The sequence below is a fragment of the Heloderma suspectum genome, chromosome Z (assembly GCF_057233095.1).
Source record: "Heloderma suspectum isolate Gila_16-S chromosome Z, 16-S_ref, whole genome shotgun sequence".
NCBI classification, from domain to species: domain Eukaryota; kingdom Metazoa; phylum Chordata; class Lepidosauria; order Squamata; family Helodermatidae; genus Heloderma; species Heloderma suspectum.
The window spans coordinates 18,699,903-18,771,057 of record NC_139476.1 but is presented as its reverse complement, the minus strand read 5'-3'; the positions used below and the strand labels follow the sequence as shown (position 1 = coordinate 18,771,057).

The 71,155-nt window shown below is 50.1% G+C and overlaps 1 protein-coding gene and 2 pseudogenes across 1 annotated transcript; 1 reads left to right on the top strand and 2 right to left on the bottom strand.

Annotated features, from left to right (window-relative positions):
- Positions 1-24,756: 24,756 nt before the first annotated feature.
- LOC146333835 (vomeronasal type-2 receptor 26-like) lies at positions 24,757-32,406 on the bottom strand (annotated as a pseudogene).
- A 5,209-nt stretch (positions 32,407-37,615) lies between these two features.
- On the top strand, positions 37,616-53,833 carry LOC146333834 (vomeronasal type-2 receptor 26-like). The gene is made up of 12 exons (XM_084825731.1): positions 37,616-37,744; positions 39,834-40,214; positions 41,227-41,389; positions 41,492-42,060; positions 44,542-44,792; positions 45,301-45,407; positions 46,319-47,219; positions 48,535-48,641; positions 48,797-48,846; positions 52,175-52,301; positions 52,511-52,617; positions 53,723-53,833. Exons 1-12 carry the CDS (start codon positions 37,616-37,618, stop codon positions 53,831-53,833), a joined length of 3,003 nt encoding a protein of 1,000 aa, XP_084681857.1.
- A 6,655-nt stretch (positions 53,834-60,488) lies between these two features.
- Positions 60,489-64,345, bottom strand: LOC146333833 (vomeronasal type-2 receptor 26-like; annotated as a pseudogene).
- Between the last annotated feature and the right edge of the window lie 6,810 nt (positions 64,346-71,155).

Here is a 71,155-nt window from a genome sequence, read left to right as displayed (position 1 = left end):
TTTCCGTGAAGGCCACACAGATGTCCTCCTCCTTGAGCATTGGGGTCAGCGTCTGGATGAAATTTTCGCCACTCTCATCAGTTAACGCAATCAGCCCAGCCCAGTTCCAGCAGAAATGCAGGAGCAGCCGGACCAAGCCCACAGATTGAGCCATTTCATTCGCATCGATCCGGTAGAAGGAAGGAAATTCTGTTTTTTCTCCCTCAGCAGGGTCAACCAAACCATAACCAAGCTGAAGAAAGGGATTTTCTGTTAGTGTATGGCGGCAAATTTTGTGCCCCTTTAAAGACTGACACACTTTTAATGGCATAATCTTCCATGGACTACGACAGCTGGCTTCAGATGCATGACGTGCTCTCCAGGAGAAAGGCACCCATTTTAATCCTAGGTGTCTACATATAACATGAAGCTCTATGGTGTCTTTGAGGTTCCCCACTGGTGTGGATATCACCCCCAAAGTCAGGGCTGCCATGGAGGGAACAGTGACGCAGTGTCCAGCCATTGCCCGTGTCTCTATACGGCCGAAATGGGGCCCTTGGTAATCCCCCATGGCGGGGATTCAGGGTCCCTCCCGAAATATGATAGTTTGGTCAAACAGCTCCATTGTGTGTCAAAATACATAGGACACACAAATTGAAAAGCTGACATAACGCTAGTGGGTCTTAATCAGAAACCCCGTAAGTTCCTCCACTCCACTCTGGCTACCATCAAGGTGATCATGTGGCAGGTTAGCCAAGGTCAGAAGGCCCCCTGAGATTTCTGGCTACCATCAAGGTTCTCATGTGGCAGGTTAGCCAAGGTCAGAAGGCCCCCTGAGATTTCTGGCTACCATCAAGGTTCTCATGTGGCAGGTGAGCCAAGGTCAGAAGGCCCCCTGAGATTTCTGGCTACCATCAAGGTTCTCATGTGGCAGGTGAGCCAAGGTCAGAAGGCCCCCTGAGATTTCTGGCTACCATCAAGGTTCTCATGTGGCAGGTGAGCCAAGGTCAGAAGGCCCCCTGAGATTTCTGGCTAACATCAAGGTTGTCATGTGGCAGGTGAGCCAAGGTCAGAAGGCCCCCTGAGATTTCTGGCTACCATCAAGATTCTCATGTGGCAGGCTAGCCAAGGTCAGAAGGCCCCCGACTCTTGCCATCCGGAATCAAGGCAGCACGCCCGCTGCAAGGGGAAAAAATGGTTTCAGAGATGGGCCTGTCCAACGTAGAGCTCCTGAGTTCTGCAGGTCCCCCACATCTCTCCCCAGAGGAATCCCCTTACCTGTGGGATCTTGTAGAGGCCCATTAAGGAGGCAATCTCCCTTGAGGATTTGGAATCGAGACCCCCAACAACGGAGAGCAGTCGATCACGTCTGCGGCATTTATAATTAGGGAACAGCCGCTCCTGCGTGGAGAGCAGAGACAGGCTGCTCAAGTGGATCCATCTGGCGACGTCGCTGTGGTCGTAGATGCGGAAGCCGAGGGTGTCGTTGGGCAGGAGAATGGTGTCCTTGTTGAGCTCCAGGATGGCGAATGCCAAGGCCAAGACTTGTTGGTAGTTCTTGAACATCATCCTGCAATGATGGGAGTTATGTTGGGAAGGGAGTGATTATGTGATGTAACGATACAAGGTGATGATATATGATCGAAGGTGGGAAGGAGACTTGCCTTAGATGAAGTCATGTTGGGGTGGAAGGGTGGGCAAGTCGAGACCATTATGAAATCCTTAACACGAATCCCAATCATTGCATCGCTCTGCCTACCCCCCTTGCCCCAAACAGCCTCTGGAGCAGGTCACCTGTCCTCCCAGGTAGCAAGGAGGTGGATATATGACGGCCAACTCTCCCCAGGTCCCCCCCACCCCGGCTCGATTCAGAGTAGTGCTCTGCAAAGCCAGCTCTTGGCCCCCAAACCTGGAAATCCTTCGTTCCAGTCACAAGGAGAACGCAATCCAGAGACCTCAGTGGGGGTGTATGAAGTGTCCTCCCGACGTCCAGGTTGAATGCCTGAATCCCAGCCTCCACGTTCCCGTTCTCCGCCTCATCCGCACACACACACCCCTTTCCACATATTCCGCCTTGCAGCAGGAGATGCAGCAGCACAGCTTGGCTCCCCAGTCTCTGGAAACGTCAGTTCCCAGGGTTTCTGTGTCACTTCCATAGAATCATAGGATAGCAGGGATGGAAGGGGCCTGCGAGGCCATCCAGTCCAACCCCCTGCTCGGCGCAGGAATCCAAGTCAGAGCATCCCTGGCAGGAGGCTGTCCAGCCTTGTCTTGAAGGGCTCCAGTGTAGGAGAGCCCACCGCCTCCCTAGGGAACGGGTTCCATTGTCGTATCGCTCTAACAGTCGGGACTTTTTCCTGATGTTCAGCCGGAATCTGGCTTCCTGTCACTGGAGCCCATGACTCCATGTCCTGCATTCTGGGATGATGGAGAAGAGATCCTGGCCTTCCTCTCTGGGACAGCCTTTCAAGTCCTGGAAGAGCGCTGTCCTATCTCCCCCCAGTCTTCTCTTCTTAAGGCTAAACATGCCCAGTTCTTTCAGTCTCTCCTCGCAGGGCTTTGTTTCCAGTCCCCTGATTCTCTTCGTTGCCCTCCTCTGAACCCTCTCCAGTTTGTTTGCATCCTTCTTCAAGTGTGGCGCCCAGAACTGGACACAGGACTCCAGATGAGGCCGAACCAGTGCTGAGTGGAGGGGGACTAATACTTCCCGGGAATTGGAAGCGATGCTTCTCTTAAGGCAGCTTCAAAGAGCATTTGCCGTTTTTGCAGCCACATAACAGTGTTGGCTCATAACCAGTGCTGAGTAGAGGGGGACTAACCCTTCCCGGGAATTGGAAGCGATGCTTCTATTAAGGCAGCACCAAAGAGCATTTGCCTTTTTCGCAGCCACATCACAGTGTTGGCTCATACTCAGCTTGTGAGCTGCAACCATTCCGAGATCCTTCTCGCTCGTAGTGCTGTTGAGCTAAGCATCCCCCGTCTCATAACTGTGCATTTGGTTTCTTTGTGCAGAACTTGGCATTTATCCCTGTTAGATTTCATTCTGCCGTTTTCTGCCCAGTGCCCCAGCCTATCCAGATCACTTTGAACTTTGTTTCTGCCTTCCGAGGTATTAGCTATCCCGCCCAATTCTGTGTCACCTGCAGCTTGGATCAGCACCACCTATCATGCCAGAGAGGGAAGGCGGAATTATGCTCCAGCTCAGACCGGGACCAAACATAGCTCAGTGTGACAGAGGAATGTGTGAGAGAGGAATTTCGCCCTTTCCATGACTGCATGGAAAGGACGGAAGGTCTGCGTCCTTTCCCTGCAGGAAGTCCCAGGTTCGATGCCGGGCTTCTCCAAAACAGGAAGGAAAACCTCCTGCCTGAAACCCTGGAGAGCTGCGGCTGCCCGCCAGTGCTGAAAATACCGGGCTAGATGGACCAAGGGCCTGACTCTGTATATTGCCGCTTCCTCTTCTTCCGGGGAAGAACCCCCAAGCCCCTGGTTCTCCCTGCGGGTAGGAGCCAAGTTAGGGTCAGCCCGGAAGGAGCCCTCTAGCCTGCCAGCAAAGCCAGCAAATGCCTCTCCCAGACCCCTCCTGTGGAAACTTACAGACCAGACGTGCGGATGTCTGGCGGGGCTAAAGCACGAAAGTCTCGTGTCTCTGCATAGTAATTCACGCCAGCCGGTAAACTGCCCCCGACGGTGAGGTCTCCCGGGCTGGAATAGGCTGGCGGTTCGTTGGGCCTGGGCAAGAGACAAGCAGCCCTCGGCATCCTCTGCGTGGCCAAAGGCAGGATCCAAAGCCTCAGCAGAGGAAGCCAACCCATCAGCGGCACAGACATGCTTTCCTGCTCGGCCAGCAACCAACAGGACCCGAAGAAGGACGAGCTGAAAATACGGGCCCCAGCAGGGGAATTAGGTCTTAGCAAGACATGATGAGCCCCAGCTGATCAGCCCCCAGCCCCCCCCACACAGAAGGGGCTCAGGCCGTATTTAGACGAAGCATGTTTTCTCCTGGATTTCTTTGCTGTTGGCTCGGTGGGCGGGAATCCACGGGGGATTCGACAGCAATCGCGGTCATTTCCACAATCCCAGGGCGGCAAAACAACCGCAGCCCCACGGCGCTGAGCTCCCTTTGCACGGCGGTGGGAGGAGAAAAGGGGCTTCTCTGTGGGGCAGGCTCTGAGGCTGGGCTTGCGTTGTCAGGCTCCGGCCTGGGGCCTGTGTGGGCTGGGGACCGAAATCCACGATGGAGCCGGAGCTTGGGCCAAAGTGCATCAGTCCAGACTGATGACGGGGGAGAGGGAGGACCCGGGTGTGGCAGAGCCGTGCTTGGGGACCCTTGGAGCTGCTGTCATGTGTGAGCTGTGTGGTCGTTCGGTCGTTCGGCCGTGTCCGACTCTCCGGGACCCCGTGGACCACGGCACGCCAGGCCTTCCCACCTGCGCTCTCTCCCGGAGCGCGCGCAAGTCCATACTCGTTGCACCGGTGATGCTATCCCGCCATCTCACCCCCTGCCGCCCCCTTCTCCTTTTGCCTCCGGTCTTTCCCAGCATCAGGGTCTTTCCCAGGGAGTTTCCTCTCCGCATTAGGTGGCCCAAATATTTGAGCTTCAGCTTCAGCATCTGTCCCTCCAGTGAGCCCTCAAGGTCGATTTCCTTGAGGAGCGAGCTGTGCGGATAGGCTTAAACCCGTCTTTGTGTGGAAGTTCCCAGGAGTAGCCAAACGGTCCATCCGCTAGTTCCTTTTCACAGGTTATATCTGGCCGTCCAGCTGACATCTTGCTTGGTTGGGCTGACCTTGTCCCTCCCCGTTCAAAGATGGCCAGGCTCTTTAGTGGAGTCGCCGTGCGCCTAATTTGGCTGCCCATCCGGTTACCGGCCCACACAAAGGAGCATGTCGCCAACTCGCAGCTCCGTCCTCCTTTTAGTCCCCTTCGGCTGGAGGGGAAATAGCTGGGAAATAACCATCCAGGGCGTTGGTCAAGCCACGCATCCACACGTGGAGTGCATTGGAGACGGGCGCCCCAGAGCCAGGGCGGAGGAGAGCTGGGGGGAGAGAGCCGGTCTCGCGCCGGAGGAGCAAGTCTGAGGGAGACCCCGAGGGGCATTGTGGGAGGCCATTGAAGCAGGCTGATTCCCATGCAGAAGAGGCCCAGAAGGCCCTGCATTGCTCTTCCGGCCTTCCTTAACGGATCTCCCTCAGAAGAGGCGGTGGGAGGACACGGGAGGGTTAGAGGATGCAGGCGACGACGTCTGGACCCCTGTAAAACTGACGGGGCTGAGGCAGGCCGGCGGCGCAGGAAAGGCCTCCTCTGGGAGCCCCCCCTCTTTTCGGTTGGGGTCTCCAAAGGGGATTGGCCCACCTCGTGTCCATCCGTCCCAAAGAGGGAGATTTTACCTTGGGGAATACATGGGGGGGGTGTCTTCGTGGTGCAGTTAGGGCGGAACGACACGCGCAGACGAAGCCCCTCTGTGATGGGACATGAGCGCATGAGAACATTCCCTCTCCGCACACACAGACGCCTGGCCCCAGCAGCAGCATGAAGCAAGGCTGCGGACAGGCCTTGCCCAGCCGGGCGGCCCCTGCATGCGTTGGGCCACGGCTCCCGTCAGCCCCAGCATGGCCAGCATGGCCTGTCTGCGCAATTGCACATCTGTGCTGTTGGCTCAGATGCACGACAGCCCCCCTGCGGGTGCTGCGGGAAGGGAGTGGGACAGAAGGCAGTGGGCCAACTCCGAGGCCCCCGTCTTCCCAGCTGGGCCATCTCCTTCTCCTGATACTTTTCGGCACGGGCTGGCAGTGGCGACCCAGGGTTTCAGGCGGGGGCTCTTCCCCAGTCCTGCCTGGAGACGCTGGGGACTGAACCGTGTGGCCCTCTGCATGCGCGCTAGGGCCTCTTGTTAGATAAAAATAGTCCTTGCTTTCGGTTTAGAAGGAAAGGATGCCAGGCAGGCAGCAGTGGATCCAACACTATTTTATTGAAACGTTTTGCAAAACGGGTGCAGAGCAGTCTGGACCTCGAGACACGTGTGCAAAAGCCTTTTATACCATATTGCTTCTATTGTTCTTACCAGTAACCAATGAAACAGTTAGTACATCGGCTCACCAAGTCAATAGCCAATAAACAGTCAGTATCACCTTACCAAACTGTTAGTCATGAGCACGTCAGTATGATTTTCTTTTTGCTCTGCCTACATTTTTCACCACTCGGGCTTTTATGTAACTTGAGACACCAACAGTTACGGAGTCTCTTTTTCTCACAATTCCCTCCTTTAAGTCTTTATTCATGTCTTAAAGCGTTTAAAACGGAGCCTCTTTATTGGTACAATAAAGCAAGAGCATCTGTTTTGACAGAGCGGTTTTTATCAATCGCTGGGATAAGCCTTTAACACAGGGGATAATGCAACAACCAAATAACACTATAACTCCTATCATCACTACAAGCGAAATAAGGATTGAGGCTGCTAGGTGTTTCTATTTTCCAAACCATCTCTCTAACCAGGCAGTCACGGGGTTGTTAATCTCTGAATTCTCGGCTAATTCTTCAGACAAGGCGGTGAGGCCCTGCAAAGCCCTTGTTACCGTGCCATCTGGGGCAGTGTTGTTAGGGATGAAGGTGCAACACCGTCCACCTAGCATGACACAAACCCCTCCTTTTTCTGCTAACATCATATCAAGAACACACCGATTTTCCCAAGCCATTTGGCTGGTGGCATCTAGTTGCTCAGCCAATCTCTTTATAGCATCACGGGTATAGTTTATTGAGAGTCTGGCATTTTTTTTCTCCCCATGCGTTAGGGTGTTGGAACAAACAGATCACACAGGTGAGGAGGGAAGGAGTGTCCCATCCCAGTGGAAAGGGCAGCACCTTTGCTACAGATCTCCCTGTGGCACAGACAAAACAGTCAGACGTATTTAAAGACTTGGCTGTATACTTTATCCACTTTAACCACACATTATCAGTTTCCTCTGTTATTGGGATCCCTAACCTGGTTCTCCAGGGATGCCTCTCTTTCTCAGGGATCTGTACCAGAAGTGGTCTGAGGGCTGTAGGTGTGACATTTCGGGGTTTTATCTTAAAGCTGTCAAACCCAAGTCCTTGAGGTATCACCATCTATGTTAATATTTTTTGACTAACATTACCAACACCACCCACAATACTTGCTTCATATTACAAGTTTTTTGTAATTCGATCTCGAGCTTCTCCCAGATGTTGTGACTTGTATATTACAGGTGATTGTGGCTCCTGGATGGCTTCTTCGCCTGTGTCCCTGGCAGCTTCCGGAGGGGTGCCAGGGAGCAAAGGACTGTTGCCCGTGTCCTTCTGTTCTTTCCAGGTGACAGAAGGAAGCAAGGGTCGCCTAAATGGCTTTATCTGGCTGCAATGTGTCCATTTGCTAGAACCCACAAGCTTTACACACAAGTGGCTGGTTGGTCTCACCAAATAAGGCCCCTCCCACCCTTCCTTTAAAGCTTCTTTATTCCACTTTTTCAGCAACACCTCGTCTCCCGTCTGGAAGAGATGGATAGGTGCATCTAACGGCAGTCTCTGAAACGGAACGGAATAAGCTCGTAGCTGTGAAAGAACAGACTGTAGAGAAGTCAACTGATCCCTTAGCATCTGATCACCCACCTCCCACTTGACTTCCTCCCTCCTTCCACAGTGTACCCGAGGCGGGAACCCAAACATCAGTTCAAAGGGGGACAATTTTATGTCCTTTCTTGGCATCCTTCGAAGCTTCGTTAAAGCTATTGGCAGAGCCTCAACCCAAGTGAGCTTCACCCCTCGTTGGAGTTTGGTTAAAGTCTCCTTGAGGCTCCGATTGATTCTTTCAACCTGTCCACTTGCCTGGGGCCTCCAGGGGCAATGTAAATGCCACTCTACTCCCAGAGCTTGTGCCAGCCCCCGTGTAATAACTGAGGTGAAATGTGAGCCCTGATCGGACTCTATAACTTCGGGCAGGGAGAACCGGGGCACCACCTCCTGTAACAATTTAGCAACAACAGTTTTAGCTTGGCAGTTCCTACATGGAAACGCCTCTACTCACCCTGTCATTTGTCATACTATTACAAGCAAATACCTGTAACCCCTACATGGTGGCATCTCAGCAAAATCAATCTGCGCCCTCTGGAAAGGATAGTAGGCCTATGGTCGCCCTCCTTTTGGAGGAGGGGGTGCCCTGGGAGGGTTGGTTTTCTGGCAGACTTTATAGGTTGCGGCCAGTCGGTGGGCACATACAGTTATGCTAGGGGAGACAAACAGCCTCTTGCAATAGTCAATCATGGCTGATGCTCCAGGGTGTCCAAGAGAATGGTGAACTTGTTTTAGAACAACCCTCTGCAGGGTCTGTGGAAGAAGCAGTCTTCCATCTGTCATCTGGATCCATCCGTCATCGCAGGGACTTATTCCGTGTTCTTGTGCCATCCGTAACTCAGCAGGGGAGTATGTGGGGCGCTCTTTTCTTTTGGGTAGAATGAGGAATGTTCCTTGGAATCCCTCTCTGGCTGCTCTTTTTGCGGCCTCATCTGCCTTCTGGTTTCCCTGTCTCCATTTTTCCTCTTTTTCTTTCCCATGGGCTCGGACGTGGACAACAGCTACTTGTGAGGGTAGCTGGAGGACATCCAGAAGATTCACTATTAGGCCGCCATTAGCCATTGGAGATCTGTTTGCTGTAAGGAATCCCTTCTCTTTCTACAGTTGCCCATGAGCATGCACAACGGCGAAGGCATTTTTGCTATCGGTATACTCGCTTCCTTTTGCTTGCCTGCAGGGCTCTTGTTAAGGCTACCAACTTAGCGGATTGGGCGGAGAAATGAGGAGGCAACCTTTCCTCGTGCACATTCTCGTCTAGAGTAACGAGGGCCGCTCATGTGTAGCGCCTTCCATCTAGCATATAGCTAGACCCATCTACAAACAGATCTCTGGCTCCCTCTATTGGTTCATCCTCAAGGTCCGGTCGGCCTTTGGTGTCTAGGTCTAATACTTCAAGGCTGTCATGATCTGGGAGTCCTGATCCGTTTGTGCCCAGTAATGTTGGCAGTAGTGTGGCGATATTAAAGCTAGAGCAAGCCTTAAAAGTGAGGTTTTCGTTTGTTAGTAAACCTATTTCATATCGGGAATGCCGGGCTGGGTTGAGAAATTTGCTTCCTCCGCCTGATCCCCAAATTTGTGGCACTCCATGCGGCACCCAAACTTCAATGGGTCCTCCCATTGTCATTTTCTCGGCTTCGGTACAGATCAGAGCTGTTGCCACTACTGCTCTTAGGCAACTTGGCCATCTTCATGCTACGACATCTAGGACTTTGGAATAATATCCCACTGGTCTCCAAGAGGGCCTTTTTCGCTGGCAAAGCACTCCTCAAGCTATGCCCTTATTTTCATGCACATAAAGTCTAAATGGCCGGCTGGGATTTGGTATGGCCAGTGCGGGTGGTGACACAAGAGCAGCTTTAAGACTGAGGAAAGACTTATTTATTCTTTCTGCAGCGCCTCATGCAGCGGCCGCGCTGTTTCCCCATAGTTTGCTATCCATAGTTGGCAGAATCTGGTCAACTCCAGGTAGGCCCTCAATTCGTGGGGGGACTTAGGGACAGGAGTGTCACGGATGACTTCGACTCTTTCTTGCCCTAGGCTCCGAGTCCCTTTAGTTAAGTGGTAGCCTAGGAATTTTACCGTTGGTTGGGCCAACTGTACTTTTTCTTTTGACATTTTATAACCCCCCCTAGATGGTTGACTCTGTTTTCTATTAGGCTCCAGTCCTCGGTGGCCTCTGGGGTGGATTTTTCTGCAACCTTTAAAAGGGCCATTTGGTAGTTACTACTCTGCTGTTTAGGGAGCCGTATCTCCATCCTTCCGTCAGGAGTAAAAGCAATCTCAATTTGGAGTTTAGTCAATGAGTCCCTCCCTAGCAATGCCACCGGACAGGAGGGGGTACAGACAAAGGCATGTTCTAGGTGTGTTTTCCCAACCTTGGTGAACAGGGGACGAGAGAGGGGCACTTGGGTTGCCCTTCCCTCGACCCCCATTATGGTGGTGAACCCCCCACCTCCCGTTGGGGGCTCACTGAGGGGGAGGACAGACAGGGCGGCCCTTGTGTCCACAAGGGCTTTGTAGGAGCGGCCCCCAACCTTTATTTTGACCATGGGGTCCCATCTTGCCTCAGAGACGGCTAAGAGGGGGCCGGGCCCTGGTCTGTCCTAATCTCTTTCCTGTTCATACAGAACTCTCTGCGCTCCTCCCGTATTTTCCCCTCTCTCTTTCTGCTTCAAAGCCTCACAGTCACGCTTCCAGTGCCCCATTTTCTTACAAAAGGCACATTGATCTTTCCCCAGGGGAGATCCTTTCCTTCCCCCTTTCCAGCTCCCTCTTTGTCAGGTTTAAGAACCGCAGCAAGGAGCTTGGCCTGCCTCTTGTCTTTTTCTTTTCCTTCTTCTTCTTCTCGCCTCTCATAAACCTTTTGAGCTACTTCAACTAAAACTCCTAGGTCAGCTGCCAACCCTCCTTCAACTTTTTGCAACTTCTTTCTGATGTCCTGGCAGCTATTTCCCACGAACTGAGTCGTGAAGATCCTTAAATTATTTGGATCATTCAAGTCAATGTCAGTATATTTGGTGAAGGCTTCCCTTAGCCTTCGGAGGAACACGGCAGGAGGCTCGTTTTTGTCTTGTTTTAAAGTCAGAACTTTTTGCAAATTGGGGGCCCTCTGTGCGGCTTGTCTCATGCCTGCTAAAATGAGCCGAAAATACGGCATGCCTCTGCCTTTGTGCAGCGGTGGCTAGTCTCCGATCAGGCCGTCTTAAAGGCAACACTGCTGCTATCTGATCTTCGGTCACAAGGGGGAGCTCCTCCCTAAGCTTGGCGCGCGCCAGCAAGAATAGTCGGTTTCTGACTAAGGAAACAAGTGTTTAATAACATCTGTGTGTCGTCCCAGGTAGGATTGTGTGTGAGCCTCACATTTTCTATTAAGGACAACAATGGACTGGGGTCCTCCTCAAAGGAGGGGTTAAATTGTTTCCAATTATACAAGTCAGATGTCGTGAATGGGACATAAACAAACAACGTCACTTGAAGATATTGGGCGGTAGAGTCGGGGACCTCTCTAATAGGGAAGGTCAATTTTTTCTTAATTATCACAGGGAGGGCCAAGGACATACATTTAATTACCCATGGGGTGGGCCTGCCGCCGAGGGGTACACAAGTTGCCCACGAATCAATATAAGGGAACTGGTCCCAACTTCCCCTCTGTGCTACTGTTGTTCGCACATCAGATACCAAGGTTGGGTCAAAAGACCCCTCAGGTGGCCATTTGGGTTCTAATATTGGCCATTCCCAAGTGCAAAAAAAGACAAGATGATCCTTTGTCATCTTAGTTCTATAATCTTGCTTAAAACGTGACCAATTGCGCAAACAACACTCCAAGGGCGTATGGGACTTCTTCGCAGACTTAGATTGGGACCCGCCCATGACGGTGGGAATTTCAGTCAGCAATTCTTGCGCTTCGCCCTCCTCTGACCTAGCCCATCTCCGGGGTAAGGAAATGCAGATCGGGGATCCCCATTCGCTTCGCCCGTAGGCGTCTCACACAATCACAAACACACCACCGTCCCGCGTTTATCCCCTAATATAAGCTGTTTCACTTACCCCAAAAGCCTCTTCTGTCCCGCCCGCAGCTGCGTCCAGCTGCTTATTGATCCACTGCCGGTGCCTAAAAGGAGTGATCACATCTCCCTCTTCCTCTGGCGTTGGTCCCCGAGCGCCTCCACCGCCGCCATCGTGAGGAGAAGGCAGTGTAAAACAACCGCCTGTGGCCACTTCTCCTCCGTGGCCCCTCGGCTCAGCGCGAAGGGGATGCGCCCCGAAGCAGGATCCGAGTCACGGCACCAAATTGTTAGATAAAAATAGTCCTTGCTTTCGGTTTAGAAGGAAAGGATGCCAGGCAGGCGGCAGTGGATCCAACACTATTTTATTGAAACGTTTTGCAAAACGGGTGCAGAGCAGTCTGGACCTCGAGACACGTGTGCAAAAGCCTTTTATACCATATTGCTTCTATTGTTCTTACCAGTAACCAATGAAACAGTTAGTACATCGGCTCACCAAGTCAATAGCCAATAAACAGTCAGTATCACCTTACCAAACCGTTAGTCATGAGCACGTCAGTATGATTTTCTTTTTGCTCTGCCTACATTTTTCGCCACTCGGGCTTTTATGTAACTTGAGACGCCAACAGTTACGGAGTCTCTTTTTCTAACACTCTGCCACTGAGCCGCATCTCGTCTCTGCCCACGGTTCGTTGCGCGGCGCTTGGATGCTGTTCAAATGCATAGTCATCTTTATGTAGACTACAGCGAAAATAAGGGCAACGCAAATAGCGTTGCCCTTATTTTCGCCGTAGTCTACGTAATCTTTACGTAGACTGCAGCGACCAAATAAGGAATGGGAATGGCGGCTCCCTATGGGGGCCGCCATTATCCGTACGCGCTTTTTTTTTTTTTTTAAGTCACCTGTGATAGGCTACGTGACGATTTACATAGCCTGTCACGGCTGACTTTGCAAATCTAGCCGTGATAGGCTACGTTAATCGTAACGTAGCCTATCACGGGGGTGTTTTTGTTTTTTTTTCTTTTATTGGAATGGCGGCGGCGGCAGCTGGTCGAAAGACCGGCTGCCGCTCCCACCCCGGACGAAGACCCAACGAACCGCCGGCTGGACCTGCCGCCGGGAGGGACATTTGCCAAAGGTAAGTCCCGTCCCGGGGGGGTGCGGGGTGCGGGGGGGTGGGGAGAATTTCTCCCCGAAACTTGTTCGGGGGGCCGAAGGTGTGGGGTTCATGCACCCCTAGGTAACATGCTCATACACTTTACATCCCCACCTTGCAAACGGGGTAACGGCGGTCATCCATATCCTAGAGTCACACATCCCAGTTGTTCGCATCGCTCAGTCGAACAGTGACCTCAGGCGGTGAGCGCCGACGCAAACGGAGCCACAGTGAGAAATGTGAGGGAGGTATCAGCATGCTGAGGATCGCTGAAGGGCCCACTAAGGCTTGCATGAAACCAGACCCACTAAGGTTCGCATGAAACCAGACCAGACTCCCGAACCAAACAACCCGGTGAGGAGGACCGTGGACGCTCAACAGCCACAGAACGTCACGCCAGGTAGAAGAGAAGAACAGAACACTGCTCCGTCGTGAGCAAAGTCAGAGGCTCTCCTTGCAGCGGCCTCACGATCCGTAGAATGTAGAGTATCCCAGGAGAGAGCATGACAATTTGGGAATTCTAGGATTCTGAGGAAGAGCCCCAAACCCTTAGGGACTGCGGGCATTCAGCGACAGTCTGCTGGAGGGGCCACCCTCATTCCTGACACTGCCTGGGCACCATTTTAGAATAATTGATCAGCTGCAGGGGCTTGATGGGGAATGGATGCAGCTGTTGGGTTAGATGAACGTTTCACTTTGGACCGATTTGGATCCAGTCCACTTGGGACATCTGAATGATGCAGATTTTACACGCTCCCAGGGGCTTGAATAGGAAAACAGAAACAGCCATGACGTGTTCATTTCCTACAATACATACGGGGGCCTGGCAGCCTCCATGGAGGCGATTCCACCCGCCAAATTTCAGACAGTTTGGCCCGGCCGTTTCTGTGCGAGGTGCAGGTGAATTTGACTTTTTCAGCCGAAACTCTGGAAGCAGAGAGCTGCCACGTTGCACTGCCTCCACAGAAGGGCATAAAATCTGGGCCCCTGGCAGCCCCAATGCCAGCCGCAGAACCTGCGAATCTTCGGGGGGGTTGTCCCAGTAGTTCTTGTGCTCAAATCATAGAATCCTAGCATAGTAGGGTTGGGAGGGGCCTGTAAGACCATCCAGTCCAACCCCCTGCTCAGTGCAGGAACCCAAGTCAGAGCATCCCTGACGGGTGGCTGTCCAGCATTGTCTTGAAGGCCTGCAGGGTGGGAGAGCCCACCGACTCCCTAGGGAACAGGTTCCATGGTCGTATTGCTCTGACAGTCAGGAAGTTTTTCCTGATGTTCAGCCGAAATCGGGCTTCCTGTCACTTGAGCCCATGATTCCGTGTCCTGCACTCTGGGAGGATCCAGAAGAGATCCTGGCCTTCCTCTCTGGGACAACCCTTCAAGGACTTGAAGAGCACTCTCCTATTTCTCCTCAGCCTTCTCTTCTCAAGGCTCAACATGCCCAGTCCTTTCAGCCTCTCCTCATAGGGCTTTGTTTCCAGTTGCCTGATCATCCTTGTTGCCCTCCTCTGAACCCTCTCCAGCTTGTCTGCATCCTTCTTCAAGTGTGGTGCCCAGAACTGGACACAGGACTCCAGATGAGGCCTCAGCAGTGCTGAGTAGAGGGGAACTAGGAATTCCCGGGATTTGGAAGTGATGCTTCTATGAATGCAGCCCAAAAGAGCATGGGCCTTTTTTGCAGCCACATCCCATTGCTGGCTCATCTTCAGCTTGTGATCGACAACCATTCGAACATCCTTCGCGCTTGTAGTGTTGTTGAGCCACATATCTCAGAACTCAAACCAAAGGTCATAAGGGGGTATACAGAGAAGCAAGGGGCTTAAGTGGTGATCTGTTGTTGTTCAGTCGTTCAGTCATGTCCGACTCTTCGTGACCCCCTGGACCACAGCACGCCAGGCCTTCCTGCCCTGCGCTCTCTCCCGGAGCATGCTCAAGTCCATATTCATTGCGTCGGTGATGCTAAGTGGTGATTAGGAGGTCACTATCCCTAATCTCTCATGGATCACTGCCTTGTTGTGGCGAAGGGGCTTGCGTAACTCAGTGAAGCCATAAGCTATGCCGTGCAGGGCCACCCAAGACGGACAGGTCATGGCAGAGAGTTCTGACAAAATGTGGTCCACTGGAGAAGGAAATGGCAACCCACTCCAGTATTCTTGCCAAGAAAACCCCATGGAACCTATCACAAGGCTAAAAGATATGACACCGGAAGATGAGCCCCTCAGGTCGGAAGGTGTCCAATATGCTACTGGGGAAGAGCAGAGGGTATTTCCAAGTAGCACCAGAAAGAGTGAAGCGGCTGGGCCACAGCCAAAAGGACACTCAGCTGTGGATGTGTCTGGTGGTGAAAAGAAAGTCCGATGCTGTAAAGAACAATATTGTTTAGGAACCTGGAATGTCAGATCAATGAATCAAGGTAAGCTGGAGGTGGTCAAACATGAGATGGCAAGATTGAACATCGACATCTTGGGAATCAGCAAACTAAAATGGACAGGAATGGGCGAATTTAATTCAGGTGACCATCATATCTACTATTGTGGGCAAGAATCCCTTAGAAGAAATGGAGTAGCACTCATAGTCAACAAAAGGGTGGGAAAAGCAGTCCTGGGGTACAATCTTAAAAATGATAGAATGATCTCAGTACGAATCCAAGGCAAACCATTCAACATCACAGTAATTCAAGTCTATGCCCCAACCACTGAGGCCGAAGAAGCTGAGGTTGATCGGTTCTATGAAGACCTACAACACCTTCTAGAACTAACACCAAAAAAAGATGTCCTCTTCATCATAGGGGATTGGAATGCTAAAGTAGGAAGTCAAGAAATCACCGGGATAACAGGCAGGCATGGCCTTGGTGTACAAAATGAAGCAGGACAAAAGCTAATAGAGTTTTGCCAAGAGAACATGCTGGTCATAGCAAACACTCTTTTCCAACAGCACAAGAGGCGACTCTACACATGGACGTCACCAGATGGTCAATATCGAAATCAGATTGATTATGTCCTTTGCAGCCAAAGATGGAGAAGCTCCATACAGTCAGTCAAAACAAGACCTGGAGCTGACTGTGGCTCAGATCATGAGCTGCTTCTTGCAAAATTTCGGCTTAAATTGAAGAACGTCGGGAAAACCACTAAACCGTTCAGGTATGACCTCAATCATATCCCTGATGAATATACAGTGGAGGTGAGGAATAGATTTCAGGGATTAGACCTGATAGACAGAGTGCCTGAGGAACTATGGACGGAGGTCCGTAACATTGTTCAGGAGGCAGCAACGAAATCCATCCCAAAGAAAAAGAAATGCAAGAAAGCCAAGTGGCTGTCTGATGAGGCTTTACAAGTAGCTCACGAAAGAAGGGAAGCAAAAAGCAAGGGAGAAAGGGGAAGATATACCCAACTGAATGCAGAGTTCCAGAGAATAGCAAGGAGAGACAAGAAGGCCTTCTTAAATGAACAATGCAAATAAATCGAGGAAAACAACAGAATGGGAAAGACTAGAGATCTCTTCAAGAAAATTGGAGATCTCAAGGGAACGTTTTGTACAAAGACGGGCATGATAAAGGACCAAGAAGGCAGGGACCTAACAGAAGCAGATGAGATTAAGAAGAGGTGGCAAGAATACACAGAAGAACTATACAGGAAAGATCTGAATGTCCCTGATAGCCATGATAGTGCGGTCACTGAACTTGAGCCGGACATCCTCGAGAGTGAAGTCAAGTGGGCCTTAGGAAGCATGACTAACAACAAAGCTAGCGGAGATGACAGTATTCCAGCCGAGCTATTTAAAATCCTAAAAGATGATGCTGTTAAAGTGCTGCATTCAATATGCCAACAAATCTGGAACACTCAACAGTGGCCACAAGACTGGAAAAGGTCAGTTTACATTCCAATTCCAAAGAAGGGCAACGCCAAAGAGTGTTCAAACTACCGCACCATTGCGCTCATTTCACATGCCAGCAAGGTGATGCTCAAAATCCTACAGGCTAGGCTTCAGCAGTATGCGAACCGAGAACTACCGGAAGTACAAGCTGGGTTTCGAAGAGGCAGAGGAACTAGAGATCAAATCGCCAACATTCGCTGCATCATGGAGAAAGCAAGAGAATTCCAGAAAAACGTCTATTTCTGCTTCATTGACTACGCTCAAGCCTTTGATTGTGTGGATCACAACAAACTGTGGCAAATTCTTAAAGTGATGGGAGTACCAGACCACCTTACGTGTCTCCTGAGAAACCTGTGCGAGGGTCAAGAAGCAACAGTAAGAACCAGACATGGAACAACCGAGTGGTTCAAAATTGGGAAAGGAGTACGACAAGGCTGCATATTGTCACCCTGCTTATTTAACTTATATGCAGAGTACATCATGAGAAATGCCGGGTTGGATGAATCAGAGGTCGGAATTAAGACTGCCGGGAGAATTATCAACAACCTCCGATATGCAGACGATACCACCCTAATGGCAGAAAGCGAAGAGGATCTAAAGAGCCTCTTGTGGAGGGTGAAAGAGGAGAGTGCAAAAGCTGGTTTGAAACTCAACATTAAAAACGAAGATCATAGCATCTGGCCCCATCACTTCCTGGCATATAGAAGGGAAGAAATGGAAGCAGTGACAGATTTTATTTTCTTGGGCTCCATGATCACCGCAGACGGTGACTGTAGCCATGAAATTAAAAGACGCTTGCTCCTTGGGAGGAAAGCTATGGCCAACCTAGACAGCATAGTCAGAAGCAGAGACATCACCTTGCCGACAAAGGTCCATCTAATCAAAGCTATGGTTTTCCCAGTAGTAATGTATGGCTGTGAGAGCTGGACTATAAGGAAGGCTGAGCGCCGAAGAATTGACGCATCCCAACTGTGGTGCTGGAGAAGACTCTTACGAGTCCCCTGGACTGCAAGGAGGTCAAATCAGTCCATCCTAAAGGAAATCAACCCTGAGTGCTCATTGGAAGGACAGAGACTGAAGCTGAAGCTCCAATATTTTGGCCACCTAATGCGAAGAGAAAACTCACTGGAAAAGACCCTGATGCTGGGAAAGATTGAAGGCAAAAGGAGAAGGGGACGGCAGAGGATGAGATGGCTAGATAGCATCACGGATGCAATGAATATGAACTTGAGCACGCTTCGGGAGAGAGCGCAGGACAGGAAGGCCTGGCGTGCTCTGGTCCATGGGGTCACGAAGAGTCGGACACGACTGAACGACTGAACAACAACAACAACAACAATCCCTAATCTCTGCTGTGGGCTTCTTTGAAGTGCAACAACCCTTCTCCCCGGTACCTCTTTCCTATTCCCCTCCACAGTGGATGACCTCAGGCTCTCTTTGGCTGGATGGAAGACACCCACCTGGAGGCAGAGAGGCAGCTACAGGCAAGGGTGCTGGCACAACGATGGCAGAGAGAGACACCCGTGGGTGCAGCTGGGTGCAAGCATGCAACAGGCCCATGGCATCAAAGCCACCAAGCCTGGCTATTCCGCCCAGGCGTGGGGCATGGGGCGGGGGAGCAGGCAGGGTGGTGGGCAGAGGCTGGCACAGGGGCAGTCTGGCGGGGCAGAGAGGGAGAGAGAGAGAGAGAGACAGCTGCGGGTGCGGCAGGGCACAAACTTGCAATAGTTGTCCAGACTGAAGCGGGCCGGGAAGAAACTAGCCAGGCCGGCAAAGCGGGCACATTTACGGGGGACGGCGAGCTCTGAGTTGGAGTTGTCCAGACCGAGGCAAAGAGCAAGAGTGAAAGAGAAGCGGATACGGAAAGCAAACGCCCTACAAGCAATGGGGGGAGCAGGGAGGGAGTGACCCTACGTGCCCTGCCTGGCTCAGGCAAAGAAGAGCCAGCCAAAATGAAGAGACAGAGCAGGGTGAGGAAGCGTGCCGCTCACTCGCCCGAGGGGTTGAGGGTGGGGTGGCCCAGCAGGGGAAGGCTGACTTGGAGGAAGGCCAGCTGCCCCACCAAGCCAGCCTCTGAGGACGAGTGATGGGGTGTCGCCACATCGCCTGCCATGGAGGACACCCTCTTGCTTGGCACAGCTGAGGCTTTCCCTGGCCACCTGAGCGGGGACCGGCCGAACCTGGCTGTGGGACGACCAGTGGGCCATGGGGCCTGTGGACCAGCCATCCATGGGCTCTACCAGGTAACGCTGCACAGATGCTGTGGTGTCCTCCTTGCGGGCAGTTTGGGTGCCTCTCCACACAACGGCTTCCAGCTCTGCCTTGGCCCAGAACCCTGGTCCTGTGGTCCTGCTGGGCATGCTGCTGCTGGAAGGGATGGGGCCCTGCCTCCCCGCCTCGCCCTCCTCCGGACCCTGCCCCAGCCTCTTTGCCCCTGCCTCCCTCACGGGCCCCACCAGGATTTCCTGCCACCCCATCCGGGAGCTCTTCCCACAAAGTCCGTCTTTCAGGTGGCGATGGCACACGGTGGCCAACGTGCATGTCCAACCCCCTGCTCAATGCAGGAATTCAAGTCAGGGCATCCCTATAGAATCATAGAACAGTAGGGCTGGAAGGGGCCTACAAGGCCATCCAGTCCAACCCCCTGAGCTATGCAGGAATCCAAGTCAGGGCATCCCTATAGAATCATAGAACAGTAGGGCTGGAAGGGGCCTACAGGCCATTGAGTCCAACCCCCTGCTCAATGCAGGAATCTGAGTCAGGGCATCCCTATAGAATCATAGAACAGTAGGGCTGGAAGGGGCCTGCAAGGCTATCCAGTCCAACCCCCTGCTCAGTGCAGGAATCCAAGTCAGGGCATCCCTATAGAATCATAGAACAGTAGGGCTGGAAGGGGCCTGCAAGGCCATCCAGTCCAACCCCCTGCTCAGTGCAGGAATCCAAGTCAGAGCATCCCTATAGAATCATAGAATAGTAGGGCTGGAAGGGGCCTACAAGGCCATCGAGTCCAACCCCCTGCTCAATGCAGGTATCCAAGTCAGAGCATCCCTGACAGATGGCTGTCCAGCCTCGTCTTGAACGCCTCCAGTGTGGGAGAGCCCACCACCTCCCTAGGTCATGGGTCCCATTGTCGTATTGCTCTAAGCTTTTCCTGATGTCCAGCCGGAATCTGGCTTCCTGTCACTTGAGCTTCCCAGAGTTCCGGGCACTCTGGGATGATCGAGAAGAGATCCTGGCCTTCCTCTCTGGGATAACCTTTCAAGTCCTTGAAGAGCGCTATCATATCTCCCCTTAGTCTTCTCTTCTCAAGGCTAAATATGCCCAGTTCTTTCAGTCTCTCTTCATAGGTCTTTGTTTCCAGTCCCCTGATCATCTTTGTTGCCCTCCTCTGAACCCTCTCCAGCTTGTCTGCATCCTTCTTCAAGTGTGGTGCCCAGAACTGGACACAGTACTCCAGATGAGGCCGAACCAGTGCTGCGTAGAGGGGAACTAGTACTTCCCAGGATTTGGAAGCGATGCTTCTATTAATGCATAGAAGAAATGAAATAAATAAATAAAGAGAAATAAATAAATAAATAAATAGAAATGAAATAAATAAATAACGCAGCCCAAAATGGCATTGGCCTTTTTTGCAGCCACATCACAGTGTTGGCTCATCTTCAGCTTGTGATGGACAACAATTCCAAGATCCTTCTCGCTTATCGTGTTGTTGAGCCACGCATCCCCCATCTTGTATCTGTGCATTTGGTTTCTTTTCCCGAGGCGCAGCGCTTGGCATTTGTCTTGCCACAGGCTGCTCCAGTCTGGGGGCAAGAATCACAGCTCTGTGGCCGCGGAGCCTTGCTCGTCGGCCAGCTGCGTTTTGCCTTTCTTTTTTGGCTTCATGGAATCAACCGCATTCGTGGAAGGGCATGTGTCGCCCAGCATTGAACGCAGGGAGTTGGGTTTGCGGCTGACGGAGGGGGGGAGAAGCTTCTGATGATTCGGCCTCGGCAGGTAGCGTCCCCCTTCAGATTTGGCAGTCTTGACAATGGTGAATTTGTGGTTTCTCAGCGGTCTGATCCTGGAAGGAAAGGGTGAGCCTGGGAGAAGGCTGCTGGTCCATGCGAAAACTGACCCTTCAGCTCAAAATGTAGATTCCAAAGTATTCCGTTAGTGTTTCTCTCATTCATATATATATATGTATATATATATATATACACACATAAATACATATATATATATATATATATAATTTTATATATATATATTTATTTTTATATATATACACACACACACACACACACACACATATATAAGAAGAGCAGTGTTTTGGGATTCCTCAATTTGACTTAGATTCCTGCATTGAATCCATGGCGTTGTAGCCCCTTCTAGCCCTACTCTTCTATGATTCTATAGGGATGCCCTGACTTGGATTCTTGCACTGAGCAGGGGGTTGGACTGGATGGCCTTGTAGGCCCCTTCCAGCCCTACTCTTCCATGATTCTATAGGGATGCCCTGACTTGGATTCCTGCACTGAGCAGGGGTTGGACTTGATGGCCTTGCAGGCCCCTTCCAGCCCTACTGTTCTATGATTCTATAGGGATGCCCTGACTTCGATTCCTGCATTGAGCAGGGGGTTGGACTCGATGGCCTTGTAGGCCCCTTCCAGCCCTACTGTTCTATGATTCTTGGGGAGGCCGAATGCCAGCAGATCCACAGTTGGCTACAGAATTGGACTCCAAGAGTGCTTATCAATGGGACCTTCTCAAACTGGGGAGAGGTAATGAGTGGGGTACCGCAGGGCTCAGTCCTGGGCCCAGTGCTCTTCAACATTGTTATGAATGAGTTGGAGGAGGAGGTGCAGGGAATGCTGATCAGATTTGCAGATGACACAAAACTGGGCGGGATAGCTAAATAGGGAGACAGAAACAAAATTCAAAGAGATCTGGATAGACTGGGGCGCTGGGCAGTAAACAACAGAATGACATTTAATAAGGATAAATGCCAAGTTCTGCACCTAGGAAAAAGAAAGCAAATACACAGTTACAAGATGGGGGATACGTGGCTCAACAACACTACAAGTGAGAAAGATCTTCGAACTGTTGTTGATCACAAGCTGAATATGAGCCCACAATGTGATGTGGCTGCAAAAAAGGCAAATGCTCTTTGGGGCTGCATTCATAGAAGCATCGCTTCCAAATCCCGGGAAGTACTAGTTCCCCTCTACTCAGCACTGGTTCAGCTTCATCTGGAGTCCTGTGTCCAGTTCTGGACATCACACTTGAAGAAGGATGCAGACAAACTGGAGAAGGTTCAAAGGAGGGCAACAAAGATGATCAGGGGACTGGGAACAAAGCCCTATGAAGAGAGACTGAAAGAACTGGGCCTGTTTCGCCTTGAGAAGAGAAGACTGAGGGGAGATAGGATGGCGCTTTTCAAGTCCTTGAAAGGCTGCCACAGAGAGGAAGGCCAGGATCTCTTCTGGATCCTGCCAGAGTGCAGGACACGGAATCATGGGCTCCACTTACAGGAAGCCTGATTCTGGCTGAACATCAGGAAAAACTATGGCTGAACATCAGGGAAAATACGACAGTGGAACCAATTCCCTAGGGAGGTGGTGGGCTCTCCCACACTGGAGGCGTTCAAGATGAGGCTGGACAGCCATCTGTCAGGGATGCTCTGACTTGGATTCCTGCACTGAGCAGGGGGTTGGACTCAATGGCCTTGTAGGCCCCTTCAACCCTACTGTTCTATGATTCTGTAGGGATGCTCTGGCTTGGATTCCTGCATTGAGCAGGGGGTTGGAATAGATGGTCTTGTGGGTCCCTTCCAACCCTACTGTTCTATGATTCTGTAGGGATGCTCTGACCTGGATTCCTGCATTGAGCAGGGGGTTGGACTCGATGGCCTTGTGGGTCCCTTCCAACCCTACTGTTCTATGATTCTGTAGGGATGCTCTGACCTGGATTCCTGCATTGAGCAGGGGGTTGGACTCGATGGCCTTGTGGGTCCCTTCCAACCCTACTGTTCTATGATTCTGTAGGGATGCTCTGGCTTGGATTCCTGCACCGAGCAGGGGGTTGGACTGGATGGCCTTGTAGGCCCCACCCAACCCTACTATTCTATGATTCTATGATTCCAAGTCTTACGAGAAAGGAGATGCCACTGTTGCCACATATTAGCTTCTGCTTTTCCACTGCTCTCCGGGGGCCGAAACGTATGGCAAAATCAGAACGGAAAAAGCTGGGGCAGGAAGGAAGGAACGGAAGAAAAGCAAAGGCACAGAGGCTGTTTCTGGCCATTGAAATAAAGAGTGCATATAATGCAAAGGGAATATTAGCATTATTGAGCTGGTTTATTTATCAAACACAAGTCATAATAATTCAGACGTATCGCACGTATAGCTGAAGAGTGAGACTTGAGCTCCAATCTTCTCCCCACCGTCTTGGCCGTAAGTCACACGGAACTCAATTGTGTCTATTTCCGTGTAGACACATAGGATTATATTGGCTTCCCCACCATAACATGGGCTTTAGTTTCTGTGAACGGCCCAGAGCGCCTCTGCCATTGGGCGGTATAGAAATGAAACAAAGAAAAAAACAAGCAACATTCAATGAAAGGACCCTCGTGTTTTTTTTCTGGGGGGGAGGGCCTCAGTTCGGACTCCTCCCTCCTCCGAATTATCCCGTTTCGTCCCGGTAGCATACCTCTTCGTTTTGCACTGCCACCCCGTAAATATGGAGGCAACCCCCATTTCCCATAGTTCAGCATGAGCCATTCCGGCTGCGGGTATCAGTCCCTCTCACCGCGATCCCAGGCGGCGAGTGCCAGCAGAATCCAAGACGAGATCCGGCTGCGGAGGAACAGGAGCGGGGTTTCCGCCTGTCCGGAGGAAGCCGGAGCTCTCAGAATCGGGTTTGCTGGTGTACCAACAGACTCCGGATCCCACCGCAGTGAGGACGGCACGGGCAGGGAGCACTCTAGAAGAGGGGGTGCGCGAGGTGACGTGGCATCTTCTGAAGCCTCGTGGGTTCTTTTCTCCGCCATTTGCAGCCACGTTGCACCCATTCCAGCCCCACAGAGGCGTCCCAGTCTCCTCCGGGGCACCTGAGGGTGTCTGGCAGCAGTTCACGTTTCGAGCCTTTTCTGGTCATCCTTAGGGAGCTTTTCCTGAGGTCCAGCTGAAATCCGCCTTCCTGGAACTGACGTCTGTTGCCTCGTGCCCCACCGCGCGGGAGGGTGGGGAAGCGGTTGCCGCGCTCCCCTACATGGCGACCCTTTGCGGGGAGTTTGGCAAGCTTCCCCCCCACCCCTTCCTCCAAGTTGTTAACAGGAATGCCGAAGAGCGCAGGCTGAGCCCTGCGGCACCCCACTTGATCCCTCCCTCCGACTTGAGGAGGAGCCATTGGCGAGCACGCGCTGAGCATGGGCCTCCAGAGGGACAGACCTCACGTGGTTGTGGGGCAGAGGGGCTCCACCAAATCCCCAGCGGAGCAGCTGTGGACACCCCTGGCGTCAGGAGCGGCAAGGAGTACCTTAGCGACTGCTTAGTTCGGTTGTCTTCAGGCGTTTCTGCCCCAGGATTGAACCCTGCACATTAACGGGGGCTCTCCACCTCCGTTTGAAAGGCAGGATCACGACAGGCTCCCTTTACACGCGCTTCCCTTCCCTGCTCCCCCCATCCGCAGTTCCCAGATGTTTCAATATGCAGCCACGAGATGGTGCTGTGGTCCAGCTCCCTGTGACACGGGGTCACCTCTTTTCACGAGGGAGCGCGGTGCACCATCACGTGACAGCGCATTATCACCCTCCACACACGTGCGCACGCACTGCACCATCCAGCGTGTTGGCTAATGTCGCGCTCCCCTTCGAGCCCCTCCACACACATCCCCCCACCCCAGGAAAGCAGGGAAGGTCTGCCTCCAGCACTCCTTCGCTCGTGTTTTCATGAGCTTGTGCTTTCCTGATACGGGGCGGGGGGGTCCTGCAGTCCCTCCCCAGCCTTTTCTGCTCTGCTTGGGAACACAGACCCCCGCTTTCTCTAGGGCTCAGGACAAGAAATGCCCCGAAGAGCTGCCTGATGGTGACGCCTGACCGGGGTCTTAACAGGACGGCTGCCATCAGCAGCTGGAAGTCCATCGCTCTGACCTCCAGCGGGGACCCCAGTAGAAGGGCTCAGGTCGGAGTGGAGCCATGGAGATGAGCGGGCTGCAGTGCTTGGAGCTGCCTGCTGCAGCAGAAGCACCGAGGTCTAGCAGGGCTCCTGAGACTGGCAGGTGGGAGGCCGGAGACTGGATCGGCACTTTCGGGAGAGCCACCAGGACTGGAGATTTGCCTCTGCCCTGGAAGATCACTTGCAGAGCGCATGATTTCCATGCAGACCAGCCCTGTTTGACCCGGGGCCTCTCCAGCTAGGGCTAGGAAGGACCCTCGCCCAAAGCCACGGCCGGTCAGCCCGCAAAGAATCCCGCCGAGGGGGACCCACCTTTCACCCCGGCGCAGAGCTGCTTCCCTGTTCCTAACAGGACGATCCGCTCCTGCAAGCAGTGTCAGCCCCAACCCACCCGAGGAAGACCGTGACGTGCGTCTCCCCCTTCGCCAGCCATTTCCAGATTTTGCCTGACGGGACGCAAAAGCCGGGCCTTCTGTTGGTTTTTATTAGCTAGGCTTGGCTTAGAAGTCCCCACAAAAATACTTTTTAACGTGCAAGCCTTGAAAGAGAAGCACAGCCTTCTCTTTTTTCCCGACCGTCTCCCGGCCCCCCGGTATCGCAAGGTCAAAACTGGAAAGGGGGGAAATGGTGAAAGCAAACAGGTGAATGGCATTCCCAGCGTTTAAAATAAATAAGGAGAAAGTGTAATGCAGAAGGAATATTAGAATTCTTGAGCGACGGCTCTGATCATGCCCAAGTCATACCAAGGGCAACATATTTGTATAGTTAAGGAATGAGACGCCAGCTGCAATAGTTGGAGTCAGCAACATGGAAATCAATGGGAATGACTTCTGAGTATAGGATTATACTCAGATGTAGGAGTAGACTATACTATACTGAGCATACTATACTGAGTATAGGGCATATAGGATTGCGTTGTTATTTTTCTATCAGTAAAAAGTCCCTAATTTTGAAGGAAGCCGTTCCACTGTCGTCCCTTCTCTTGACCCAGTTTCCCCCCTTTCCATGACAGCACGCTCATGCGTTTCGCATTCCCACTCTGCAAATGTGGTGTCACCGACACTTCTCATAATTTCGCATAATAGATTCCGGCCGCTACTATCACTCCCTCTAACAGGGAGCTCACCTGGCACGTGCCAACAAAATCTGAACCACAACGGGGCTCCCGAGGAACAAGAGAGAAGCATATGCATTCTTGAAGGAAACGTGTCTGGAGAAGTCCTGGAAAGCAATTTATTTTATTTATTATTGCATCGACGTCCTGCCATTTTCCTCTCGGAAGGGACCCGAGTTGCAAATGCAACGTCTTTTTAGCAAAGGCTTGCCAAATCCGGTGAATCGTCGCAGGTGTCATGCAGTCAGTGCTTCTTTGGTTCCTATGCTTTGGAAATGCCAATGGCCACCTCCTTTTGGGAGGAAGTTATTGTACGGATAAACTTTGTATTGGAAAGCTCTTTGATATTTACTGATGTAAATGTTCTTTTAAGCTACTTACCGGCTTCTTGGAACATAACACGTGGCCAGCGTGAATGGATTTGCCGTGCCCCTTTGGTTGCTAAAAGACGGACACTATGATATCAGAAGCACAAAAGCTCACCGCCTATAATACAATGGGCTGAAGATTTAACAACGCCAGCAATATTTGAAAGAGTGGTATTAGGTGCAACTTGCAAATGGACTTGGATGCAGATATTTGGTCTGCTTTTACTGAAGTTCATGTGTCACCATTCCCCCCCTTCCCCCCCCCCCGCTCAAATATTGCCGTGTTAGAAACTGAGGATTTTGAACAAGTTGTTGTATTTTTTTAAAAAAAAAATTTTAACAGAAGTTCATGTGTCACCTCCCCCCCCTCCCCCCCCCTCGAATATTGCCATGTTAGAAACTGAGGATTTTGAACAAGTTGTATTTTTTTTTAAAATTTCATTCTTTTTTCTTGTAGGTTTTGTCAGGTTTTCGGCTTGCTTTGCTTTGTAAAAATGTACAATAGAAGATTAATTTGAAAACGTTGCACATGCCTCAGCAACGGGCGAAAAAATATAACAAAACCTCCCCTCCCCAAAACCAATCCAGTGAGATGAGCTGAGAATTGCATGGGGGAGAGAAGGATGTTCTCCTTATAGGGGAATTGAGACCCACACCACTTGGGGTATCTCAGAAGAAGGCGGAACTGGCTGACAGGAACCCTGAACCATGCTGCAACTTTTTGTTGGAGATGCAATGCAACTAATTCCTCATAGTGTGATGGCATGTTTTTTGTAACAATAGTTCTGTGATTGAAGGGTGTCTATGGGAATATAATGCCGTACAGACAGCCATTTAAGCCCACTTCCAGTTGACTGGGAAAGAGCAAAAGCCACAGAACTAGAGCAAAGGCGCCAGTATGGAAAGGACCCCGTGATTTAAGACGTAACTCAGCACGTTTTTATGATGTTATTGGCCTTCTTATACATGTACTTTATAGGAAACTAGAGTAGCAGGGCATGTTTTGAAGTGATAGACACCTTAATTCTTTCTCCTTATTAGATTATCTTTACAATTGAGACCGGGCCTCAGCACTATAATGTAGCATTTGGGGAGAAAGATGCAGCCCAGAAGACCGGCCCCAGAGGCCAAGATGGAGAAGACCTCCACGGCCACCATGGACTTCCCCTTGGTGCTCAGGTAGGTGGGCACAAAGGAGACCCAAACGCTGCAAAACACCAGCATGCTGAAGGTGATAAACTTGGCTTTGTTGAAGCTGTTGGGCAACTTCCTTGCTAGGAAAGCCACCATGAAGCTGACGACAGCCAGAAAACCCATGTAGCCCAGGACAGTGTAAAAAATGGGGACCGAGCCTTCTTTACACTCCACTACGATCTCTCCGGGCAGAGAATAGAAGTCCAAGTTTTGGAATGGGGGAGAGGTGACCAGCCAGACAGCACAGATCACAGCTTGGATGAGGGGACGGGCCAGGACAATGGAGTTCGTCACTTGTCTCCCCAAGAGTTTTCTGGCCATGTTTCCTGGCTTGGAGGCCATGAAGGCCAGAATCACGGTGACAGTTTTTGCTAAAATGGAGGAAATGGCGACAGAGAAGATGATGCCGAAAGCAGCTTGTCAGAGAAGACAGGTGACGTTCCTGGGTCATCCAATGAACAGGAAGGAGCAGAGGAAGCAGAGCAGGAGGGAGAGGAGGAGGACGTAGGTGAGGTCTCGGTTGTTGGCTTTGATGATGGGTGTGTCACGGTGTTGAATGAAGATTGCCAGAACGACCGCTGTGGTCAGAGAGAGGAAAAGCACCAGAGAAGCTAAAACGGAGCCCAGTGTCTCTTGATACGAAAGGAAGTGGATCTCCTTGGGGATGCACTGGTCTCGGTTCCTGTTTGGGTGTTGATCTTCTGGGCACAGGGCACATCGATTGGCATCTGGAACGAGCAACTACTGTTGAAGTATCTCAGTCATAATACAAAGATTCGTTCTGTGGGGGCCAGTTCAGCCCACAAAGGAGATAAAAACATCCATTCTCTAGCTTACTGCACTCCTAACTGTCTAACGTCTGTTTGACTGCTATCTGTTTAAGCTTTGGAAATGTACTGAATAAGACCACAGATGGAAAAGTCACATACTGCTTTTTTTACGTGGTGATCCGTTCTGCCAGACTGAAGTTCTACCTTCAGCAAGGAAGAAAAACCCATGTTCATTGACCAAGAACGAGAGCTAGTCAACTATAAGAACTGAACTTTAACCTGCGGCTCCTTCTGAAGGAGCAAATAAATAAAGGGATTCCCTTCTGTCATTTTCTTCAGGTTATGGACTGAATTTCCTCAGGTCATTTCCTTGCCCTGATCAGTGTAGGCAACTGTAAGAACAGAATTGCGGCTCCTTTGGAATGAACATCTATCTGTCATCTGTCAGTCATTTTCTTCAGCTTATGGACTGTCCTCTGAGATGTGTTGGTCCAGAGGCTGGGAACAGGTTACAGAAATCACCATAGATAATGGAGCAGCCAGCTTAACTTTGCGGCGACGTGCTCCAACCCTTACAAGGACGACCAGCCATCTGCCCTGATCAGTGTACTGCCAAGAAGCTTCAGGCCAGATGCCAAAACAACCCTTCTAGAAAACGGCACGTAAGCGTTATTATTCTATTATTTACACAGCAGATTTCTTCCGGCAATTTTGTATAGCTTGCAAGCAAATAAACAGCAGCAGCAGACAGTCCGATGACAGGGGAAAAAATTCCTGGGGAAACGGCAGACTCTTCTCCTGGCCTATGACCTTCCCTTTGCCCCCGCTCCACTCTGCCCCCAGGACGTTCTGCACTTTTGTGTGGCTCTCAGAGTTTGAGGTACCTGTCATGTTGGAAATCGTCCTATCTGGACAAAGATCACATCTGTAGCAGCAAACCGGCTTCCCCTCTGGAACTTTTCTCCGGTGCCCTGGAGAGCACCGCTCCACACACCTGGCGAAGGGCGGCTTCTAAAAGGGAAGAGGCAAACAGTTGAGGATGTCCGTGACAAACATTGCTCCGAACCAAGTTGCTCAGCAGAATTTCCCACTACATGATGGATAGGATCACCACTTGAGGAGAGCCAAATCTCTTCTGGATGTCTGCAGGTTACTTAGAAACATCCTAGAGGAGGCTCAAAGGGGAAGAGAGAAACTGTAACGCTGGAACCCCACCCACTATTCCGGGACCAAACCTGGGATTTACATGCAAAGGTTGCTTTTTACCGCGGGATGATGACTCAATGGGCCTTTGGTCTCATCTAGAAAGACAGCCTTTGTTCTCAAGGGAGAGGACTGCAATGCTCTTAAGTTCTACCGTGACCCTTGAACAGGGGCAGGCAACCGTTGTGGACCCATTGCCACCTTTGCCGTCGAAGACTGAGGGTGCATTCCCCCAGAGCCATTTGGGCCCCTGGGCATGTATGTCTTTCCTCCCCACCCAGCTTGGATTCCCACCTTTCTTCAGCCCCCAGCTTGGATTCCCTCTGCCTTATTTCTTCTCTCCACTGCAGCTGCCACTTCCAGGGGTTGGGGGGTGGGAATGGGGATAGGGTGTGAGGAAAGGGGATGGTGGGTGCCTTCAGTTGTCGTTACGGGTGCCCCCTGGCCAACAGCTGCCCTAGAACTGTCACTTCAGCCCCACCTCTGTAGCCCACACGATCCCATCCGATCAAATGGTGAAGTCTTGTCCTGAGGGAGCCCCTGAATCCACTCTTCCAACTTCCACCGGAGATAAAGATCCATTTGGGAAGAAAACCCAGTTCAGGATATCGTATCTCCTGCCGTTGTCCATGAAAGAGACTTGGTCTCCAGCACTGTTGTTAAACCAGACATTCCTCAAGGAAGCAAGGATCTGAAATGGAAGAGATGCTCAGAGGCCAGCGTGGCTGTGAGTGAGACCAGGCATCTTCTAGCAAACCGTGACTGCCATCAAGTTAGGCTTTCCTCCCTGCACTCTATTTGGTTTCATGCTCAGGATTCATCTTTTTTGCTTGATCATGCACACACAGTGGTTTGGTTTTGGCTGGTGTCTACTGACCACAACAGGCCAATATATCTTGGAATGGGCGCTGGAGGGAGTTCGCTCGTAGCGGCAAGGAGACCAGCATCTGGGGGTCTTCAGTTGGCTGTCAAGAAGGAACATGGGATGTGGGGAACTGCCTTCTGATTGTGTCTGAGAGTCGGTGGGGGGGTCGAGGAATACTCCTTTGCAGATTAGAAATCCATATTTGGGATGGAGGCCTGCCTGGTCCCTCCCTCCTCAGTATCCACATTTGTAAATATATAATTCTTACAGAAGTACAGCTGGTCTCCACTACTCCTAACTTACTTCTTAATGCTCTTTAAGGGAAATGACAGCCATGGGAGAATATCCACAGGCAATATCTTTCTTAGGATCTGTAGAATGGGCTAATAGCCCTTCTCGAAGACTCACTCTTTGCTCCCAGGATGTGGCCTTTAAAAAATGCCCAAGGTATCTTGTCCAAGGACAAATGTCCAAGGCATCTTGTCTTGGACAAAATGTCGAAGGCCAAATCTTCATGAGAACATTACCTGCCACGGCTGGACATTCAGGAGCCTCTTGGCTTCCGTTGTCATTGCACGCTTGGATCCTGATACGTACACGGCATGTAAGGCGTGTGCCACGGAATAGATGGCGTTGTAGATGTTGTAGCTGTGACTGGACATCCTCATCTCATACAAGGAGTCTTGCTGGTCTTCTAGCTTTTCTTTCCCGGTACAGAATCTCCAAACCCTTTGAGAGGTTTGGCCTCGGTTCAGAAAACGACATTGAAAGACCGTTTCCCATGTGTGACGGAGAACGGCGTCTCCGTGCGGTTGGAGTGGGTCTAAAGCCCGAACAAAATGCTTGAATCCTGGCACATCCCTTCTGTGGACTGTGACGTGCAGAGCTCCCTTGACGGATTTTAGAACTCGCCCGTTCAAGGGTCTTGTCACAGCAACTTCCCAGTGGGAGGTCATGATCCATACCTTCCTAAAAGGAATCTCGGTCTTTTTCTCATGGACACCCAATAAACTTGCTATTTGAACAATAGCAATGGAGTCCCCAAACACAATCATCACTTGGGGCTCAAACCAAGAACTAGGAATAGTGCCAGATCGTACCTGAATCACATAGCGCTGGTCCTCTGACTTGAACATCTCAGTGAAGGCCACACAGATGTCCTTCCGCTCGAGCATTGTTGTCAGCGTCTGGATGAAAATCTCGCCACTGTCATCACTGGTAGCAACCAGCCCAATCCAGTTCCAGTGGAAATGCAGGAGAAGCCGGACTACACTCGCATACTCGGCAAGTTCGTTGGGATCGATCCGGAAGAAGGAAGGGAATGCCCCTTTCTCTCCCTTAACAGGGCTGAGCAAGCCATAACCAAGCTCAAGGAAGGAATTTCCTGTTAGTCGGCTGCAGCAGAATTCTGGGGCATTTTCAATACTAGCACATTTCGTTTTATGGCACGAGCTTCCCTGGGCTGCTCCAGATGACCTCAAATGCACCAATAGCCGCCAAGAAGGAAGACACCCATTTCAGAAACAGATATCTAACTCCAAACTGAAGTCCTGTGACGACTTTAAGACTCCCCCTGTGTGGGTATCGCCCCCAAAGTCAGGTCCACCATGAAGACAAGCCTGACAAAGGCCCTAACCATCGCAACCAAGTACCCGGGTTTATATTCCAGAAAATCCACTCTTTGTATGCATTTGGGGGGTATTCTAGCTATAGGGCCCCTCCCCAAAGACAATATTCATAGCCCAATACATCAAAGACTGACAAATGTTATATTGTTGCGGGGAGTGTGTGTCTTCCCCAGTCCCCGGAGGGGTAGCTGCATTAGTGAACCGCAGCAAGGAGAACAAGGAATCCTGCAGCAACGTCTTTGTTTCTGAGTCTTTACGGTGTCACAAGGCTCCTTGTTATTCTGCCCCATCCAAAACCCTTTCCGACAAAACGGACCCATTCCTGTTGCTGGCTACTACCAAGCGTATAGTGTGGCAGGTTAGCCAAAGTGAGCACTGAGCAGGGGGCTGGACTCGATGGCCTTGTAGGCCCCTGCTAACCCTACTATTCCATGATTCTAGGATTCTAGGAGGCCCTCTACTCCTGCCATCCAGGACCAAGGCGACAAGCCCGCTGAATCGGCAAGTCATTTTTCAGAAATCAACCCTTTGGGGTCTGTAAATCTGAGCTCCTGGACCTAGGCGGGGTCCAGGCCTGCGACGAAGGGTGCTAGCCCAGACAGGTTCCTTGAGAAGGGGAGGAGCTGGCCCTGGCTACAGCCGTGTGGGGCTGGGCACAGAGGCACTGCTGGCCGAAAGGGCTGGTCCGCCCGCCGTCCGAACGTCTTGGAAGAGGCGGGGGCCGTGTTGCGATGGCCGACGCCTGCCTTCTCCATCCCATTTACTCTGGGGTGGATGTCCAGTCCCAGAGGAGCACACTGCTCCTGATACTTCCGGGGGTTGCATATTTCCTCCAGGATGAGTAGCTATCGATAGCCCGATACATTACAGATGGGCCAATATTATATTGTGTGTGTGTGTGTGTGTGTGTGTGTGTGTGTCCCCAAGTATCGGCAACTTCGTTGCAATCACTCTGGAAGAAGGAAGGAAATGCCCTTTTCTCTCCCTCAACATAACCAAGCAGAAGGGAGGGATTCCCGGTTAGTCTGCAGCAGCAGAATTCTGTGGCTATTGAAAGGCTTGCACATTTTTACAGCAGAAGCTTCCCCGGACAACTCCTGCCGACTTCGGATGCCTGCCAAGAAGGAAGAGGCCCGTTTTAAAAAATAGATGTCTACATGACTTCTCCTGTGTGGACACAGAATCCTAGGATCCCAGAATAGTAGGGTTGGAAGAGGCCTCCAAGGCCGCCGAGTCCAACCCTCTGCTCAGTGCAGGAATCCAAGTCAGAGCATCCCCGACAGATGGCTGCCCGGCCTCGTCGTGAAGGCCTCCACTGTGGGAGAGCCCACTGTGACCACCAAAAGTCAGGTCTGCCACGCAGGTAACCCTGACACATTTTCTAACTATCGTAATCAATAGGCCCGTGGGTCTATAGTCAAGATGTATGAGGCCTTATATGCATATTGGGGGCTTTCTAGCTGTACAGCCCTTCCCAATTTATTTATTTATTTATTTATTTCTATACCGCCCAATAGCCGAAGCTCTCTCCCAAGGCAATATGGATAGCCCAATACATAAAAGACAGGCACAGTGTTGGGGAAGGGTCTTCCCCCAATCACCAGAGGGGAATCATAGAATCATAGAATAGTAGGGTTGGAAGGGGCCTACAAGGCCGCCGAGTCCAACCCCCTGCTCAGTGCAGGAATCCAAGTCAGAGCATCCCTGACAGATGGCTGCCTGGCCTCATCTTGAAGGCCTCCCATGTGGGAGAGCCCACTGTGTCCACCAAAAGTCAGGCCTGCCACGCAGGTAACCCTGACACAGTTTCTAACTATTGTAATGAATACTCCTGTGGGTCTACAGTCAAGATGTATGAGGTCTTATATGCATATTGGGGGCTTTCTAGCTGTACAGCCCTTCCCAATTTATTTATTTATTTATTTATTTATTTATTTATTTATTTCTATACCGCCCAATAGCCGAAGCTCTCTCCCAAGGCAATATGGACAGCCCAATACATAAAAGACAGGCACAGTGTTGGGGAAGGGTCTTCGCCCAGTCACCAGAGGGGAAGATGTGTTCGTTGACAAGGAACAAGGAGGAGTCTTGCAGGGCCTCATCCGTTTCCGAGTCTTTACGGTGTCACAAGGCTCCTCGTTATTTCTCCGAATCTGAATCATTTTTCTAAATAACAGATCCATCCCTGGCTGGGATTAGCAATGGCCGCCTGAGATCCCTGTCTACCACCAAGATTTTCATATGTCAGGTCAGGTTAGCCAATGTCAGGGGACCCCCTGCTCCAGCCGTCCAGCATGGGCAAATCCATCTTCAGAGATTGGCCTCAGTCTTAGTGTAACTGAGCTCAGCAAGCCCCCAAGTCCATACCCAGAAGAGTCCCCTTACCTGGGGCATCTTGTAGATGCCCATTAAAGATGCGATCTCCCTAGGGGACAGGGAGTCAAGACCCCCAATAATGGAGAGCAGTTTATCCTGCCTGTCACATTTATAATTGGGAATCATTTGCCCCCGAGTGGGAAGCAGAGAGAGGCTGTTCACATGCATCCATCTGGCCAGGCCCTTGTGTCACAGATTCGGAAGCCAAGTGTCGTGTTGGGAAGGAGAGCCGGATCCTGGTTGATCTCAGGGATTGCGAACGCCAAGGCCAGGAAGGGCTGGTAGTTCCTGCCCATTGACCTGCGATGGTGAGAGCGACATTGGGAGGTAGGTGAGGATCACAACGGACCTGTTGAGAAGTGGAGCGTTAGAAAGTCAATCTGGTTCAACCCTCTCTGAAGGAAAAAAAAAAAAATCAAGACTAAAGAGCTCTCCATGAAGGTTCAGAGTGAAATTCAGATTGTCCTATTTTCACACAGAGTCACACAGTCCTGCTAGCTGCATTTTAGAAGGACATCTGAAGAGCTCTGCTAGATCAGAGACTGAATTCAGCACATTTACAATGTCTTAGAGGGTGAGATGGCTAGATAGCATCACTGATGCAATGAATATGGACTTGAATATGGCTGAGATGGCTAGACAGCATCACTGATGCAATGAATATGGACTTGAATATGGCTGAGATGGCTAGATAGCATCACCGATGCAATGAATATGAACTTGAATATGGCTGAGATGGCTAGATAGCATCACTGATGCAATGAATATGGATTTGAGCATGCTCCGGGAGAGAGCGCAGGACAGGGACGCCTAGCGTGCTGTGGTCCATGGGGTCACGAAGAGCAAGACTGAACGACTGAACAACAACAACAACTTTATTGCCTATTTTCATTGTTTGAGTTCCCCTTTTCTGGACAGAAACGTTTCCAATGTGGGTTACAGGTAAAGCCAAAATGCAACACTAAAATCAAAATAAGGCCATTTTTAAAAAATTGCCAGGATCCTTCCCAGGGGGCAGCTCTATACTGCATCAGCCTCCTCCATTACATTGTCAGAGAGGAATATATGAAGAAGAACATCCGATGAGCCCCATTCCATCGGGACAAGGTGGTTCCATCTAGCTCAGCATCCCGCCTCTGGCGGTGGTCAGCCCAGGGTCCTCCTGGAAGCCCCTCATGAAGCCAACAGGCCTCCTTTCTTCTTCTCCCTCACATAACTGTTGGGAATATGGCAGCCCCATCTGCACGTTTCTGGAAGGGGGAAGCGCTGCCGTTAGTTAGTTCATGGAAATGTGACCACAGCTGGCCTCAGGATCTCTATCGCCTACCATGTGGTTTCTTGTGATTTCTTCCTTTTGCTCCCCTCCTTCCTTCCGTCCTTCCTTCCTTCCTTCCTTCCTTCCTTCCTTCCTTCCCTCCCTCCCTCCCTCCCTCCCTCTCTCTCTGACTTCCGCCATTGCTGGGAGCGCACGTCTTTGCTCTCTTGGTCTTGCTGATGCAGAAAGCCCTAGGTTCCATCCCCGGCATCTCCAGGTAGGGTGGGGAAAGAGCCCACTTTGCAACCCAGGAGGGCTGCTGCCCATCAGTGCAGGCAGCAAAGACCGAATGGCCCCATAGCTCTTGCACGCTCTAAAGCAGCTTCTGTCTTGATCAGCTCTTCACTCAGTACAATGAGGACCGGGACGCTGTTTTCTATTTAGAGGAAGGGCCGCAGTTCATTGACGGAACACATTCTTCGAACGCAACGGGTTTCAGTGTCGATCATTCACGTATACAGGCAACCCTGGGAGAGAGAGATGGAGAGATGGAGAGAGAGAGAGAGAGAGAGCCTTTCTACCACCCAGAAGAGCTAGATATTGAGCTGGAGAGGACAACGTGTTTGACTCAGCAGTCAGCCTGCCATTACTCCTGACCTCCGGGAATGTGTCTGATTCCATTTGCAGCAAACGTAAGACATCAGCCAATCTGTGCAGGCAGTATTGAGCTCATGGCACCAAGGCTCTCACATGACTTAAAGCAGCTACCTGCTTAAATCGTCCCTGTATTCAGAACCATGAGGGCTGAAACTTGCTTTCGCGTTAGCCAAAGGAGCCAAAGGGCATTCGCTCTGCACACGGAAGCCCCCAGGTTCAGCGCCCCACAGGATTTCTAGGTGGGACAGGGAAGGAAAGACCCTGCCACACAGAGCAGGAGAGAATGGACTAGATGGACCTTTGGTCTGTCTCAGGAGAAGGACGCTTTCCGAGTTGCTCCGCCAGTTTCGCTTTCCTCTGTTTGCAGAGCAGCTGCAGAGGAGATGCTGAGACGTTTGTGGTCTAGATAGGTCTTCACATCTGTGTCAAATGATACGGATGGATGTGTGATTTTTACAAGTGGCCCACTCTCATGTGGCAAGAACACGTTGTGCACAGAAATGAAGAGTGTGAAGGTAATCGAACATTGACTTTTTCCTAACTTTTCCCTTCATGGGATTTCTTCTTGGAGAGGGGAGCTTCTCTCTCATGGTTGCATTTAATGAATACTTTGGTACGTTTCAGGTCAAACGCACTGTTCTGGATCATGGGGGTTGGACTCGATGGCCTTGTGAGAGCCAGTGTAGTGTAGTGGTGAGAGTGACGGACTGGGAGCCGGGAGATCCGGGTTCTAGTCCCCACTTGGCCATGGAAGCTCACTGGGTGACTTTGGGCCAGTCACAGACTCTCAGCCCAACCTACCTCACAGGGTTGTTGTTGTGAGGATACAACGGTGAGGAGGAGGATAATGTAAGCTGCCTTGAGTTCCTTGCGAGAGGGAGAAAGGCGGGGTATAAATGCAATAAATAAATAAAAATAAATAAATACTATACTATTCTATGATCTCCCTCAAAAGGATGTGGCCCACAAAGAACTTCGCACATGCCTGGGCTCCATCTTGGATTCAGGCACTCAATTTCACGCAGACCGAAGGGCAGAACCTGATGACTAAAGTGAACTCCACCTGCCCCACAGAGATCCAAAGAGGAATGCAAACATGTTTATCACCGTTTGAGGAGCAAAGGGAGCCCAGCGCTGTGGGGCCCTGCTTCTTCCTCTCCCCTGGTGTTACCAGGGTAATGACAGTAATTCTGCAGGAAGCCCCCATGGATTTCCATCCAGCAAGCCAACAACAGAGAACTCCAGGCCAACACTTGCTTCACATGCATACGCCCTGAGCCCTTGCATGGCGGGCTGGGTTGAAGTCGGACCGCTCAGCATCTGCTCATTGCTTGCCAAGACGTCATTCCCCGGCTGGAGCCTGTATCGCCGGCTCTCCTTCAGGTTCTGCTTGGACGCTGGCCTGGGAGGAAAAGCCTCTTCCTACCGAGGATGGTTCAGCTGCTGCTGCTGCTGTTTTGGAACTGGACTCAGGCCACGCAGGCGATGCTGAGGACCACCTGCCTCTTGGCCAGGCCTTATGAAGTGCGAGAAGACTATTACCAGCCAGGAGACTTCATTGTGGGTGGGAATCTACCGCTTGGCGACGTTTATCCTATCTTTTCACGGGAAATATTGATTCTAGGGCCATCGCGGTTCGTCTATTATACACCATAAGTTTCTACAGGATGAATCCGGGGCAGACGTCTGCCTGCTTCTCTTTCCAATTCGAGGGCTATGTCTCATGTATGCATTCACCACGTCACTTCAGTTCTGAATTCCTGGCTGTATATGAGATTCTCAGAGTCGTGTCATGAATGGATCCAATGCGTAATGGGAATCAAAGAAGGGTTCTTATTCTGAGCTAGAATAGGCTGGGGACCTGGGGAGACTTTTCCATTCCAGATCCACATCTTTGCAAACCTGGAGAACAACTGTCTTGCCTCTCGAGGCCGTTTGGTGTAAGGGGGGCAGGCAGAGCTAGGCAATAGTCTGGTTCCGTGTGAAGGATCTGGCAGTGACAAAGCCGTGTGTGTGTGTGAGAGTGTGAGCGTGCCACCTGACTGAAAGCATTCCCACGGCTGGGTGCTTCAGACGTCTTGCAGGGTGAGGATGGCGTTCTCTGCTATAAATGTATTTTGTGTGGTTTTTCCAGCAGCAGAACAGGGGGACTGATAATAAAATCCCTGATAAGGAAGACAAGCAGTCTGACAATAGAAGCAGCTCACAAGAGATTGAGACTGAAGCCTTGTGAATCGCTTGGAGATTTTATGATATTAAGCAGAATAAAAGTTCTATAAATACATAAATAAACATTTAGGATGTCCGAGAAATGTGTTTCAGTTCATGCTTCACTCAAAAATGCCCCGTTTGCAACGGGAAATGCGTTTCCCGAAACGTTTGCACACCCCCAGACTCGCATCCATGTTTGCAAAATGTGCACTTCGAAAGAGTCGCGACTTTTGGAATGCACAACTTTTGAGAGATGCACAACTTCAGAACATTTTCCTCTGTTGTAGAAATGTTTTTCCTCTCAGTGGTAAAAGGGAGAACAATTGGGGGTGGGATGCGTATGCTGAAATGGGATAGATTTGCTGCAAAGCAATTCAGTCACCCAGCATGTGTGTGTGTGTGTGTGTGTGTGTGTTAGACAGGATAGGAGAAGCAGCACAATAGAGAAGTGAAATGGTAGAACCTGCACCTTCAGAGGCAGGTCTGCCTGTGAAGTCAAGGCTGCATGGTAGAGTGCAGAGACTCCTTGTCTCTCCTCCAGCAAACAGACAAACCGAGGACTTCAGTCCACCACTCTGCCACTGACAGCCATCCAACTCCAAGGTAGTGGTGAAGCCTGAACTAAACACAGTGTAGGATGTTACACCACATGCCTATTGCCTACATAACACATCTGTGAAAAGCCTGCCCCTTAAAAGAAATATTTTCCCAGCATTTGGGAGTTTGAGTATACTTGGAAAGTCCATCATACAAGTACAAAACAAACTTTGAAAACAACTAATTATAATAAAGAAAACATGTCCTCTTCCTCACAGAGAGGAAGGCCAGGATCTCTTCTCGATCATCCCAGAGTGCAGGACACGGACGAATGGGCTCAAGTTGCAGGAAGCCAGATTCCACCTGAACTCCAGGAGAAACTTCCTGACTGTTAGCGCAATACAGCAATGGAACCCGTTACCTAGGGAGGTGGTGGGCTCTCCCACACTGGAGGCGTTCAAGACGAGGCTGGACACCCACCTGTCAGGGATGCTCTGCATTGAGCAGGGGGTTGGACTCGATGGCCTTGTAGGCCCCTTCCAACCCTTCTATTCTGTTCTGTTCTGTTCTGTTCTGTTCTATTCTATTCTATTCTATTCTATTCTATTCGCTTTGATTATGCTAAACAGGTTTTACTAGAAAGCCGCCTTGGCAGTACTTCAACTCTGAAAGCCTGGACAATAGTAATTGAAATATACAAGCAATAATACCAGAAATGCTGAATTAGATGGCACTTTGATCCAGCAGTGCTCTTGTGATGGTGTTATGAAATATAGCTCGGTATGCTGTGGTGTATTTCTGTGTGTGTGTGTGTGTGTGTGTGTGTGTGAGAGAGAGAGAGAGAGAGAGAGAGAGATTGTGAATTCTTGGATTTTGGCCTAAAGGGCTGGTGTTTATTCAGAGACGGTGGAACCAGAAGGACTTTATCTCCTTCTGCTCTCAGAAGTGCCACTGGGATCCCACCGACACTCATTGTCACTCTCACTGCAGGCAAATAACCGCCAACAACCTTCACTACCTTGCCTTGGCATTTGCCATCAAGGAGCTCAACGAGAACCCAGCTCTCCTACCCAATGTGACCCTCGGCTTCCGCATCTATGACCACAGCGATGTTGGAAGATGGATCTACGTGAACACCCTGTCCCTGCTCTCCACACGAGGCCAAACATTTCCGAATTATAAATGCAACAGATGGGATAAACTGCTGTCTGTTGTTGGGGGTCTCGAATTCACATCATCAAGGCAGATGGTGTCTCTAATGGGCACCTTCAAGATTCCTCAGGTAAGCGGGTTCTGCAGAACTCAGGAACACAGAGATGCAAAACCCAGTCTCTGACAACAGCCTCTTGCCCATGCAGCGGGTGTGTGGCACCGCTGTGTTTCCTGGCAGGAGGAGGTGACCTTCCAACTTTGGTCAACCTGCCATATAGTACCTTTAGCGGTAGCCATTCATCTTAGGTCACTATTACATGACGAATCCCAGCCAGCACTGGGATTTCTTTAGAACAATATGATTTGGATTGGGAGACACAAAGAGTGTTGTGACCCCATAAAGACTCGGAAATGAACAAGGTTTCCAAAACTCTGTGTTGCTCTGGCTGCCAAGACCAACGCAGCACACACAGACCACACACACACACACCATCTAAAATCAGTCAGTGTTTTAGGTATGGGGACACATTTCCATACACAATAGCATTCATTTCAGCCATGTGCCTTAGGCTGTTAGCAGAAGGGTTTTGGAGTGGGGGCACGTTGGAGGTGTCTGATTCAGCCTCACAAACTTTGTGTCCCGTGTTGTATTCTGTGTCTCCCCAACCATTTCATGAACAAGGTTTCCAGGTCGCTTTGTTGCTCTGGGTGCAACTGACCCACGCAGCTGCCATGTGTTGATATACTTGAGTTGTGCCTCCTGAGATAATTCTGAGGAATTTGGGAGGTGCTCAAAAGTCCCCAAGTTGCTTGTGAAGGATCTTTATTTTTGCGATACTCACCAAGGCCCATTCACTGCAATGGTAAGAAGTGTGTTGGGCCTACCTTCACAGCAGCCCTGACATTTGGATGAAAACCACACCCACGGGGTTCATAGAGTCAGAGCTCCAGCTTACCTTGAGTAGTCCGTTTTTGAAATGACCGTCTTCCTCCAAGGTAACACTTCAGGCCTCTGATGTAGGCCTTCGTCCATGCAAGCTTACACAGTTGGAATGGGCTAGTCCTTGAAATGCCACAAACCTCTTTGTTGTTTTTGCTGCTACGGACTAACACAGCCACCCCCTGGAAATTACTTCCCACAGCTCATGTTTGGTGTCTTTGAACCTGTCCAGAGGGAGAAAATGGTCTTTCCTTCCTTCTTCCGCATTGATCCCAATGAAATGCCTCAATTTGAGGGCTTAGTCAGGCTGCTCTTGCATTTCCATTGGAACTGGATTGGGCTGTTTGCTTCCGAGGATGACCGTGGTGAACATTTCATCCAGACAGTGACACCAATGCTCAAACAGAATGACATCTGTGTGGCCTTCACCGGTACGGTCCCTATGACGTATGCTCCTCTTTTTCTAGAACTGATCAATTCCGATACTTGGGCTGAGTTGCAAGTGATGATTCTCTTTGGGAACTCCAAGATCTTAAAAAATCTTGGATGGGCAATGGCAGGAAATGAATATTTTACCAAGACCTCATATAGGAAGGTTTGGATCTTCACACCACATTTGGAGATTGCTGGGAGAGCATCCAGCTTTGGCCGTCTTGATCTGACACCTTTCCATGGTGCTTTGCACTTCATGGTCCACAGAAGGAATGTGCCACCGTTCAAACATTTCTTCTGGGCTTTAGATCCCCTCCGACCACAAGGAGACGTCTTTCTCCATAAATGGTGGGAATATGAATTTGCCTGTCGGTTCCTGAAAGCAGGCCAACCTTTCAACTGGGGACACAAGAGGTGTACAGGGGAAGAGAAATGGGAGGACCTGCCAGGCCCCATGTTTGATACGAGCATGACTGGTCTCAGCTACAGTATCTACAATGCTGTCTATTCCGTGGCACATGCGTTGCATGCCAGGGCTTCATCTGAATCTCAACATGCATGGATGGGGGATGGCAGGAGGCTTCTGAACGTCCAGCCATGGCAGGTAACATCCACCTTCAGAACTGGTTCTCTCATTTAAAGTGCCTGGTTGAATTTTTACCATCCAGGAATGGAAGTGGTTTTACCATCAGGAACCGGAAGCAAATGGCGAGTCTGGGAGAAGCTGTATTAGTTCACACTAAAGTTCCTAAGGAAAAGATTCCCCATAGATATCCTTGCAGGGCCACCATTTCCCTGGAGCAAGTTTAGGAAGAGAGTAGACAGTAGCAGAGACTTTTTGTACTTCTGTACTAAGAATGTGTGTAGGTATTTGGGAACGAGGAGGGAGAGTTCAAGCAAGCCCCCACGACACACAGCGCTGGTCTCTAAAGCAGTACTGATCCCGCTCCCAAACTTTGCAGTATCAGACAGCAGGATTCCCCCCCCCCATGCTCCTTTTTGCCAGCCAGCAGCTGAAACTCAGATGTTGTTGTCTTTGCTGATAAGAGCCCTGCTCCTTCTCGTGCCCACACAGAGATAGCAGGAGGTGTTGAAGCAAGCAGACACGAGCCAAAAAGCTCCAAGGGCTATAGGAGAATTTAATTTCTACTTACAAAACATGAAAAAATGCCCTCCTCACCACCCCATACGGGAGTGTGAGCAGGAGAACGTGCTCTCCCAAAACATTCACAGCTTCTCGAACTGGTGCTCACTTTCGAAAATACATGCTTTTGGAAGAGAAAACAGTTTGCAATTGCGCAACTTTGCAAATGCACCATTTCACCCTTTAGTCTACGGAGGAAATTTGTGCAACTTTAGAAATGTATGCAAATGCGAGATTTACTCTCTCTTTTTTTGGCACAACTTTCCCGTTCATTCTATTATTATTATTATTATTATTATTATTATTATTATTATTATATCTTTTAATCGCCCATCTGGCTGGTCACCCAGCCACTCTGGTCAATGTACAACATACAATAAAACCGTTTAAAACAATAAAATTCTATAATAAAACATTTTCTAAAATACCCTAACCCACCCCAAATGCCTGCCTGAACAACCACGTTTTTAATGCACGACGGAAGCTCATTAAAGAGGGGGCATGATGGAGTTCCCTAGGGAGGGAGTTCCACAGAGTGGGGGCCACCACAGAAAAGGTCCTCTCCCTCGTCCCCACCAGTCTAGCTGTCCTGGCTGATTGGACAGAGAGAAGGCCATCCGAGGCTGATCTTGTTAAGCAGCCTGTCTGGTGCTGCTGGAGGCGCTCCTTAAGATAGGCTGGGCCGGAACCATATAGGGTTTTAAAGTTCAAAACCAACACCTTGAATTTGGCCCAGAAAACAACTGGTAACCAGTGCAAAATTCAAAATCAAAGGCAAGCGCAAATCAAGGAGAAGCAAATATCGGGCTTATGCTGGTGAGTTCCCACATCACTTGTTCCCTCATCCCTATACTGGACATTATATTTTTAGTTAGTGGCCTAGAAAGGGTGCGTTGGAGGAAGAAGGAACCAAGCAACCCCCGAAAACACTGGGTAAGCAGCTTCTCATGGCTAGTGCCCAGTGTAGAAGCATCTTAAGCATAGGGAGGTACGAATGTTTCGTCACGAATCTCGGGGAGGCCGAATGCCAGCGCATTCGGCCTCCCGAAATCGGTGGAGAAATGGCCCACCATCCCCCTGCGCCCCCCGGGGCACAACTTACCTTGGGCATATCTTCCTGGTGGCGGCGGCTGCGGCAGCGGCTCCAGCGGCGGTGTGGTGGCGGCGGCTGCGGCAGCTGCGGCGGCCGGTCTTCCGACCAACTGCCGCCGCCGCCATTTCCAGTTAAAAAATAAAAAAAAATGTCATAGGCTACGTAAGGTTTTATGTAGCCTATCATGGCTAGTTTTTTAAAAAATATCGTGATAGGCTACGTAAACGTTTACATAGTCTAACACGGCTGATTTAAAAGAAAAGAAAAACCACGGACGTACGCAAATGGCGGCGCCCATGGGCACCGCCATTTGCGTTCCTTATTTTAGCACATCTTCATCTACGTAAACTTTTATGTAGACTAAGATGGCGAAAATAAGGGGAACGCAAATAGCGTAGACATTTATGTAGCCTATCACGGCTGACTGCAGGGATGCAAACGGTGGCGGCTATGGCCAGCGCCATTTGCGTCCCTGCTAGCCAGCGGCTGCTTATGCAAACATTAAGCAGATGTCCGGCCACTTGTGGAGCCGGGCAGCGGCTCCGCAGAATCCCTGCGGAGCGGAGCCGGCTGGCCTGGATTCCGGGGGGGGAGGAAAGGAGCGACTCCCCCCCTGTCTAGGATCCCGGGAGAAGGGACGGAACGCCTCCCCCCCACCATCAACAAAAACCGCTGAAAGGTAAGTGACTTTCCTACATCCCTACTTAAGCATTAAACCAAACAACACTATACAGAACCAAGCAATCCCCAAGCTGAATGGCAGGCACAGTACGTGAGAAGACTTCAGACCCCCCCTCACAGTCCCAAGAACCAGTCACCCCATTTTCTAAGCACCTCTTACATTTCAGATTCTTGGCTCTTTGAAGGCCGTCTGCTTTAACAACAGCGCTGGAGATGAAGTCTATTTCACCAATAATTCTGAGATGTCCTCTCCTTATGATATCGTGAACTGGATTTTCCTTCCAAATCACACTTTTGCCCCTGCGAAAGTGGGATGGCTGCATCCAGACGCTCCCCCAGAACAAGACTTCACCATTAACTCTGACGCAATCATCTGGCCTGCAGAGGTGGAGTTGAATCTTCTGGGGTCATGGGAGAAGTAAGGGATGTTACAGTCTGTCCCTTCAGAACAGAAGTCTTTCTAGATGACACCAAGGTCTTTTTGAGTCCAGGGTGCATGGTGCCGGTATCGCCCAATGACCAAACACAATCTTTGGAGGGAGGAAGTTCCAGCTTTAGTCTGCAAATAGGCTGTGGAAAGGCCTCTGTCTAAAACCCTGGAGAGCTGCTGGAATTCATGCAGACTATGCCAGACTAGGTGGACCAAGTGTCTGACTCCCTAGAAAGGAGCTTCCAACTTAAATGTGTGTGTGTATGCATGCATACATGCATACATCTCTCTCTCTCTCTCTCTCTCTCTCTCTCTCTCTCTGTGTGTGTGTGTCTGTATATATAATCAGCCTTGAATACTATAGATCTAAGTCACTTTGACCCTCCTCAATTGGTGAAATATCAGTCATGGAATGGGAACTTGAGTCATTCTGAGTCTAGCTTGGTGCAATTTCTGTCATCTGGATATCCTGAATTATTTGTCTTCTGCCTTTTAGGAGCCCCCCTTTGCGAGGTGTGTGCAGAGGTGCCGTCCAGGACACTGGAAAAAAGATCCAGAGGAGAAGCCAGTTTGCTGCTACAGATGTGATCGTTGCCCAGAAGGGTGGATTTCTAACTGGACAGGTAGCTCAAAGTCTAGGAGCCATATAGATGTGCAGGATGTACTGGGACAAGAGTGGAGCTGGGAGAAGAGCGCAACATAGACAAGGAGTCTGCCATTTCCCCAGGAATGGATTTTTTTGGGTTAATTCCATTCCAGATCGCATATTTCTGTGGTTTTCTTGTTTGTAAAGTATTCACAATTTCCTGAAGAAATCTTCTGTTTCTATTTCTACGAATGCCCACAAAAACAGTATCTGGCACTTCCTCATTGCCATTGGCTCACCTTTCAAGGGGTACATTGTTAAAGACCCGGTTTCCATCCTCAGTGGTTTTAGCATCAGGCCTGAAGCTGTTTGGGTGGCACACTGATCCGGGCAGATGGCTGGTCATCCTTTTAACAACTGGAGCTCATAACCCCAGTGTCAGACAGATAGCCCCTTTTTCTGTAGTGTTTTCCAGAAGCTGCTTCCCATCTTCTACCCCAACCCATTTCCTCAGTCCTCAATCTAATAAAAATGACAGATGTTGGTTGGGTGGTTGGGTGGTTGGTTGGTTGGTTGGTTTATTGGTGCGTACAGAAGGCACTGCAGGTGACAGATTGTGGCTCAGTTGTTATTTCCCAGATTTTCATTTCTGCTTACAGAATTCGGGTTTTCCTTCATTGCACACTGTTGAGCAGGAGTCTAAAATCAGGGAGTGTCATATGAAAAGAAGGCATTTTGCCCCTTTTCTGAGTGTGTTCTTACTAAATGTTTTGCCAAAGCTTACAGAGAGGGCCAGGAAAGGGAGTTTCTGCACTTTGGGGTACAATAAACTTCCGAAAGGAGAATTCCATCGACTCTCTTGTGGGCTGATCTGGCGCCAGCATCTTTGTCATGTTCACGGTGCTTCACTCGTTGTTATTCATTGCAGATCCTGCTCGCTGTACTCAGTGCCCAGAAGATCAACACCCTAATGAGAACCAAGACCAGTGTATTCCCAGAACTATGCACTTCCTTTCGTATCAAGAGACACTTGGATTCATTTTAGCAACTCTTGCTGCTTTCCTCGCTCTGATCACTGTCCTAGTGCTGGCAACGTTCATGAAACATCACGACACACCGATAGTCAAAGCAAACAACCGAGACCTCACCTATGTCCTCCTCATCTCCCTCCTGCTCTGCTTCCTCTGCTCCTTCTTGTTCATCGGTCAACCCACAAACATCACTTGTCTTCTCCGACAAGCAGATTTCGGCATAATTTTCTCTTTGGCCGTTTCTTCCATGTTGGCCAAAACTGTCACCGTGGTTCTGGCCTTCATGGCTATCAAGCCAGGAAATGTGGCCAGAAAACTCTTGGGGAGACAATTGACCAGCTCCATTGTCCTGTTCTGTCCGCTTGTGCAAGGTGTGATCTGTGCTGTGTGGCTGGCAACCTCTCCCCCGTTCCCAAACCTGGACTTCCATTCCCTGGCTGGACAGATCATCGTGGAATGTCAGGAAGGCTCGGTCACCATGTTTATCAGTGTCTTGGCTTACATGGGTTTCCTGGCTCTCATCAGCTTCACAGTGGCTTTCCTAGCAAGGAAATTGCCCAACAGCTTTAATGAAGCCCAGTTGATCACCTTCAGCATGCTGGTGTTTTGCAGCGTGTGGGTCACCTTCATGCCAAGTTACCTGAGCACCAAGGGGAAGTCCATGGTGGCCGTGGAGATCCTCTCCATCTTGGCCTCTGCGGCTGGTCTCCTGGGTTGCATCTTTCTCCCCAAATGCTACATTATTCTCCTGAGGCCCCATCTCAATTCCAAGGATCATCTAATAAAGAGGAAGATTCTGTGATTTTTACTACTGTAGAGAATTCACTGTGAATTCATTGTCCAGTCCCTCCGTCACATTTCCTGATGCTATGTATCCTTACAGGAGTCATTGTACTTTATTTTATTTAAAAATACATCTATCCAATCAAGTCCATTATTTCTGTACATGGTTTATTTATTGGTCATATATTTGTTTGTTTGTTTGTTTGTTTCAAGTGTGGTGTAGTGGTTAGAGCATTGGACTGGAACCTGGGAGATGTGGGTTCCAGTCCCCACTCAGCCATGAAGCTCCCTGGCCACTCACTGACGCTGTGCCTAGCCTACCTCACATGGTTGTTGTGAAGATGAAATGGAGGGGAGATAGATGCCCATGGAAGCTGCGCTGGGTTACCTGCAAGAGGAAAAAGTGCAGGATATAACTGTAAGAATAACAAATGTAATAGTAGTAGTAGTAGGAACTGTAGGAGGAATACTGACAGTAATAATCCAAATATCTGGGACTAGGACTAAGCAGCAAGGTGGCCAAGCTTGCTGATTATACCAAATTATTTAGTATAATAAGTTAATTTTTGTGAACCGCCCAGAGAGCTTCGGCTATTGGGCAGTATAGAAATGAAATGAAATAAAAAAATAAATAAATAAATAAGTTGGTATCATTAAACAATCTGGTATAGTTGAAACAAAGAGGGATTGCGAAGAGCTCCAGAAGGGTCACTCCATAGTGGGAAAATGGACATCAACATGGCAAATGCAGTTCTCTGTAAGCAAGTGTAAAGTGATGCACATTGGGGTGGGGATGTGGGGGGCAATCCCAGCATCATTTGTATGCTCGTGACTGGCCAAGACAGAGATCTTGGGCTTCTGGTCGACAGTTTGATGACAATGTCAACCCAGTGTGCAGCTGCTATGAAAAAAGGCACATCCCACGTTTTCCAAGGCATAATTAGGAATGGGATCGACTTGGCTATGGGGATGGGGAAATGCTGCAGGGCATTGATGGTTCAACACACTCAACCCCCCCCCCCCGCCCCGATCCATGACTTTCCGTTTACAGTCAGGCCAATACTGTATAAAGACAGTAATTCCACATCTTCTCAGGCAATTTCTGCCAATTCAAAAAAAAGGAAAGCGCAAACTTCCCAGTTACACAAGATTCTTTGCGAAACTGGATCAGAAGTATGCCTTATCATGCACTCAGGAATTTCCTTTAATTCTTTTTTTTTTATCACAGAAGCTTCCACACTGCTATACTTTCTCCTGAGCAGTCCAGTCCTTACTTCCTACAAGTAAGGTGTGCATTATCTGGGCCCTGTCTATGTGGCACCACTTTCAGCCTTCACTCCATCACAACTGTGCAGCATCTCAGCTTCGAACTAGCTTCTGCTCGATTCCACTCGCGATTGACTGCGGGCTTCCCTAACAGACTCTGCTGTGCCCTTGGTTAGCTATTATCTTTTAATGCGCAGCCATGCAGTCTGGTGCAACACTTCTGTGGCTGTTTTGTACTTTGGGGGTTCTGCTGTGTCTGTCCATCCCTTGTTAGCTAAAACGTGAGCGTTCTGTGCTCCTTCATTTCCACCCCATCTGTTTGCCAGTTCCCCAGCCTGACACTTTCGCGACAGTTCCCACTCACAAGGCGGGAGCAGTACGTGCCTCCCCATCACTCCAAAATGGTGGCTGGAGAGGAGCTGGTCCTCCCCCAAGACCCCCCACCAGCCCTTGGGCACTGAGTGCAAAAGCAACCACTGCGAAGCTACAAAGCTGCCAAAATGCGCAAAAGTGTGATCAAGTAAATGTGAATGCCTCTCTGTCCCCTGGAACTGCACAGCTGCGAAGGGACGGGGGGAGTAAAGGGGCGTCGCAGGCCAACGCAAGCACTACGCATGCCCACAACACTCCCCCCGCAAAATGCGACGTCGGTTTGGGGAAGGGACAGACGGCTCGCAATCACGGGGAACCCGCAGCAGATTGAAACCATCACAGCAAAGCGCTTCCATGGAAATCCGCATTTCCCAGGAGAAAATCGCGGATGGCTGTGAAGTGGCGACTGCGCTGTCTGTCCCGAGGGACCTCGATTTGCAGCCGCCCCGGAGTAAAATCCTTGTGTAGATGGGGCCTTGGAGAGCTTCAGCTATTGGGCAGTACAGAAATAAATACATACATACATACATCATACATACATACATGTCTACTGTGCTGCTTCTCTACTTGGCCTGCTCTGGTGGATGCTTTGTGACGGAGTTTTGGATGCTTTCAGAACAGGAGCACGGATGTCGGGAAGCTTTCAGAACTTGTTCCTACGTTCCAAAGGCCGCTTTTCTCCGTGGCTCTGAGACAATCACATCTTATTTTAATTATTCCCCTTGTTAGCATGGCTGTGTGGGCTCTCTGCTCCCATCCATTATCTTCAAGTCACCTGTCTCTGTGAAATGGGAGCTATGGATAGAACAAGAGAAGGTGGAAGCAAAGGGGTGCTTCTGTGTGGTCATGTGATTTCTCCCCCCACCCCTGGCATGCCTTGTGCCTCAGTTTTCTCCTTCTGTGGTATGGGTTGGGGATTCAAACACTGTTCCCTATCCACAGATCCCCCTTGGCTCCGCCTCTCATGACCTCTTGCTTCTGCCTCTGCTGACATGCCCCCTCCCCACCCTTCGGACTAACCACCGGCCTCCACTGCATAGCAGTGGTGTTTCAAATTATGCATGGTCAGAGAAAGTGGATAGGGAGACACTGTCCTCCCTCTCTCCAAAGCTAGAACCCAACGGGGTCATCCTGCAAAGCTGATTGGTGGGAGATCCGGGACCGGGAAAAGGAAAGAGTCCTCCACGCAGCGCGCCATTAAACTATGGAATTCGCTGCTGCAGGAGGGAACGACAGCCACTAATTTGGATGCCTTTAAAGGGCCCTGGACCACTTCATGGAGGACCATGGAATCAAAGGCGACTAGCCACAATGGTTCTATCTATCTCCGGTAGCAGAGTCAGCCTGCATATTTGGATTGGTTGCTGGGGAACATGGGCAGGAGAGTGCTCCTGCACTCATGTCCTGCTTGTGAATTGTTCGTGGGCGGCTGGTTGACCACCATGTGAACAGAAGGCTAGACCCTTGGTCTGATCGGGCATGCCTCTTCTTATATTCATATTAGAGATGGGGCTTCAATGTTCGGAAGCACTGTACCTCCGATCGCAAAGACAGACAGAGAGAGGAAGACAGTGACAGACAGACAGACAGACAACAGTGTGTGTGTGTGTGTGTGTACTCACACACACACACACACACACACACCCCTTGGGGAGACATTTGCTTTGCAAGAACCAAGTCAACTCAATCATCCAAAAACCTGCCGGCTGAAAAGACCAGACGATAAGGCCACGTCACGTTGGTCCAAACTCCACACAGCCAGGAAATGGGAAGCGAAGGCTGACGCCCCATCTGACATGCCCCATTTCCAGTCGTGATGGCTCTCTTCAAGTCCTTGGAATGGGGTCACAGAGAGGAAGGCCAGGAGTTCTTCTCCATCGTCCCGGAGTGCGGGACACGGAATCAAGTGGCAGGAAGCCGGATTCCAGCTGAACATCAGGAGAAACATCCTGACTGTTAGAGCAACACGACAATGGAACCAGTACCCTAGAGAGGTGTTGGGCTCTCCCACGCTGAAGGCCTTCAAGACGAGGCCGGACGCTCTGACTTGGATTCCGGCATTGAGCAGGGGGTTGGACTCGATGGCCTTGTAGGCCCCTTCCAACCCTTCTGTTCTATGGGTCTATATGGCCCCATAAAGAGAAAACAAGCTTCCGGTCCTCATTTCCATTCATTTATTTATTCCAGCTTACGAGTTGCTGAAGCTCTCAGGCTGACGTATTTAAGAACGGCAGATAGGCTCAGCTGAACGATAAAACACACCAGCAGCTTTAAGATACGGAACAATAATTTGAAATGATTTTTAAAGAGAGACCAATCCCAAGCAGCCAACACGTGAAAAGGCTGATTTCAAAGCATGGCATCCATTGCATCCTTACAAGTGGGGAAACACAGCACTTTCAAATTATTTTACAAGGCCTGGAAGAATGGAAAAGAAAGGGCTTTGCTTGGTGCCTAAAAGTCGACAAAGGAAGAACTAGGAGGACCTAGCTAGGGAGGATATCCCACAATGTGGGGCCAGCACAAAAAAGGCCCCACATAGCCAGCTGCGCGATCTCAGTGTGGGAGGGCACTGGAGCGCCTGGCACGTCCCCAGTTGCCATTTCCCCGCCAGGCGTCGCCCTTTCTCTTTGCTCATCATCGAATCACAGTCATGCCGCCCTGTGATGCTACGATCCTTCCAGGGTTTGTACGGCCACTTTGAACTGACGCCTGCTTTGTACGCATACATTCCGTGCTGCGCTTTAAAATAACCCTTTCCCATGTTTCCGCGGCCTGGATATTGATCTCATCTTTCTGCGCTATTTTCAATCATCGCGGCTGTCTTGTTTTTGTGTCTAACATTCCAAGTTCTTTTAGTAGGGGTTCTTGTCAGGTGTTTTATATTTGCTGTTATTACTCTGACAGCTTTGGCTGTAGGGTGAGTCATAAATTGGATGGAGGGAGGGAGGGATGGATGGATGGATGGATGGATGGATGGATGGAAGGAAGGACGGAAGGAGAACTATCAACTTATTTTACCTTCACGGGGCTATTGCTCAGTGACGGAGCACCTCCTTTGCCTGGTGGAGGTCCTTGGAAGCCGCTGCCAGTCAGAGGAGACCATCCTGAACTAGATGGACGGGCTATAAGGCAGCATCCCAGTTCTGCTCGGCACACACTTTGGTTGAGCCTCTGTTATTCTAGCTGCAGATTGCCGGGAGCAATTTGGCGCCCCAAACCGGTGGCTCTGTTCGCCATGCAATGGTAAACTCCACAGACTAACGCCCAGCCCTGTTTCCCTCCATTTCCATCGTGTAGGAGACCCCAACTATTTCTCTCTCCCCTTTTAGGTGCCTCCCTCAGTGAGGTGCGCGGAGAGGTGTTCTCCAGGGCACCAGAGGAAAGTTCCGGAGGGGAAGCCGGCTTGCTGCTACGAATGTGTCCTTTGTTCGGAAGGGACCTTTTCTGACCGGACAGGTCGCGGAGACTTTCAGAGCCTTATTTAAGGAGGAAACACAGGGGACAAGGACGGGATAGGAAAGGTGCAGATCCTGGATGAGGGGCAGAGGATGCCATGTTCTCCATGGATGAAGTCCGGCTTTGGCTTGTGGATGTCCGCAGCTTGACCTGCTTGCAAGGAATACCCTTTTCTGAAGAAACGTTCCATGTTCTTATTCTTCTTATAGCCATCATCATCGTCAACAAGTCCAGGGCACAATCCTATACGGAGAGGCATCAGCCTCCGAAATCGGACCTTGCCGAGCAGCCCTTTCAGGGCAGCTGGAGCACAGGGGTGGCCCTTGCCTCCATGCTCCAGCCGCCCTGCATTTCTGGCTAGATGCCCAAGTTCAGCGGTCTAGCCACTGCTTCGGGGAGGGGGAGCGAGGGAGGCCACGCGGCGCAGACAAAGCTGTGCCGCGTGGCTTCCGTGGTCCCCTCCCCACTCCCGGGATCGGCTCCCTTACCCTGTCACCGCGCTCCGTTTCCGAGTGTGAGGACACAGCTGGCACAGGGAGAACCACGCTGGCTATGAGGGCTCGGGGAGGGGGTGGGGAGCATGCGTCTTGGCCCCGACCTCGGAGCCCAGAAACCGCAAAATCCTATGGCCCCCTAGACAGTGCGTCACGGCCAGAGGACGACTCTCTCGGCAAGACATTAAGACCTTTGTGCAAGGACTCCCGGCCCTGTATGTGTCAGCTGTTCATCCGTATTCGCCTAGGCAATACTTCTTTGCATTTGCTCACACATCTCTGCTCATTGAAAGGCTGTCGCAGAGAGGAAGGCCAGGATCTCTTCTCCATCATCCCAGAATGCCAGACACGGAATCTTGGCTCCAGTTACAGAAAGCCAGATTCCAGCTGGACATCAGCAAGAACGTCCTGACTCTTAGAGCAATACGACAGTGGAACCCAGGACCTGGGGAGGTGGTGGGCTCTCCCACCCAAGTGGAGGCGGGACAGCCACCTGTCAGGGATGCTCTGACCTGGAGTCCTGCATTGAGCAGGGGGTTGGAGTCGATGGTCCTATAGGCCCCTTCCAAACGTACTATTCTAGGATTCCATGGATTATGTTCCACCAGCAAGGCACACTAGAGCAACGCCAGAGACGAGCCAGAATGCCCTTTCCCAGAATGGAGTTCCCTCCCGCGAGCTCGGCTGACCTGCTCCCCCTCTCAAAGGGAGTCTTTCCTCTCATTCCAGTCACTTTGGGGAGTGCTGGGTCCCCGTTGCGCCAGCTGGAGCACAGTCAGCATGGATAGGGCTCATGGGTTTGGCCCAGAATTGGCCATCCTTCAATGTGTCTGGTCCAAGGTGTATAACTGGAGCGGACCCCATGAGTCCAACTAGGGATGTTGTGAGCGTCCATTCGGGGGCTCGAGCTCCGTGGGTTCCTGCCAGTTTGGCCCCTGGACACCAGCCCGCGACTTCCCGCTCTGGCCTGACTCGGCGCATGTGGAGTCGGAGGGGTGCAGCGGCCCGTTCCTTGCCCGAGCAGCGAAGGCAGGATGAGAAGCCTTCCCATCCTGCCGCTGAGAGTGACTGCGTCCCTCCCTGCCGGTGCTGAGCAGAGAGAGACACAGAGGCCCTCTCCCATCACTGCCATGAGCGACTGCACCCCTCCCTGCCTGTGCACGGCAGAGAGGGACACCGTTGCTTGCGGCGGCGCTGGCGGCGAGAGCACTCGCAGGGCCCCGCAAAGCACCAGCCGGGTCGCGTCCCAGCATGATTCGGGTCCAGCAGTGGGCCGTGTTCTGGCGATTGGCTCGCAGGGCGGACTCAGCCAAGTTCGTACAACCCTACTGCCAACCTCAGTTGTTTGGGTATCCAGCCCCAAAGCTTTGGGGGCAGTTTTGATGAAAGGCGCAGAACCCTGATCAGGCCAGCGTTCAGGGGAACAATCGGAACATGGTCCCCCGTTCCCAATGAATTCCCCCTTTCCCCTCCAATGTCTTCTGTCGCCTGTCCCTTCGCCTCTGGACTGAGGCATGCCCTGTGGGGTGGGGCGTTGCTCCTAATCTGAAGAACATGCCCAGGATTCATTTCTTTATTTGCTCGTTCAGAGGGGGCCGGAGATATAGGCTCATTCTCTAGGTACAGAATTTGGTCTTTTCCCCCTTTGCAGGCTATTGAAGATGGGGCTGGCACAGGGGGCTGTCACGATCCTTTGTTTTTAAAGCGTCCTGTGCTTTTTCAGGCTGTCTTCTTAAGAAATAGGTGGCTGAAGCTGAAAAAGGGGGAACGGAAGGGCAGCTGTACTCGGGGATGTACAGCCAATGGCAGAATGGCCAACTGCCTCTCTTTCTTTGCGCTCTGTGCTGGCAGTCAAATCTGGGCCACATTCCAGACTGTAGCAACTGTTATAGAAACGGATCACTTTTTGAGATCATCCCTTTTGTAACCTGTTCCCCAGCCTTTCTCCCAGGGCCTTTTCTGAGGGGATAGTCCACATTCCGGTGGAAAGGATATTTCAGGATACATTCTTCATTCACTGTGGCATTAACCGGCTACCACGGTAATAAAATTGGTCTCATCTTTGAGATGCTTCAGGAGCTATTTTCATTCCAGATGCAGATGGCTGTGCCTCATGTCCGGAAGATCAACATCCAAACAGGAACCAAGATCAGTGTATCCCCCAAAAGATCCACTTCCTTTCCCATCAGGAGACATTCAGTTCCATGCTAGTTTCTCTAGCACTTCTCCTCTCTCTTGCCACGTCTCTATTGCTGGCAACCGTCATTCAACACCATGACACACCAATCGTCAAAGCCAACTATCGAGACCTCACCTATGTCCTCCTCTTCTCCCTCCTGCTCTGCTTCCTCTGCTCCTTCCTGTTCATCGGCCAAACAATGAAGGCCACCTGTCTTCTCAGACAAGCTACCTTTGGCATCACCTCCTCTCATGCCGTTTCATCTATTCTGGCCAAAACGGTCACCGTGGTTCTGGCCTTCATGGCCACCAAGCCAGGAAACATGGCCAGAAAACTCTTGGGGAGACAACTGACAACCTCCATTGTCCTGGCCTGTCCCCTCATCCAAGCTGTGATCTGTGCTGTCTGGTTGCTGACCCCTCCCCCATTCCCAAACTTGGACTTCCGTTCTCTGCCCGGCGAGATCGTAGTGGAATGTCATGAAGGCTCAGTCACCATGCTTTACACTGCCTTGGGCTACATGGGTTTGCTGGCCCTTGTTAGCTTCACGGTGGCTTTCCTAGCGAGGAAGTTGCCTGACAGCTTCAACGAAGCCACGTTTGTCACCTTCAGCATGCTGGTGGGTCTCCTTTGTGCCTACCTACCAGAGCAGCAAGGGGTAGTCCAGGGTGGCCATGGAGGTCTTCTCCATCTTGGCCTCTGGGGCTGGTCTCGTCAGATGCATCTTTCTCCCCTAATGTTACATTATCCCCCTGAGGCCCAATCTCAGTTGCTGAGCTCATCTCATAAGGAAGACATTGAATTGTATCCTCCAGAACATTCCCTGCTCGTTCATTTCCCAATCAATCCTATTTATCAGTACAGGTGCTAATGAGATCCTGTTAGTTTCCTTTAAAACAAACGGACAAAATTGTACTTCCGGTATGTTTCTGTTTCACCTTGTGCCATTATTTCGGCTAGGCAGTTCTAAAAATCCAGTTAGAGACACCTTGCGGACTGCTCTCACATATGTACTGAAAGTCATCAGGAGGTTGTTATGGCCACGTTCCTTCATCCCCCCCTTCACAGTCAAGTATCCCTCCAGGATACCAGGCTTCAGGCTCACTATTTTATTAGTGAACGACTATCTTCCTTACAAATGCAAATTGCAGGACACTCTCAAACTACAATGGAAACAGCTACCCCACACTATTACGAATATGAAAGGAGGAGCTGAAGTGGGATTCAGAGAAGTTGCCAGCAGTCTGAACAAGAATCACTCAGCCAGACGAGCTTCACAGGGATGCCCCTCCCTTACGGTGGCTCCCTCCGAGGTAGGCTTTCCCGCATAGCCAACCTGGAGGAGCGTCTGACCTCTGCCCCGAACTTTGCCCCCTTCACTCTGTGATGGACCCTAGCATCTCTCAAGTCATGCTCCGCGCCCTCCTCTTCCCCCGAAACCTGGGTTCTTATGGAGGAGGAAAGTGGCAGGAGGGGGCGTTCAGGCTGAGCCATCTGCGAGTCAAGGTCTCGGGGAGAAGGCCTTGCCATAGCTTTGCTCACTAGGGAGGGAGCCTCCCCCTGTTCTGGCTGTTCCCATGCTGGATCCAAGCTACTCAACATCTCCACATGCTCAGATTCATTCCTGACAGTTATTAATCCCAGATTTTAGAGGAAAGAAGCAGTATAGTTGTCAGATGGTACAACCACACAAGATTTCTTGTAAGCCTGCCGACAGTTCCCTTCTTCTGTTTTGTCTTATGTTCTGCGATAATCATGCATTTAAAATTGTGGATGCTGAAGAGGAAGAATCATAGAATAGTAGGAGGGTTGGAAGGGGCCTACAAGGCCATCGGGTCCAACCCCCTAAATCCCCTGAGTCCATGGGGGTTGGACTCGATGGTCTTGTAGGCCCCTTTCAAGCCTACTCTTCTAGGATTCTAGGATTCTATGAACGATTTGGCATTATTGGATGGGGACTTTGCCAAATCCCTGCTCCTCTCACTGCCACCCTCCTTCTCACGTCATGGAGAATGCTTGGAGTAGGCAACCTTTGCTCTGAGGGTCAACCTAGATGGGACAATCTCACGGCTGGCAGTTGTGTCCCCATATCACTGCAAATAAATATCCGCAGGGAAGGTGGTGTGTCTGGCCTGTGGCAAGGGGACAGGGTTATCTTTCCATCCTGTGCCTGTTCCAGATTGGAGTCCCCATGGCGGTTCTTTGCTGTGCAATGGAAGGTCCCGTTAGGGCCAGGGGCAGCATCCCTTCTGGTGCCAACAGCCATCCCAGGCGGGGCGGGGCAGTTTTCTCCAGGGCTTCCAGGAGGCACGGTGAGGTTTGGCTTTTGAAACACCTCCCAAGAGGAGCCACGGGGAATAAAGGGAAGAGGGAAGTGCCACATTTGCATGAAATGAAGCTGAAGTGACTGTTTGGGGTGAACTGTGATGGGGGATATTTCAATGAGAAAGCACCATGAAGGAGAATAATGTCACTCTGACGCCTGCTAAAGGTCAGGCCACACCCCTTTTCCCATGTGGCCCAATACTTCAAGTGTTGGGTGATGCGTTGGCCCCCAGTAGAGGACCCAATGCTCAAAACGACCCCGAGAAGTTTGTGCAACCTTATTCCTCATGATGTGAATATCGAGACAAACGCTTCCAGTGATGTAGCAACATGGCTGTTCAACATGTTGCAGGGTGTGTGTGTTAATCATAGAATCATAGAATAGTAGGGTTGGAAGGGGCCTACAAGGCCATCAAGGCCCTGCTCAATGCAGAAGTCCAAGTAAGAGCATCCCTGACAGATGGCTGTCCAGCCTCGTCTTGAAGGCCTCCAGTGTGGGAGAGCACCCCACCTCCCTAGGGAACTGGTTCCATTGTCATATTGCTCTAACAGTCAGGAAGGTTCTCCTGGAGTTCAGCCGGAATCTGGCTTCCTGCAACTTCAGCCCATTCTTCCGTGTCCTCCACTCTGGGGTGATCAAGAAGAGATCCTGGCCTTCCTCTCTGGGACAACCTTTCAAGGACTTGAAGAGTGCTATCCTGTCTCCCCTCAGTCTTCTCTTCTCAGGGCTAAACAGGCCCAGTTCTTTCAGTCTCTCTTCATAGGGCTTTGTTTCCAGTCCTCTGATCATCTCTGTTGCCCTCCTCTAAACCCTCTCCAGGAGGGTTGGATTGGTTTTTGTGTCCAAGAACAAGACTTCTCAGGGGCAGCTGGGATCCCTTCCGACCAGAGTGAGGGGCTCTAACTGCTCCCATCCTCTTCCTCCATGTATGCGGGGCTTAGGGACATTCTTAGGAAATGAGGGGGTCAGGTGGCAGCCAGCTAATGCTTCCAGTGGCAACATGCCCATGTTCTGGCAGGGCCCAGGGCACTTTCTCAAACAGCCAGGTCTGCCCACAGCCCCCCAGAAGGTCACCTACCCCTGGTGGAGACACCACTGGGGTTGGCAGACCCATGATCGACATGTAAGTTCATGTAAGACCATGTAAGGTCTTACCCATGTAAGACCACTTCCTTCAAGACTTTTTTATTAAATCTCAGAGATCGGAACTGCGTAGGTTGCGCAGTTTTGCCTCGTGGAGGGATTTCAGCTGTGGAGATCTTATGCGTTCCAGTTCTTCTCTGTAGTTAAAAGACTTGTGCTTCCCACCTTCCTGTCCTTATACAGGCCTCTAATCCTTCAGCTCTACTATCAGTCCTGTATACTAGACAGAAATCCACAGTCTTGCAATATCTTTCTCTAACATGGCGGCTTCTAAGTCTGCCCATAACTGTATCCAATATCCGACGATGTTTCTGTATAGCCACAGTCCCTATGGCTGCCACCGTGATTGTTGCCGGGCCAGAGTGCAACACTCGTCACACGGACCTTTCTCACAGGAGCCTACAGCAATTGCCCCCCATCTCAATCTGAGTGGGGTTTAGTGTCTTGATGGGTCTCCCCTTGCGGCCATGAGGACTCCCCCAGACTGAGGGACAAGGAGGGGTGTTAGTGTGGATCCTGACTCAGCACCCAGAACAGATCCCCTGAGCCCAGGAGACACCAAGCAACCCCCTCAAAGGTGGCCACTCCTGGGCTGGGCACCTTGGGAGGAAGGAGACACACAAGCAGATTAGGAGGATGCATGGATGGGGGATGGCAGGAGGCTGCTGAACGCCCAGCCAAGGCAGGTAACATCCTCTTTCAGAAATGGTTCCCTCACATGAAGTGCCTGCTTGATTTTTTACCATCAGGGACTGGAAACAAAGGGCACAGAAGAGTTTGTTAGGGATGCCCGCAGTCAGTCGCGAGTGTGTCCCAGCAGAATCTACTCTGAAGCTGAAATGCAGTGCAGTTGTGATGGAGTGAAGGGTGAAAGTAGTGCCGCGTAGATGGAAATTCCCGAGTGCATGGTAAGGCATACTTCTGATCCAGTTTCACAAAGAGTCTTGTGTAACTGGGAAGTTTGCGCTTTCCTTTTTGTTTGAATCGGCAGAAATTACCTGAGAAGATGTGGAATTACTGTCCTTATACGCTATTGGCCTGATTGAACCAGAAAGTCATGGATCAGGGCGGGGGGGGGGGTCAATCCCGTTCCTAATTATGCCTTGGAAAACGTGGGATGTGCCTTTTTTCATAGCAGCTGCACACTGGGTTGACTTTGTCATCAAACTGTCAACCAGAAGCCCAAGATCTCTGTCTTGGCCAGTCACGAGCATACAAGTGATGTATGGGATTGCCCCCACATCCCCACCCCAATGTGCATCACTTTACACTTCCTTACATAGAACTGCATTTGCCATGTTGATGTCCATTTTCCCACTATGGAGTGACCCTTCTGGAGCTCTTCGCAATCCCTCTTTGTTTCAACTATACCAGATTGTTTAATGATACCAACTTATTTATTTATTTATTTATTCATTCATTCATTCATTCATTCATTCATTTCATTACTATACCGCCCAATAGCCGATGCTCTCTGGGCGGTTCACAAAAATTAACTTAGTATACTAAATAATTTGGTATAATCAGCAAGCTTGGCCACCTTGCTGCTTAGTCCTAGTCCCAGATATTTGGATTATTACTGTCAGTATTCCTACTACGACTACTACTACTACTATTACATTTGTTATTCTTACATTTATATCCTGCACTTTTTCCTCTTGCAGGTAACCCAGCGCAGCTTCCATGGGCATCTATCTCCTCCTCCACTTCATCTTCACAACAACCGTGTGAGGTAGGATAGGCGGAGAGTCAGTGAGTGGCCCAAAGCCACCCAGGGAGCTTCATGGCCGAGTGGGGACTGGAACCCACATTTCCCAGGTTCCAGTCCAATGCTCTAACCACTACACCACACTTGAAACAAACAAACAAACAAACAAATATATGACCAATAAATAAACCATGTACAGAAATAATGGACTTGATTGGAAAGATGTATTTTTAAATAAAATAAAGTACAATGACTCCTGGAAGGATACATAGCATGGGGAAATGTGACAGAGGGACTGGAAAATGAATTCACAGTGACTTCTCTACAGTAGTAAAAATCACAGAATATTTCTCCTTATTAGATGATCCTTGGAATTGAGATGGGGCCTCAGGAGAATAATGTAGCATCTGGGGAGAAAGATGCAACCCAGGAGACCACCCGCAGAGGCCAAGATGGAGAAGATCTCCACGGCCACTATACACTTCCCCTTGGTGCTCAGGTAAGTTGGCACGAAGGTGACCCACACGCTGCAAAACACCAGCATGCTGAAGGTGATCATCTAGGCTTCATTAAAGCTGTCGGGCAATTTCCTTGCTAGGAAAGCCACTGTGAAGCTGATGAGAGCCAGGAAGCCCATGTAAGCCAAGACACTGATAAACATGGTGACGGAGCCTTCCTGACATTCCATGATGATCTGTCCAGCCAGGGAATGGAAGTCCAGGTTTGGGAACGGGGGAGAGGTTGCCAGCCACACAGCACAGATCACACCTTGCACAAGGGGACAGAACAGGACAATGGAGCTGGTCAATTGTCTCCCCAAGAGTTTTCTGGCCACGTTTCCTGGCTTGGTGGCCATGAAGGCCAGAACCACGGTGACAGTTTTGGCCAACATGGAAGAAACGGCCAAAGAGAAAATTATGCCGAAATCTGCTTGTCGGAGAAGACAAATGACGTTTGTGGCTTGGCCGATGAACAAGAAGGAGCAGAGGAAGCAGAGCAGGAGGGAAATGAGGAGGACATAGGTGAGGTCTCTGTTGTTTGCTTTGACTATCGGTGTGTCGTGATGTTTCATGAATGTTGCCAGCACCAGGACAGTGATCAGAGTGAGGAAAGCAGCAAGAGTTGCTAAAATGAATCCAAGTGTCTCTTGATATGAAAGGAAGTGCATAGTTCTGGGGATACACTGGTCTTGGTTCTCATTAGGGTGTTGATCTTCTGGGCACTGAGTACAGCGAGTACACTGAGTACCAGCCAAACAAACAAACAAACAAACAAACAACATCTGTCATTTTCTTTAGATTGAGGGCAGGACATGAGATGGGGTAGAAGATGGGAAGCAGGTTCTGGAAAACACTACAGAAAATGGGGCTATCTGTCTGACACTGGGGTTACGAGCTCCAGTTGTTAAAAGGATGACCAGCCATCTGCCCAGATCAGTGTACTGCCCAAATAGCTTCAGGCCTGATGCCAAAAGAACTGAGGATGGAAACAAGGTCTTTAACAACGTCCCCTGGAAAGGTGAGCCAATGGCAATGAGGAAGTGCCAGATACTGTTTTTGCGAGCATTCGTAGAAATAGAAGCAGAAGATTTCTTCAGGAAATTGTGAATACTTTACAAACAAGAAAACCACAGAAATATGCAATGTGGAATGGAATTAACTGAAGAAAATCCATTCCTGGGGAAATGGCAGACTCCTTGTCTATGTTGCGCTCTTCTCCCAGCTCCACTCTTGTCCCAGTACATCCTGCACATCTATATGGCTCCTAGACTTTGAGCTACCTGTCCAGGTGGAAATCGTCCCTTCTGGGCAATGATCACATCTGTAGCAGCAAACTGGCTTCTCCTCTGGATCTTTTTTCCAGTGTCCTGGACGGCACCTCTGCACACACCTCGCAAAGGGGGGCTCCTAAAAGGCAGAAGACAAATGATTCAGGATATCCAGATGACAGAAATTGCACCAAGCTAGACTCAGATTGACTCAAGTTCCCGTTACATGACGGATATTTCACTAATTGAGGAGAGTCGAAGTGACTTAGAACTATAGTATTCAAGGCTGATTATATATATATACACAAACACACACAGAGAGAGAGAGAGAGAGAGAGAGAGAGAGATGTATGCATGTATGCATGCATGCATACACACACACAAATAAGTTGGAACCTGCTTTCTAGCGAGTCAGACACTTGGTCCACCTAGTCTGGCATAGTCTGCATGAATTCCAGCAGCTCTCCAGCGTTTTAGACAGAGACCTTTCCCCAGCCTATGTGCAGATGTGGGGACTAAAGCTGGACCTTCCTGCCTCCAAAGATTGTGTTTGGCCATTGGGCAATACCGGCGCCCTGCACCCTGGAATCAAAATGACGTTGCTCTAATCGAGAAAGACTTCTGTTCTCAAAGGACAGACTGCAACATCCCTTACTTCTCCCATGTCCCCAGAAGATTCAACTCCACCTCTGCAGGCCAGATGACTGTGTCAGAGTTAATGGTGAAGTCTTGTCCTGGGGGAGCGTCTGGATGCAGCCATCCCACTTTCGCAGGGGCAAAAGTGTGATTTGGAAGGAAAATCCTGTTCACAATATCATAAGTAGAGGACATCTCAGAATTATCGGTGAAATAGACTTCATCTCCAGCGCTGTTGTTAAAATGGACGGCCTTCAGAGAGCCAAGAATCTGAAATGTAAGCGGTGCTTAGAAAATGGAGTGACTAGTTTGTGGGACTGTGAGGGGGGTCTGAAGTCTTCTCACGTACTGTGCCTGCCGTTCAGGTTGGGGATTGCTTGGTTCTGTATTCTGTTGTTTGGTTTAATGCTTAGGATGCTTCTTCACTGGGCACTAGCCGTGAGAAGCTGCTTACCCAGTGTTTTCGGGGGGTTGCTTGGTTCCTTCTTGCTCCAACGCACACTTTCTAGGCCACTAACTGTAAAAATATACATGTGCAGTGTAGCGATGGGGGAACAAGTGATGTGGAATTCACCAGCACAAGCCCGATATTTTCCTCTCCTTGGTTTGCGCTCGCCTTTGATTTTGCATGAACGGGAAAGTTGTGCAAAAAAAAAAAAGGGATGAATCTCGCATTTGCATACATTTCTAAAGTTGCACAAATTTCCTCCGTAGACTAAAGGGTGAAATGGTGCATTTGCAAAGTTGCGCAATTGCAAACTGTTTTCTCTTCCAAAAGCATGTATTTTCGAAAGTGAGCACCAGTTCGAGAAGCTGTGAATGTTTTGGGAGAGCACGTTCTCCTGCTCACACTCCCGCTTGGGGTGGTAATCAGGGCATTTTTTCATGTTTTGTAAGTGGAAATTAAATTCTCCTATAGCCCTTGGAGCTTTTTGACTCATGTCTGCTTGCTTCAACACCTCCTGCTATCTCTGTGTGGGCACGAGAAGGAGCAGGGCTCTTATCAGCAAAGACAACAACATCTGAGTTTCAGCTGCTGGCTGGCAACAAGGAGCGTGGGGTGGGGGGAATCCTGCTGTCTGATACTGCAAAGTTTGGGAGCGGGATCAGTACTGCTTTAGAGACCAGCACTGTGTGTTGTGGGGGCTTGCTTGAATCCTCCCTCCTTGTTCCCAAATACCTACACACATTCTTAGTACAGAAGAACAAAAAGTCTCTGTAACCGTCTACTCTCTTCCTAAACTCGCTTCAGGGAAATGGTGGCCCTGCAAGGATACCTATGGGGAAACTTTTCCTTAGGAACTTTAGAATGAACTAATAGGCATTCTCCCAGACTCACCATTTGATTCTGGTACTGGTGGTAAAACCACTTCCAGGACCGGATGTAAAAAATCAACCAGACATTTTTATATGAGAGAACCAATTCTGAAGGTGGATGTTACCTGCCATGGCTGGACGTTCAGAAGCCTCCTGCCATCCCCCATCCATGCATGTTGAGATTCAGATGAAGACACGGCATGTAACGCATTTGCCATGGAATAGACGGCATTGTAGATACTGTAGCTGCGACCAGTCATGCTCATATCAAACAAGGGGCCTGGCAGGTCCTCCCATTTCTCTTCCCCTGTGCACCTCTTGTCTGCCCAATAGATGGGTTCGCCTGGTTTCAGGAACCAACAGTCAAATTCATATTCCCACCATTTATGGAGAAAGATGTCTCCTTGTGGTCGGAGGGGATCTAAAGCCCAGAAGAAATGTTTGAACGCTGGCACATTCCTTCTGTGGACCATGAAGTGCAAAGCACCATGGAAAGGTGTCAGATCAAGACGGCCAAAGCTGGATGCTCTCCCAGCAATCTCCAAATGTGGTGTGAAGATCCAAACCTTCCTAAATGAGGGTAAAATATTCATTGTCTGCCATTGCCCATCCAAGATTTTTTAAGATCTTGGAGTCCCCAAAGAGAATCATCACTTGCAACTCATCCCAAGTATCAGAATTGATCAGTTCTGTAAAAAGAGGAGCATACGTCATAGGGACCGTACCGGTGAAGGCCACACAGATGTCATTCTGTTTGAGCATTGGTGTCAGTGTCTGGATGAAATGTTCACCACGGTCATCCTCGGAAGCAAACAGCCCAATCCAGTTCCAATGGAAATGCAAGAGCAGCCTGACTAAGCCCTCAAATTGAGGCATTTCATTGGGATCAATGCGGAAGAAGGAAGGAAAGACCGTTTTCTCCCTCTGGATAGGTTCAAAGACACCAAACATGAGCTGTAGGAAGGAATTTCCAGGGGGGTGGCTGTGTTAGTCCGTAGCAGCAAAAACAACAAAGAGGTTTGTGGCATTTCAAGGACTAGCCCATTCCAACTGTGTAAGCTTGCATGGACGAAGGCCTACGTCAGAGGCCTGAAGTGTTACCTTGGAGGAAGATGGTCATTTCAAAAATGGACTACTCAAGGTAAGCTGGAGCTCTGTGATCCCTCTAAGACTCCCCCGGGTGTGGTTTTCATCCAAATGTCAGGGCTGCCAACACACTTCTTACCATTGCAATGAATGGGCCTTGGTGAGTATGGCAAAAATAAAGATCCTTCACAAGCAACTTGGGGCCTTTTGAGCACCTCCCAAATTCCTCAGAATTATCTCAGGAGGCACAACTCAGGTATATCAACAGTAGGGGTGCACGAAACCCACTTACCTGGTCTCGTAGCTTATCGTGGTGGGGGGGAGGCGCTTCGCTTCTCTCCCCCCAAAGTTCAGGCTGGGGGGGAGGCTTCCCACCCAGCCCGGCTGAAATTCAGGCCAGGGGGGAGGCATCCCGCCTTGCCCGGCTGAAATTCAGGCCGGGGAGGAGGCGCCTTGCCTCGCCCGGCCGCGAAATTAAAAGTTAAACAAACAAACAAAAACGCCCCCGTGATAGGCTACGTGACGATTAACGTAGCCTATCACGGCTAGATCTGCAAAGTCAGCCATGATAGGCTACGTAAATTGTCACATAGCCTATCATGGGTGACTTTATAAAGAAAAAAGCGCGTACGCAAATGGCGGCCCCCATAGGGAGCCTCCATTCGCGTTCCTTATTTGGTCGTTGTAGTCTACGTAAATCTGTGGTCAGTGTGGGTGGTCTGTGTGTGCCGAGTTGGTCTTGGTAGCCAGAGCAACACAGAGGTTTGGAAACCTTGTTCATTTCCGAGTCTTTATGGGGTCACAACACTCTTTGTGTCTCCCAATCCAAATCGTATTGTTTTAAAGAAATCCCAATGCCGGCTGGGATTAGCCATGTCACAGTGACCTAAAATGAATGGCTACCACCAAGGGTACTATATGGCAGGTTGACCGAAGTTGGAAGGTCACCTCCTCCTGCCAGGAAACACAGCGGTGCCACACACCCGCTGCATGGGCAAGAGACTGTTGTCAGAGACCGGGTTTTGCATCTCCGTGTTCCTGAGTTCTGCAGAACCCTCTTACCTGAGGAATCTTGAAGGTGCCCATTAGAGACACCATCTGCCTTGATGATGTGAATTCGAGACCCCCAACAACAGACAGCTGTTTATCCCATCTGTTGCATTTATAATTCGGAAATGTTTGGCCTCGTGTGGAGAGCAGGGACAGGGTGTTCACGTAGATCCATCTTCCAACATCGCTGTGGTCATAGGTGCGGAAGCCGAGGGTCACATTGGGTAGGAGAGCTGGGTTCTCGTTGAGCTCCTTGATGGCAAATGCCAAGGCAAGGTAGTGAAGGTTGTTGGCGGTTATTCGCCTGCAGTGAGAGTGACAATGAGTGTCGGTGGGATCCCAGTGGCTCTTCTGAGAGCAGAAGAAGATAAAGTCCTTCTGGTTCCACCGTCTCTGAGTAAAGACCAATGCATCAGGCCAAAATCCAAGAATTCACAATCTCTCTCTCTCTCTCTCACACACACACACACACACACACACACAAATACACCACAGCATACCGAGCTATACTTCATAACATCATCACAAGAGCCCTGCTGGATCAAAGTGCCATCTAATTCAGCATTTCTGGTATTATTGCTTGTATATTTCATTTACTATTGTTCAGGCTTTCAGAGTTGAAGTACTGCCAAGGCGGCTTTCTAGTAAAACCTGTTTAGCATAATCAAAGCGAATAGAATAAAATAGAACAGAACAGAATAGAATAGAATAGAATAGAATAGAATAGAATAGAATAGAATAGAATAGAATAGAATAGAACAGGATAGAATAGAATAGAAGGGTTGGAAGGGGCCTACAAGGCCATCGAGTCCAACCCCCTGCTCAATGCAGAGCATCCCTGACAGGTGGGTGTCCAGCCCCGTCTTGAACGTCTCCAGTGTGGGAGAGCCCACCACCTCCCTAGGTAACGGGTTCCATTGCTGTATTGCTCTAACAGTCAGGACGTTTCTCCTGGAGTTCAGCCAGAATCTGGCTTCCTGCAACCTGAGCCCATTCTTCCATGTCCTGCACTCTGGGATGATCGAGAAGAGATCCTGGCCTTCCTCTCTGTGAGGAAGAGGACATGTTGTCTTTATTATAATTAGTTGTTTTCAAAGTTTGTTTTGTACTTGTATGATGGACTTTCCAGGTATACTCAAACTCCCAAATGCTGGGAAAATATTTCTTTTACGGGGCACGCTTTTCATAGATGTGTTATGTAGGCAATAGGCGTGTGGTGTAACATCCTACACTGTGTTTAGTTCAGGCTTCACCACTACCTTGGAGTTGGATGGCTGTCAGTGGCAGAGTGGTGGACCGAAGTCCTCGGTTAGTCTGTTTGCTGGAGGAGAGACATGGAGTCTCTGCACTCTACCATGCAGCCTTGACTTCACAGGCAGACCTGCCTCTGAAGTTGGAGGTTCTGCCATTTCACTTCTCTATTGTGCTGCTTCTCCTATCCTGTCTAACACACACACACACACACACACACACACACGCACACACGCTGGGTGACTGAATTGCTTTGCAGCAAATCTATCCCATTTCAGCATATGCATTCCCCCCCCCCCAATTGTTCTCCCTTTTACCACTGAGAGGAAAAACATTTCTACAACAGAGGAAAAAGTTCTGAAGTTGTGCATCTCTCAAAAGTTGTGCGTTCAAAAGTCGCGACTCTTTCAAAGTGCACATTTTGCAAACATGGATGCGAGTCTGGGAATGTGCAAACGTTTCGGGAGAACGGACGTGCATTCCCGTTCGCGTTTGCCATTGCAAACGGGGCATTTTCGAGCAAAGTGTGAACTGAAAGACATTTCTCAGACATCCTAAATGTTTATTTATGTATTTATAGAACTTTTATTCTGCTTAATATCATAAAATCTCCAAGCGATTCACAAGGCTTCAGTCTCAACCTCTTGTGAGCTGCTTCTATTGTCAGACTGCTTGTCTTCCTTATCAGGGATTTTATTATCAGTCCCCCTGTTCTGCTGCTGGAAAAACCACACAAAATACATTTATAGCAGAGAACGTAGTCCTCACCCTGCAAGACGTCTGAAGCACCCAGCCGTGGGAATGCTTTCAGTCGGGTGGCACGCTCACGCTCACACACACACACACACACACACACACGGCTTTGTCACTGCCAGATCCTTCACACGGAACCAGACTATTGCCTAGCTCTGCCTGCCCCCCTTACACCAAACGGCCTCGAGAGGCAAGACAGTTGTTCTCCAGGTTTGCAAAGATGTGGACCTGGAATGGAAAAATCTCCCCAGGTCCCCAGCCTATTCTAGCTCAGAATAAGACCCCTTCTTTGATTCCCATTACGCATTGGATCCATTCATGACACGACTCTGAGAATCTCATATACAGCCAGGAATTCAGAACTGAAGTGACATGGTGAATGCATACATGAGACATAGCCCTCGAATCGGAAAGAGAAGCAGGCAGACGTCTGCCCCGGATTCATCCTGTAGAAACTTACGGTGTATAATAGATAAACCGCGATGGCCCTAGAATCAATATTTCCCGTGAAAAGATAGGATAAACGTCGCCAAGCGGTAGATTCCCACCAACAATGAAGTCTCCTGGCTGGTAATAGTCTTCTCGCACTTCATAAGGCCTGGCCAAGAGGCAGGTGGTCCTCAGCATCACCTGTGTGGCCTGAGTCCTGTTCCAAAACAGCAGCTGGATGAAAATCCATGGGGGCTTCCTGCAGAATTACTGTCATTACCCTGGTAACACCAGGGGAGAGGAAGAAGCAGGGCCCCACAGCGCTGGGCTCCCTTTGCACCTCAAACAGTGAAAAACATGTTTGCATCCCTCTTTGGCTCTCTGTGGGGCAGGTGGAGTTCACGTTAGTCATCAGGTTCTGCCCTTCGGTCTGCGTGAAATTGAGTGCCTGAATCCAAGATGGAGCCCAGGCATGTGCGAAGTTCTTTGTGGGCCGCATCCTTTTGAGGGAGATCATAGAATAGTATAGTAGGGTTGGAAGGGGCCTACAAGGCCATCGAGACCAACCCTCATGATCCAGAACAGTGTGTTTGACCTGAAACGTACCAAAGTATTCATTAAATGCAACCATGAGAGAGAAGCTCCCCTCTCCAAGAAGAAATCCCATGAAGGGAAAAGTTAGGAAAAAGTCAATGCTCGATTACCTTCGCACTCTTCATTTCTGTGCACAACGTGTTCTTGCCACATGAGAGTGGGCCACTTGTAAAAATCACACATCCATCCGTATCATTTGACACAGATGTGAAGACCTATCTAGACCACAAACGTCTCAGCATCTCCTCTGCAGCTGCTCTGCAAACAGAGGAAAGCGAAACTGGCGGAGCAACTCGGAAAGCGTCCTTCTCCTGAGACAGACCAAAGGTCCATCTAGTCCATTCTCTCCTGCTCTGCGTGGCAGGGTCTTTCCTTCCCTGTCCCACCTAGAAATCCTGCGGGGCGCTGAACCTGGGGGCTTCCGTGTGCAGAGCGGATGCCCTTTGGCTCCTTTGGCTAACGCGAAAGCAAGTTTCCAGCCCTCATGGTTCTGAATAAAGGGACGATTTAAGCAGGTAGCTGCTTTAAGTCATGTGAGAGCCTTGGTGCCATGAGCTCAATACTGCCTGCACAGATTGGCTGATGTCTTACGTTTGCTGCCAAAGGAATCAGACACATTCCCGGAGGTCAGGAGTAATGGCAGGCTGACTGCTGAGTCAAACACGCTGTCCTCTCCAGCTCAATATCTAGCTCTTCTGGGTGGTAGAAAGGCGCTCTCTCTCTCTCTCTCCCCATCTCTCTCCATCTCTCCATCTCTCTCTCCCAGGGTTGCCTGTATACGTGAATGATCGACACTGAAACCCGTTGCGTTTGAAGAACGTGTTCCGTCAATGAACTGCGGCCCTTCCTCTAAATAGAAAACAGCGTCCCGGTCCTCATTATACTGAGTGAAGAGCTGATCAAGACAGAAGCTGCTTTAGAGCGTGCAAGAGCTATGGGGCCATTCGGTCTTTGCTGCCTGCACTGATGGGCAGCAGCCCTCCTGGGTTGCAAAGCGGGCTCTTTCCCCACCCTACCTGGAGATGCCGGGGATGGAACCTAGGGCTTTCTGCATCAGCAAGACCAAGAGAGCAAAGACGTGCGCTCCCAGCAATGGCAGAAGTCAGAGAGAGAGGGAGGGAAGGAAGGAAGGAAGGAAAGAAGGAAGGAAGGAAGGAAGGAAGGAAGGAAGGAAGGAAGGAAGGAAGGAAGTAAGTAAGTGGGGGAGCAAAAGGAAGAAATCACAAGAAACCACATGATAGGCGATAGAGATCCTGAGGCCAGCTGTGGTCACATTTCCATGAACTAACTAACGGCAACGCTTCCCCCTTCCAGAAACTTGCAGATGGGGCTGCCATAACAGTTATGTGAGGGAGAAGAAGAAAGGAGGCCTGTTGGCTTCATGAGGGGCTTCCAAGAAGACCCTGGGCTGACCACTGCCAGAGGTGGGATGCTGAGCTAGATGGAACCACCTTGTCCCGATGGAATGGGGCTCATCGGATGTTCTTCTTCATATATTCCTCTCTGACAATGTAATGGATGAGGCTGATGCAGTATAGAGCTGCCCCCTGGGAAGGATCCTGGCAATTTTTTAAAAATGGCCTTATTTTGATTTTAGTGTTGCACTTTGGCTTTACCTGTAACCCACATTGGAAACGTTTCTGTCCAGAAAAGGGGAACTCAAACAATGAAAATAGGCAATAAAGTTGTTGTTGTTGTTCAGTCGTGCATTGCATAGGTGATGCTATCTAGCCATCTCATCCATATTCAAGTCCATATTCATTGCATCGGTGATGGTATCTAGCCATCTCATCCATATTCAAGTCCATATTCATTGCTTCAGTGGTGCTGTCCAGCCATCCCATCCATATTCAGGTCCATATTCATTGCATCAGTGATGCTATCTAGCCATCTCATCCATATTAAATAAATAAATAAATAAATAAATAAATAAATAAATAAATATTCAAGTCCATATTCATTGCATCAGTGGTGCTATCTAGCCATCTCATCCATATTCAAGTCCATATTCATTGCATCGGTGATGCTATCTAGCCATCTCATCCATATTCAAGTCCATATTCATTGCATCGGTGATGCTATCTAGCCATCTCATCCATATTCAAGTCCATATTCGTTGC

Bases quoted from the DNA above. Each gene is read 5' to 3' on its own strand.
- LOC146333834 (XM_084825731.1), top strand. From the start codon at position 37,616: ATGGTTCAGCTGCTGCTGCTGCTGTTTTGGAACTGGACTCAGGCCACG. The intron at 42,061-44,541 runs GTAACATCCACC...CTTACATTTCAG, and splicing joins TGAACGTCCAGCCATGGCAG to ATTCTTGGCTCTTTGAAGGC. The intron at 48,642-48,796 runs GTTAGCTATTAT...TCTGTTTGCCAG, and splicing joins CAGACTCTGCTGTGCCCTTG to TTCCCCAGCCTGACACTTTC.